The 72,089-nt window shown below is 37.4% G+C and overlaps 2 protein-coding genes and 1 long non-coding RNA gene across 7 annotated transcripts in view; 2 read left to right on the top strand and 1 right to left on the bottom strand.

The window, feature by feature from the left end:
• Positions 1 to 4,314, bottom strand: part of cdc42ep3 (CDC42 effector protein (Rho GTPase binding) 3) — a 7,974-nt gene extending 3,660 nt beyond the window's left edge. The window contains exon 1 of one of the 2 annotated variants that reach the window (XM_083539697.1): positions 3,673 to 4,314. The gene's annotated coding sequence lies outside the window, so the exon portion shown is untranslated. The remainder of the gene's footprint in view (positions 1 to 3,672) is intronic. The other variant, XM_083539696.1, reaches the window with a different exon arrangement.
• Positions 4,315 to 32,857: 28,543 nt separating this feature from the next.
• rmdn2 (regulator of microtubule dynamics 2) lies at positions 32,858 to 68,108 on the top strand. Of its 4 annotated transcripts, none has more exons than XM_083538443.1 (11): positions 32,858 to 32,987; positions 36,132 to 36,554; positions 45,627 to 45,801; positions 47,821 to 47,923; positions 49,347 to 49,407; positions 60,356 to 60,431; positions 60,807 to 60,884; positions 63,776 to 63,874; positions 67,603 to 67,656; positions 67,763 to 67,843; positions 67,935 to 68,108. In XM_083538443.1, exons 2-11 carry the CDS (start codon positions 36,133 to 36,135, stop codon positions 67,980 to 67,982), a joined length of 1,197 nt encoding a protein of 398 aa, XP_083394569.1. In that variant the 5' UTR covers positions 32,858 to 32,987; position 36,132; the 3' UTR covers positions 67,983 to 68,108. The 4 variants fall into 4 exon arrangements, with proteins under 4 accessions (XP_083394569.1, XP_083394568.1, XP_083394570.1 ...); XM_083538442.1 differs by lacking the exon at positions 32,858 to 32,987 and adding an exon at positions 33,152 to 33,258; XM_083538444.1 differs by lacking the exon at positions 32,858 to 32,987 and adding an exon at positions 33,722 to 33,818.
• A 349-nt stretch (positions 68,109 to 68,457) lies between these two features.
• On the top strand, positions 68,458 to 69,414 carry LOC310724440. The gene is made up of 2 exons (XR_014533059.1): positions 68,458 to 68,927; positions 68,963 to 69,414. It is a non-coding gene; the product is annotated as an uncharacterized lncRNA (long non-coding RNA).
• The last annotated feature ends 2,675 nt before the right edge of the window (positions 69,415 to 72,089 follow it).

The raw sequence follows: 72,089 nt of genomic DNA, 5'->3' as shown, positions 1-72,089 counted from the left end.
GCATGAAAAAAAGCTATAAATAGATGTCACTAAAAGCAATGACTTTTTTAATAATTTTATCACCGATCCAATTTTGTGTGCTTACAATCAGATAGAAAGGTGCATTAAACCGTTCTTTTTTAAATAAGACACTATAAGCTTCTGAACACAGAGAGTGACAGCCATAGAAGACAAAATAGCAGAAATTCCAATCTGTTTATAAAACAGCACAGATTCCATTTCCTCAGGACACATAACTTGACTATAGTAAAATGTTAACAGTTTAGAGTGCGTGTACCCAACAAAATGGCTAACACTGATCTGGGGTACAGTACTTGTGACAGTGTGTTGGGAAGATAAATGATACTTGGACAATGACTGCTATTTCTTCCTACATAGACTGAATAAGTAGCATTGTTCTTTTTACCCTCTGTGTGTGTTTGTGTGTGTTGTGTGTGTTGTGTGTGTGTGTGTGTGTGTGTGTGTGTGTGTGTGTGTGTGTGTGTGTGTGTGTGTGTGTGTGTTCTCCCAGAGGCTAAAGAGTCGACATGTCTTTAAAGACATTTTTAGGTGCTGATGCATTACAACACAAATAGCCTGAACATCATTTGACTATCATCCAGAGAGCTATATATATATATTCTCTAAGCTTTATGCATGGGTACGGAATGCATAAGTGTGGGGTGAATAAATGTGCTATCCTAGCCTAACATTTGTGTACTTAGTGTATAAGGTAATGTGAGTTAAACCTGTCTGTCTGTTCATTCATCTCTAGCTTTCTTCTCTTGTCCTAGCCTTTTTAATGCTCACTCTTTATAATAATCCATCCTCCTTCCATAATGTTCTTGCAATCTGAAGTTTGCCCTTGACTCTATGCACTCACACTGGCAATGAAGCAAATTGGATTCACACCAACAATCTAGCCTGTCGCGTGCCACAAGCACCCCCTCCCCACCTGAGATCAGCACCCACATTCTTTTCTAATAGGAACATTGTGTGTTTAAGTCTTTGTGTGTATGTGTGAGAAAAGAGAGAGTGAAGGCAGAGCTCTTTCTGCACTGCTGAGACAGGAGAACATTATTACAGCTATAAGCACTATCAGCTTATTGATTACTTTACAAGCTCTTACACCCTAAAAGACTCCTTGCTTATTCAACATGTCTTTAAGAAAATGTACACATCTTGCATTATTTTTCCAAGGGAACTGGTTAGTGCTTTTAGGTCAAATCCTAATGCTTTAGCAGCTGAGCAAAGAACTTTTTTTAAGCAGGATTGATGTTAGCAAATACTGTGATGAATGCACATCAGTAAATAAAGTAATTCTCTTTGAGGTGGGATTTGATGTCAAGACATGTCATGGAGTAAATCTACTACTTGGGTTGGGAAGCAGGACTCGATGCTCAGGTTTCACATGAAGAACTGCACAAATAAGGACACATACTGTCAGTGCTTCAGGAAACCATGCCTGTAATCCCTAAAATTATAAGACTGAAAAGTCAACAGTATGTAATATATTTAACATAACATAATATAAAGCATGTTTTAACTACCAAAATAGAATATTAATACAATCAAAAATCAAAATATGATTCTTATACACTGTGGTGCTGAATGCATCGCAATTATTTATTCTGATTTTTAAAACTATATGCTATGCTCTATTACAGTTTTATATTTATATTTTGAACTGATTATCGAAATAGGAAGATGCACTGATAAAATATTTAAAAACAAATAATAAAAGGTTGGCAGAGATTTTCAAGTCTATTCCAGACTTTCAAATGCTTTGTAAAGATTTTTATCTAAAACTTTACTTATCTAAAGATCATTACCTAAACTTTTCTATTTCGAAAGAGTCAGTCAAGATGACATCACTGAGTCAGGATATTTGTAAGTAAAAAACATGACCTGAGGTCAGATCTGAGGTGTGTTAACAACTGGCAAGGCTTATTTCAAGACTTGCAGCTGCTACTCTGCCACCCACATGGCTATGCCCATTGCTGTGCCCATGTCCTCTATTGTAGAATATGACTATGGAATTCACTTCCATCCATCCACTCCCTTTCTGTCACACAATCTTTTTAGAGGTGTTAGTGCTTTACTATTTCAATCATCCACAGTGGAGCATAAGGCCGTCATGCCAGCAGCTCATCAGTGTATCTCTGATCAGGCTGGCTAAGTGAGAGCCAAAGCCTGGACCCACTCCAGTCACTAAGAGGGTGCTGTTTAATTATGGAGATGGGCACTTAGAAGGAGGGGGGTTTAATGGGGGCTAGTGAGATGGTAAGTTAGGGTACTTATGTTGACTTATGTCAGCTTGCTCATTTGTTCTTGGTAATTAAATCACAGCCAGAGAATGTGGGTCAGTTTATTATTAGAGCAAATATGAACATGCTCTCATCTAAACAAGTGCAAAAACATTCAGCAGTTTAAACTCACTGTATGCAGAGGTGCATTTCGAGGACAGCCGCTAATTTAATGCTTACAACAGTGCTGTCTCGAAACATCGCTCTGACCTATTTTAGCCTTAGCCTTTTTTGGCTGAAAATGTGGTGGCTACTTGGAGCTCTGCAGTTGTCACTGCTGATGCTGTATTTAAGATCCTAGAACTGTGTCACTGAGATGATCTTATTCTAGACATATACAGCTGATGACTCTGAGAAAACGAATAAATAGCATGTCATTCAGAGTGACTAAACTGTCTCTCCAGACCGACCCTTAACCCTAAGCATTCCTATGTCCAGAATAGACAGAAGACCCCGTCTTTTGCACTCTGTAATAAAAGAGATTAAAGGCTGATAGTGCATAAGCTAATGGCAACCTTCACTCAACATTCCTCCAGTTTGGCTTGCCAGTTTGTAACATAAAGGGATCTGTAATTATACTTCAGGCAAGGCGCTTCCTTTCGAGGCCTGAGGGCTAGAGAGTTCTGAGTCTTCTGAGACAGGCAGGGTGGAGCAAGTATTCTTCTTGTTTCAGCCTCATCTGTTATTCCCGCTTTCTTTATTTTTTTCCCTCCCCTGCTGTCTATCTATCCTTCTGTTCTCAGCCCCCATGTTGTCTTTGGCTCACCGTTTGCCGAAGATTAAATGAGAGGGCTAAAAAACACGCAGGAGACGTCAAAACAGCTGGAAGAACTCTCTAAGTTCTTCTGGCTGCCACTGAATAGCAGCTCTACTATTGTGGTTAGTGTGTCGACTGAGTGGGAAAGTGTTTGCTGCAGTGGCAAAAAAGTATCCGGTTGCTTTTGCTATGATTCAACCCTTGTAGCACATGCTCAACTACTTCTGTTCATCTTGCACTTGTGTGCAGTCCTACCATTATTTTCTGAAAGAGCCTACTAAACACAGTCATGCATTAGATGATTTGATGGAATAAATAAAATCATTTACAGCACAGATTTTCCTCTGACACTCCCTCTTGACTTTCTTTAGTTTTACATGAGCAGGCATTCCTATTTTGACTCTAAAGTTACTAAATAATCATAACCTGTTAATTAGAAGCATTTTTTTTATGTAATTCAGCAGTGCCGCACAATTTACCAATACCTATTATAGCAAAACTATTACCTTATATAAAAAAATAAACCAATGCATGGATGTATAATTCACCAATTATATCTAACATCAATAATACTTTAAAAATATGCATATTGTATATGGCAAAATGTCTTCCAGCCTAATTTTTTTTTACCTCTCTATTAACCTCCTTAAGATGAACCTCTCTGTTGTTCCCGCAGAAGTAGTTGCTTGTCTTGTCAAAATGTACTTTCCAAAATTCTGTGTGGTGTAGGCAATGTGGTGTTCTCTTCCTCCTTGTCGTTCACAATGTCTTTCCGTCTCTTTGCCCTGGATGTCCGTTCCTCACAGGCAGGAGGTCTGCCGGACAGCTGTCTAGGAATTCCTCTGCGTAACTGTGTGCGGCTTCTCTCGTCTCTGTTCTGCTCGAGGAGAAATCTCCTCCTCCTTCTTCCTGCTCTCCCCTCCTGCAGCACCTGTCTCTTTCTCTCTCTGTCTGTCTCTCTCTGCTCCTCTGCAATCCCTTTCCCTCTATTTCTGTGGTTTCCCAGGTTGGTAGAATTGCTGCTACATCCATATGGAAAGACAATGAGTGTAAAGAGAGTGTGGAGCTGGCTGGAGATAAATTTTTTTTTTTTTACCAAATGCTGGTCCTTAATTACCCTGTTTCTATCTCTCCTTCCCTCACTGTGTTTCTCATGTAGTCTTTACTCTCCCTTTGTCTATTTCTATTTCCTTTTGCATTAAGATGAAAATAAAAATCACTGTATATCTAACAGAACGCATGTACTCCTATACAATTGAATTAATGTGTTTTGTGTACTTTCCTACTCTCTCTTGGTCACTCTCTCCAGCTAGGATTGCTCTAAAAATACATAAATATGCAGCAATGATCTTTGGGCATTTTCCTCCCATTCTTGTGTTCATGCTTTTTCCAGCTTTTTCCTTATGATTCATCTAGATTCACTGCATACACACTCTCAGATTGAGAGAGCAAGTGAGAGAAAGACCACATGACAAAGCGCACAACAGGGCCCATTTAAACCATGTGTAAGCGATGTAATGCAGCTTTGCTTGTCTCATTACAACAGAAAACATTTGTTTTCTTTGAATTGCCCTTTAGACAACATGCACGACAGCACACCACAAGGCTGCTCTTGTCGGAATTGCTTTAGCTTTTACAGGCTCTCCTCTACTGTGTTTTTTCTTAAAGGACAAGCATGTTTACAGGGCCTGTGTGCTGTAAATATTTCTTCCGGAGCACTGCTAGAAAAAATGCACACCAGATTTGCTGAAGCCTCATCAGTCTTTTTACATTTACCCTGTTGCAGGTTTCCTTAGCAACAATCACTGCTCTGCAGAGATTTTCACAAATACAGGAAGAGAGGAGAAAGACAAAAACACGTCTATCTATACGTATGTATCTGAGACTTGTGCATGTGCACCCAGAGTGTGTATAAGCGAGTCGTTTTAAAGCACAGGTAGCTTCTGGCGTGTTCTTGCAGGTTTGTTTAAAGTTCTGAGCTTGCAGCGTCAGCGATTGACAATCGTAAAAAAACATATAAATCTCTTCTTGCCATCAACTGACTCCTCACACAGACGCTCCATAATCCGTTTATCCCTGCTCTGCAACACATTTAGTCCTCTAATGGGTATAAGGGGCTAACTGGGTTTCTTCAGGGCTGGATGTTCTGACTGGTGGGCTAACATTGAGCCACCCACTAATTAAGTAAAATAGGCATTGTTTGTAACATCTAAACAGCTTTCTGAATAGAAGCACTTTGGCCTTGGGGGTTGATGTGCAAAGAGTGATCTCATTGGGGCAGGCATGTGGAAAGCACATGGTTTTGTATAGAATACAGTGTAGTGGTTTGAAAAAGTACAAGTAATATGTTTAAAGTTTTCCACTACAACTTGAACAAGTGAAAATGCTCCTCTTATATATGTACGTGTGTGTGTGTGTGTGTGTGTGTGTGTGTGTGTGTGTGTGTGTGTGTGTACATAAACTATAAATATATATATATAAACAGTCTGAAAACATGTCCTGTCTGTTTTACTGCTTCTACTTCCAGAGAAGTCAATCCAGGCTTTATTCATGCTGTGAAACTCTTCAGCAGGAAAAATGCTAACAGACATACAATAAAATACTGTTCAAACTTGTGACCCACAGCCAGGAATGTCTCTGTCATCCAAAGCGGACACTGTGTGTTTTCATCTTTTAAAATGTCAAGTTTTCCAAATGTGGCCAGAGGAATCACTAGTTATTCCCAGTTTCTATTAAGTTTGTTTTTGGTGGAGCAGAGAGAACAACTGGACTCTATGCAGTCTGCTTTCCCAGAATGCAATGTGCTATTAACTGTTGCTACTGAAGTGAGAGCTATAAATTCTGTGAGAGTTTGAAGAAGTCTGCAGCTCTTGTGGGCTGTTCCTGGTCTGCAGTAGCCAGTATCTATCAAACGTGGTCCAGGGAAGGGAACAGTGGGGAACTGGTGACAGGTTCATGGGCAACCAAGGCTCAATGATGCATGTGGGGAGCGAAGGCTCGCCTGTGTGGTCTGATCCAAAAAAAGAGCTTCTGTAGCTCAAATGGCTGAAGAAGTTAATGCTGTTTCCTGCTGGATGGGTCAAGACTGTTTTGGAAACAAAAGAGGGACCAACACAATATTAGGCAAGTGGTCATAAAGTTATGCCTGATCGGTGATCATAGTGTTTTGCCTGGTTGGTGTATTTGCCTGACCAAATTGAGAAATTTTCTTGTGCATTATCTATAATTCTAAAGAATCATTTTGGACAACAGATTTATGAGTATTTTGTCAATAAAAGACAACATTAAAGTTCTTGATCAAGACCAAGACCATATTAGGTAAGACAAACACAAAGACTGAGACAAGTCCAAGTACAAATGGGAATAAGACCAGAACAAGCCCAAGTCAATACAGAAATTCAAAAGCCAGAATTAAGTAAAAGACTGGACTAGAGTCTTACAGCACTCACTAATTCCAATACATCATTGGGTCTATGAAATGTCTGTGTAAATTGTTTTAGTGAAAATGTTTCTCTAATCATCAGACTGACAGAAAATTGTTGCAACAATGAGTGCAGTAAATAAGTTTCACTCACTGTCTCAGTAATTATGAATTTCTTATCTGGAAATTAAAATGTAGTGACATCATTCACACATGCTTTTGCAGTCCTAGAAGAACCTCCATGTGGGGGTATGTGAGAGAGTCACATTGTTATCGCTGGTGATAAACACACTCAATTAATGGGCAAATAAATTTCCAGCTGACAGCAGGCAGGAGCACAGTTGCACTTAGGAAATGCATCTAAATTAAGCCATGCACTTTGGGCCCCCTTAACATGAAAGAAAAAAGCTGTATTTGGCCATAATTTATATAAGAAAAAGACCAATACAAGAAAAAAGTGCATGATTGCTCTGCTTGTTCATGTATATGATGGCGTGATGAGATCTGACGTACTTAGGCAAGAGGAAAAAGACCAATTATGGAGGGCGTGAACGCCTCAAAAGAATTTTGGTAACCTTTTCCGCAGACCCTCTGTCTTGTAATCAGATTGTGGTTGGCCCAAAGAACCAGCATCAGAGTTGCCTTGGAGGACAGCTGCAGAACACAGCTATTTATTTGCTGAGCACAGGCAGCACACTTGGCCCTTATTACAGAGTGAAAATGGTACAGGGCAGAAGAGCCACAGAAAAGAAGTCACACTGAGGCCAACCCCAAAATCGACTCGAAAATCTATATTTATGTACAAAGGCAAAATGTCTGACATGTTGTTCAAGTCTAAAACAATATACATTTTCACTTATACACTGTGCATATAAATATTTATTGTAGCTTACACACACACACACACACACACACACACACACACACACACACACACACACACACACACACACACACACACTATCTATTTATATACAGTATATTTCCAGAAAAATCTTGCCAAACCATGCCTTCATTCACAGGGGCTTTATCATGTTTTTGCCTATTAGTTTCAATGAGGAGAAACTGTAATTCTAAAGCCTTCAAAAACATTGTATACAATTGTATACTTTCACAATTGTATGTCTGATGGTCAGGTGTCCACAAACCTTTGCCATTTTGTGAATATACAGCATATTGTTACTACACATATGGTGATATAGAAGTGATTTAGCTTTGAGTCAAACATGCGACCTCACCCTAAAACGCAGAAACAAAACACTAAGATATGTAAGAAATCAGTAGCAGATGTAAAATGTTCCATTATGGCAGTAAAAGTCAATGTCTATTTCTTTAAGCAGAGAAGCCAGCTGTATTTCAATGATTCATTGATAAAGGGGTTAAATGGAGATGAGTAGCATGACAGCATCCTGTTTATTCCTGATTCCTACCAGCTTGGCTCAAGTAAGCATTTTATAATTGTATTAGATTGGACTTCTCATCAGATTTCTAATTAAACTGTCTAATGAGCAAATACAGTAACGTCTTACAAGCCATAAGTAATAGAGAAGCATGGCACTAGTGAATTACATTAGTGAGAGGCTAAAATGTGACGGTGCTTAAGCGATTCCATTATACATTAGTCATGTCAATTTTGCCATGTCAATTTTCCATGTTCATTTTATTTCCATCTGACTGGTATTAACTCAAATAGCTGACTGTCATTATATTATATTATATTATATTATATTATATTATATTATATTATATTATATTATATTATATTATATTATATTATATTATATTATATTATATTATATTATATTATAATTATTTTAATAAGGAAGCTTTTAGCAATGTTAACTCATGATAACTGTTTACTTTTTTAAATAAACAAATTAGACACAGATCAATAGGTTTCAATTGATGTTGTGGATACCTAAATCTCAGCACAAAATATATTTATTCTCCTAATTTTATTATTCACAATGTTATTTGTTCTATGTACAGTTTATTGTGATCATTTATGTTTACTTATTTTGCTTATGCCTTCTAAGCTGTCTATATGTTGCTATGTTATTTTTCGGTTATGGATTTGATTGTTTGTAACCCAGCCATTATGGATGCACAAGCCAGTGCACTCTTAGTGCCGGTCCCAAGCCCGGGTAAATGGGGAGGGTTGCGTTAGGAAGGGCATCCAGCGTAAAACATGTGCCAAATCAAATATGCGGATCACAAATGAGAATTTCATACCGGATCGGTCGAGGCCCGGGTTAACAACGACCGCCACAGGTATCGTTAGCCGACAGGGTACCGGTGGAAATTGGGCTACTGTTGGCCGAAGGAGGAGAAAGAGAGGAGAAAGACGTCTACAGAGACGGCAGGGAAAGGAGCAGTGTAGGAGAGTGGAGGTTCGGGTTGGTACTTTAAATGTTGGTACTATGACGGGTAAAGGGAGAGAGGTAGCTGATATGATGGAGAGGAGAAATGTGGATTTGTTGTGTGTTCAGGAGACCAAGTGGAAAGGGAGTAAGGCCAGGAACATTGGAGGTGGATTTAAACTGTTTTATCATGGTGTGGATGGAAAGAGAAATGGTGTAGGGGTGATTCTGAAGGAAGAGTACAGTAAGAGTGTAGTGGAGGTGAAGAGAGTTTCTGATAGGGTGATGATCGTGAAGGTGGAAGTTGAAGGGATGATGATAAATGTCATCAGTGCCTATGCTCCACAAGTTGGCTGTGAGATGGAGGAGAAGGAAAGATTCTGGAGTGAATTAGATGAAGTGGTAGATGGTGTACCTAGGAAAGAATGATTGGTGATTAGGGCAGACTTTAATGGGCATGTAGGTGAAGGGAACAGAGGTGATGAGGAGGTGATGGGTAGGTATGGTTTTAAGAAGAGGAATGTGGAAGGGCAGATGGTGGTGGATTTTGCTAAAAGGATGGAAATAGCAGTGGTGAACACTTATTTTAAGAAGAAGGAGGATCATAGGGTGACGTATAAGAGTGGAGGAAGGTGCACACAGGTGGACTATGTGCTATGCAGGAGATGCAACCTAAAGGAGATTGGAGACTGTAAGGTGTTGGCAGGGGACAGTGTAGCTAGACAGCATCGGATGGTGGTCTGTAGGATGGTTTTGGAGGCGAAGAAAAAGAGGAGGAGAATGAGGACTGAAAGAAGAATAAGATGGTGGAAACTGAAGGAGGAAGAGTGTAGTGTGAGGTTCAGGGAAGGGGTCAGACTGGGGCTCGGTGGTGTTGAAGAGGTGTTGGATGATTGGGCAACTACTGCAGGAGTGATGAGGGAGGCAGCTAGAAAAGTACTTGGTGTAACATCTGGAAATAGAAAGCAAGACAAGGAGACGTGGTGGTGGAATGAGGAAGTGCAGGAGAGCATAAGGAGAAAGAGGTTGGCAAAACAGAACTGGGATAGACAGAGTGATGAGAAAAGTTGGCAGGAGTACAAGGAGATGCGGCAGCAGGTTAAGAGGGATGTGGCGAAAGCCAAGGAAAAGGCATATGAGGAGCTGTATGAGAGGTTGGACACTAAGGAAGGAGAAAAGGATTTGTACCGATTGGCCAGGCAGAGGGATCGAGCTGGGAAGGATGTACTGCAAGTTAGAGCAGTAAAGGATGGAGAGGGAAATGTGTTGACTAGTGAGGAGAGTGTGTTGAGAAGGTGGAGGGAGTATTTTAAGCAGCTGATGAATGAGGAAAATCAGAGAGAGAGAAGGTTGGATGATGTGGAGTTGGTGAAGCAGGAAGTGGATAGGATTAGTAAGGAGGAAGTAAGAGCAGCGATTAAGAGGATGAAGAGTGGAAAATCGGTTGGACCAGATGACATACCGGTAGAAGCGTGGAGATGTTTAGGAGAGATGGCAGTGGAGTTTTTGACCAGATTGTTTAACAGGATTTTGGAAGGTGAGAAGATGCCTGAGGAATGGAGAAGAAGTGTGCTGGTACCGATCTTTAAACATAAAGGAGATGTGCAGTCTTGCAGTAACTACAGGGGAATTAAGTTGATCAGTCACACCATGAAGTTATGGGAAAGAGCTGAGAAAGCCAGGCTGAGAGAAGAGGTGACCATCTGTGAGCAACAGTATGGTTTCATGCCGAGGAAGAGCACCACAGATGCCTTATTTGCTTTAAGAATGTTGATGGAGAAGTATAGAGAAGGACAGAAGGAATTGCATTGTGTATTTGTGTATTTAGAGAAGGCGTACGACAGGGTGCCAAGAGAGGAGTTGTGGTATTGTATGAGGAAGTCAGGTGTGTCAGAGAAGTATGTGAGGGTGGTGCAGGACATGTATGAGGACAGTGTGATGGCAGTGAAGTGTGCAGTAGGAACGACAGACTGGTTCAGGGTGAAGGTTGGACTGCATCAAGGATCGGCCCTGAGCCCTTTCCTGTTTGCAGTGGTGATGAACAGGTTGATGGACGAGGTTAGACAGGAGTCTCCCTGGACTATGATGTTTGCGGATGATATTGTGATTTGTTGTGAGAGTAGGGAGCAGGTTGAGAAGAGCCTGGAGAGGTGGAGATATGCACTGGAGAGAAGGGGAATGAAACTCAGTAGGAGTAAGACAGAGTACATGTGTGTGAATGAGAGGGAGGGCAGTGGAGTGGTGCGGTTGCAGGGAGAAGAGCTGGAGAAGGTGGAGGAATTCAGGTACCTGGGGTCAACAGTGCAAAGTAATGGTGAGTGTGTTAGAGAAGTGAAGAAAAGAGTGCAGGCAGGGTGGAGTGAGTGGAGAAGAGTGACAGGAGTGATTTGTGATAGTAGGGTATCTGCAAAAATGAAAGGGAAAGTTTATAGGTCTGTGGTGAGACCTGCGATGTTGTATGGATTAGAGACAGTGGCATGGAGTAAAAGACAGGAGGTGGAGCTGGAGGTAGCAGAGCTGAAGATGTTGAGGTTTTCGTTGGGAGTGACGAGGATGAATAAGATTAGAAATGAGTTTATTAGAGGGACAGCGCATGTAGGATGTTTTGGTGACAAGTCGAGGGAGGCGAGATTGAGATGGTTTGGACATGTGCAGAGGAGGGACATGAATTATATTGGTAGAAGAATGCTGAGGATGGAGCCACCAGGTAGGAGGAAAAGATGAAGGCCAAGGAGGAGGTTTATGGATGTGGTGAGGGAAGACATGCAGGTAGTCGGTGTAAAAGAGGCAGATGTAGAGGACAGGGTGGTATGGAGACAGATGATCCGCTGTGGCGACCCCTAATGGGAGCAGCCGAAAGAAGAAGAAGAAGAAGAAGAAGATTTGATTGTTTGCACAATTTGATATAACGTAAGTGCTACATACAATTGCACTGGCTTTTGTTCTGGTCTGAGCAAATATCCATGTCCATATGAATAACTGTTTGATTGCTGTGTATTGTTCTTTATTGCAAATTGCCCTTGATCTTAGAAAAAGTGCTATATAAGTTAACATGAAGTGGCAACATGGCTGCATCATTTAAAAAAATATTTTGAAAGCAAATAGATATTTTTACATCTTACAAGTAATTAATTATCAGCAACATGTACCATGTGTGAAATTTCCAACTTGTTGCAAGTAACACAACATAATAATTTATTGCCACTTATCTTGTGACCTTGATATTATCTTCTGTTAGGTCACATGGCCATGCCCTATTGACACCCCCGCCCCCCCCTCCCTTTTGTTTTTTTTCTAACACAAATATTTTGTATCATATACCTGTTCCTAATATCAAGAACTCATCCAACATTTCAATGGACTGGGGTGTCCATTGTTACCTAACATAATAGATCTTACGTTAGGGTTAGCACCACATACAGTACAAGCAAAATAACCTAGTATTTAGTCGGCTGTAAAATAAAGTGTTACGATTTTCTCTATTGTAATTCCAATGGAATGAATAAGTATCACATTAGATTTTATCAGGGTATTCTTAATTACTTATTTGTAGAAAGACCCCTCAAGGGGACATTGTCTGTCACTCCCTTTTGGGAATCCGGAAGATCCTCCTCTTCTTATCAGTATGGCCAGTAAATAGCATTCCACAGACCAAGAGATAAGTTTAAGAAACAGCAGCTGACTTGTGGAGATTTGATGTCAGCTAAGTTGTGGTTTGTTTGTTTTATACACTGAAATACACATACTGTACATCAGTGACATAAAAAAATATATAGTTTGGTTACAAAATAGTCACATACTTTAATTCATACATACAATTAAATAAAAAAAAAATATATCTTATTCATTGTCATATGCATTAAAATTAGCACACATCAATAGTTGAAGACAACAACAAAAGAAAAAAAAGGAAAGAAAAACACAATTAGGACAATGGTATGTAGGGGGCTAAGGCTTCCAAAATGGCTTAAGAAACAACACCAGGCTTGCATGCAAAATTAGAAAGAAAGAAAAAAGGACCCCACACCAATCAGAATCACACCCATAAAAGTTCACTGCAAATAACACAGCGATGATAGCGCAGCAATAGGACAAACCCTGTAAAGTAAGGCCTTATGTTGCAGCCAGAAATCAGCCCGCTTCAGGAAGCACTTATTTCCTAGTACTCTGACGATATGATACTCACGACAGCGGATAAAGATCTCATGCGATAACCTTTCTTAGAGGCGATAATAGCAACAGCTGGCACCCCGACCTGGATTACATGAGAATTGTGATGCCGCACCGCAGGAGCACTGCAAGAGCACGGCGTTTATGATGACATCTCACATGATCTCAGAGATAAACCAGCTCCCTCAGTGGTGCATCATTAACATGCTGGTCGTGCTGGTTCTTACGCCGTTCAGCCACAGCCTTCAAGCATTCTCATGCCCCCTCAAATGCCACCTGCATCCTTACTTGATGTTCTGTAATCCACTCAAGAACCCTGCCCTCACCAGGCTCCAGGATCATACCTAACAGAAAATCAATATGGAGTCTTGGTTTTATGGTGCAGCAAGAAATCGACCTGCTTCAGAAAGCTCTTAATTCCCAGTGCTCTGACGATATGATACTTACGACAGCGGATACAGAACGATTACTTTTCTAGAGGCAATAATAGCAACAGCTGGCACCCCGACCTGGATTACATGAGAACTATGATGCTGCACTGCAGGAGCGCATCACATGGGGCATAAACTACAAGCTTATATACTATTGAAGGGATGTTTATTCAATGGCCACATATTTAATGGTTCTGATGTTTTAAACATGTCACCAACATCATTACATTAAGTACAGTCTAAAAGGGTTTATTTTTTTCTGACACACTAATGCAGTAGACATTTGCACAGTATTATATATCTTCTAATATCAAAATAGTCAAGATACATACCAACAACACTTATCCAAATTAACTTAACTAGTGATCTAAAGGTGGTATCAGTGCCATTGTACAGATATAATATCTATTTTATCTGTACAGATTTTCTCATGTTCTCTGCTTGTTTGGTTGAATTTTCTCTAGATTCTCTGGTTTTCTTCTTCTGGGATTGAATTGCCCTTGAGTATAAAGGAGTGTGTTAATGTTTGTGTTCAAGGTGCACTGTGATAGACTGAGGTTCCATCCAACTTTTATTTATATCCCAGGATAGGCTCTGAATCCACAGTGACCCTGCCAAGTATAAAGCAGTTTGTAAAGATGAAGAAATTAATGAATAGCCTAATCTGTTATCTTGTTCTCTACATTAGCCCTTTAGGAATGAGTTCACCACAACTGTGGTAAAATGCTTCAGCAAGCTTTTAACAACCATATTTAGACTTGATTTCTCTGCTTTCTCTCATACTTTTCCGGTCTCTGCTTTAAAAGCAAGTTGCCAAACACTTCTGCTATTTATGATTAATACAGTGCTGGTTGGTCTGAACTTTGACTAAACAATTCATTAACAGCGCTAGAACCTTCCAGATTCCAAATATACCCTGATGATTTTTAATCTTGGGAATGCTGACAGTCAGGAAAGGAATGTCCTAATAAATATGACTGACAATTACATCAACTCATTTTAAATTTGGGAAATGGTTTTTATTTATTTTTGCTAGTAAATTAGTCAGACTGATAGAGAAGAGGAAATTGAGCACAGACCTTGATATGCTTCTTTTATGTACAGTACATATATTTTCTGTCAATGGCATCAGCCAAGGGATTATTCGTGATATAATTTAAATAAACATACAGAAAAATCTTAGGATATGCTTTAGGTAATTAGGAGGGTAGTTTTTTAACATATGTTTACAATCTGCAATTTTGGCATTTGAAGCCAGCATTTATTTAAAAGAAATGTTTAAAGTAAATAAAAGTACAATATGTAAACACATGGGCTTGTGTGAAATAGGAGCAATTAAAATTTTTATATAGAGTGTATATTTTTGGACATAGGATGGGTACATACCACAGATATTTTGATTTGTGTTTTATTGGGTGTGTAGGCGGGAATTGGTTTGTAACATGTGCAGTTGTTCGGACTATGCGAAAAATTCTCACATAAGACAAAAGAACCAAAAGAAATCAGCATCACGTAATGTTAAGTGCATTTGATAATTTGATATAATAAGCCCAAAAGAACAAAATAATCCAAGACTAATCACACACATGCTTTAAATGTGTGCTTTATCATGGTCAGGCTCATGGTTTTGGAAGGCTCTGGGAGGGCTGGGCACTGACTTCAGCCCTGACCACAATAAGACAGGTTTTGCAAATGAATTCTACTTATCACAACATTATGCATATTTATAGAATTTAGATATCTTGAAGTAGATAAATGTGTATGTTCTTCTATTTCTTCTGTTGTGACTGTTTTTAGGAAAATACCATGTCAAGCAGATTTTAAGTAGAAAAGAAATTGCTTGATTATTATAACCTAAACTTATATATAAGAATGTACTCAGGTAAAACAATGATCATATTTCCTTGCAAAAATAAATAAATAAAAAATAATAAAATAAAAAAGCTCACTAATTATATTTGGCCTTATCATGAATCACATGCACAAACTCATCGTACAAGTATTTTCCTTGCATCTCTCTTAAACATTTCCATTAAACCGAAGCTCAGGTACGATTAGATAAGTCTCTACTGTCCTGAGAGTCTGCTGTTGAATGAGAGGAGGTTTTCTTGCCACAGCAACCGTTTGAATAATTTTTAGCAGGCTGCTCTATCACAAGGATTCATTTCCATGTTTGTGGTCCTCTTGAGTGCTGCGGTTTGAGTTCTTTCCATAAGAGCAAAACAACCGTGGTCAATGCATTCTTTCTAATGTTTATGAATTTACAAGCACTGCATTCCAAGTGCCTGACATGCTCCTTACTGCTGGTATTGTTTCTCACAGTGGCTTGCACCAGCATCCTCTTCAACCTCCCTCCATCTCACAGACATCAACTAACCTCTCTAGTAGCAACCAAAGTAGTGTGATCAGTACAAACATTCTAAATCAGTTGTTAGCCCGAATAACTAACTTTCAGAAACAGAAATAAGAGAAGAAAGGAATTTTCTTCTTTCGGCTGCTCCCAATAGGGGTCACCACAGTGGATCATCCGTCTCCACACTTCTCTGTCCTCTACATCTGCCTCTTTCAAACCGACTACCTGCATGTTTTTCTTTACCACATCCATTAACCTCCTTGGTCTTCCTCTTTTCCTCCTTCCTGGTGACTCCATCCTCAGCATTCTCCTACCGATATACCCCATGTCCCTCCTCTGCACATGTCCAAACCATCTCAATCGGGCCTCTCTCACTCTGTATCAAAAACGTCATGCGCTTTCCCTTTTACTAAACTCGCTTCACCATCTCTACATCATCTAACCCTCTCTCACTCTCATCATGGCCATTAAAGTCAGCCCCAATCACTAATCGTTCATTTCTAGGTACACCTTTTTTCCACTTCATCTAACTCTCTCCAGAATTTTTCCTTCTCTTCCATCTCACTTGTGGAGCATAGGCCCTGATGACATTTATCATCACCCATTTAACTTCCAGCTTCACATTCATCACCCTATCAGAAACTCTCTTCACCTCCACTACACTCTTACTATACTCCTCCTACAGGATCACCCCACCATTTCTCTTTCCATCCACACCATGAAAGAACAGTTTAAACCCCACTTCAATTTTCCTGCCCTTACTCCCTTTCCACTTGGTCTCCTGAACACACAACATAGTTACCTTTCTCGTCTCCATCATATTAGCTACCTCTCTCCCTTTCCCAGTCATAGTACCAACATTTGAAGTTAATTTAAAGGCCTCAACCGATCAACCGTATGAATTTCTGATTCGTGATCCGCATATCTGATTTGGCAAATGTTTTACGCTGGATGCCCTTCCAAACAAACCCTCCCCATTTATCCAGGCTTGTGATTAGCACTGAACAGCCCACACTGTTGGATTAACATTGTAGGAACTTTGTGTATGTTTTATAAAAAAATGAAAGATAAAACAATGCATAGAAAACCTGGCAGGTCACATGTTCTTGGAGCCGATTGTTCCTGAGAACCATCTTTTTACAGTATTACAGTATTTTTTTTGGTCTACTACTGTACTTGCTTATTAGATAAACATTGTCTGTGAAACTTTGTCAGGAATAAGGCAAGAAGGGGCATGCTTGAGGAAAGTATTTAGTTATAGGATAGTATGATATGGCTTAAACAAATTATTATTACTATTCATTAAATTGATTATTTTCTAATAACAGCAAATCCTTAAGTGTTCTATTTCTGTAATACCAAAACAGTTTGACAATTTAGCAATAATAAAAACACATCTAATGTTAAGGAACATTGACAAAACAAGCTCATGTCTTGCATCATAAAACATTTATTTCCTCACCAGGAATTTTCACTCTCTCTCTTTAAGTTAGTGAAGGGGGAGTCTTACTATGTAGATATTTTCTATAAATGTTCCCTACAGAAATATTTGATGTGTCACAGATAACCTTTTTTTTTTTTTTTTTTTTTTTATCAAATACCTACATGTTTTTATAATCATTTAGAAATAAGTGCCTTTTAGAAGTGCCAATCAGATTCAAGAATTCAGCAGCACAGTGATAATGTTAAACTAACCATGCTGTTTTCATATCTGTATGTTTGCATATTTTATTGTGAGTATATCTGAAATGTATTATTTTATACAGCAACATTCTGTCACATGATAACACCTTGGCTGGATATATCGATATAGCCCATGTGTTTAATTCATCTCAAGTATCATTTGCTGAAACATTTGTGAGGCAAATATATGTCCTGCAATTATAAATTGTCTTTACAGGTCATTAGTAATGAGTGATAGCACTCTCTATTTAATACCCCGGTATTATTGTGCTTTATCAGTGTGAAATTGAAAACACAACAAGTATTATAGAAATCCGTTCTCATTTGTAAAGGAAAACAACCCACCTGGTGGGTTTGTATGTTCCTCAAATGTGTCAGATGAAAGGGGATCTCCCATACTTCCATGTGGTTTGAGTTTCTTTCTGAGAGAGCGGCAAGTTGACAGGCCCTTGCTTCTCAGCCTGTCACTGAGCTGTGAGTAAATCATCAGACAGTGTGCATCCACTAGTCCCGACTGTCCAGCTGTGTCCACTTATCTGTCATGCTGGAGCCAGAGTGGCCAGTCTGTCTGTGGACTTTAAAGGAGAAGAGAAAGATAAAGCAAAAAATATTGTTGGGATTGGAATTCCAGAGCTTGGATTCCATACAGAGTAGCTTGTCTGTATGTGTATGAATATGTCTATATGTTATATGTTCATTATTATTACTATTATTTTATTTGTTTTCGAACTATATAGTATAAAAGTTGTATGTATGTATTGTATGTATGTTTGTATTGTATGTATGACTGCTTTAACTGATTAGATCATGTCATGTTAAAAACTGTGTCCTACCACTTGTGTAGTGTCCGTCAAAAGCAGCCAGAAGCATAGGAGGCCAATCTAGTTCTACCTACTACCATCCTGGCCCTAGCACACACAAGAATGCCGATGTGTTATTGAAGTGTCCTCGCATTACCTAAAAACACTACATAAAAGATATTTTATGCCAAATCCAACCACTTTAACACTTTAACTCTTGCAAATGTACATGTACAATTTACATTTCCTTAGAATCCAGCAACTACCAATTACTATATAAATACCAACTACTATAAAGATACCTTGATAGTATTTTAAGCTTGGAATCTTCCCCTTTTTTTCTTTCTTGGTTTATTTCTCTTCAACTTTCTATATTTGGCCAGATGCAGAAGGGGGGGGGGGGTGCAGAAGGGGGCAGAAGGAGAGTGAGAGAGACTGAAATAGCAGAGGGTGTGTAGGCAGAAGGCTGACCACTGGCATGCATAAGGAAACAGGCTACTCTGGCCTCTGCATGAAACAGTACACAAGCAAGTGTGCACTTCTGAATCACAAAGCACTATTTAAGTCTTGTACACAGCACTGATGAATGGTCAGTCCTAAATTGTCAGAAAGTGCTGATTAACCCTTACATAACAACAACTGACCTTGGCTGTAACTGCTGATATTAATTCATATTAATGCCATTCACTTTCATAAGATAAGTGTTTTTTAAAGTATTTGCTGATTATTTTATGGTTACTGTGAGTTGATATTTAGTATTTGTTTGTGTTGTGTAACGGTCAGCCGTAGTCCATAGTTTTTTTGTTTGTTTGTTGTTTTTTTTTTGTAAGAAAAAGTCTTACAGGTAGAGGGCTTTGCAGATTCTTTGCATGAAATTGTCTTAACTTCCTTACATTATACATTATAAGTTCTTTCTTATTTGATGTTGTAGAAGGGAAATAATCTCTGTGTATGTGTGTGCCTTTGATACTAACATCATTTGTTCTTGTCATCCTTCAAGATCAGCAACACACCCTAGAGCAAGGTCAGGAGTGTGTTGTGTCTGCAATGCTAAGGCCCTTGATTTTAGCCTGAAAAATTCATTTTTTATATTCTCCCTAGTCCAAATCCTGTAAACGGAAGCTCCTTTCGGATGAAGAATGAGTTTTCTTTCTGGAGTCTTCAACTCCTGAAAGGAAAATTATTTAAAGCCCTTAGCTTCCATCTCTCTTTTGTTAGCCAATAAATCTAAATACGTTTTTCTAATTTGGATAACTGCCATGCAAAAGCCTGTATGAAAAGTTCCAAATGCTTCAGACTGTGAGCTGGTGTTATAGATAGCCTGAGACATAACGTAGCATGACACAGTCTAAAGGATCAAGAACTGCAATTACTCTGTGTACAACAATTAGTTAAACCCAAAAATTATGTTTTAATTAGTCATTTTGCTGTGTAATATTGTTTATATCTTGACTAGACATGATTTCACACTGTATGTGTTGCATCCATCCACATATTTGAGTCATATATTTTTTTTTTTCTGAAGCTAGTGTTTAGTGTAATCACAGTCTAAACATAGTTTACTTTTGAGGAACAAAGACATAACCTTGTCATGACTAATGCTTTTAAAAATCAATATGCATGCAATGACATGACCACAGGGCACACAGAATCTCCAAAATCAGTGTTTTGGTGTCTACCAGCATTAACACATGGGGTCATTAAATATAGACACAAAATATAGACTGGTGTAGAAATAAATATACGGTTATTTATATATAAAATTATAAAACTAAAATCACTTATTTTGAGATTGCATTGTATGGTTTCATTAAAGCTTTCGGAAATATTAGGAACAGCTGATGGGCTGTTCAGTGATTGCTGTGCCATCCAGCCATTGCACCATTAAAACTTTACTCTTTTTATAATTAAATCTAAGAAGAAAATTGGCTAGTTTTTAATACAAAAATATAAAATGCATAAAATGTGGTTAAATAGCTTCAATGTTAATGGCCTGTGGACATTAAAGACATGTATTGTAATTGATCATTATAATAAATTGTCACCTTGAAAACGTTCAAAGCGACCTGATCATTTAATAGTAAATAAAGGAAATCATTGCAGAAAACGAATGCTGTTGATGAAGCAGCATCATTTTGAACATGTGACGTATGGAATATTCCAAATCTGGCCTAGAATTGAATTGTTTATCACTGTTCTATACAATGATGCAAAAATAACTATATTTTAAAGATTATATTTCAAGTTAGACATAGTGGACTCTGTTGGTTTCTAAGATCTGAAAGGTTTGTAATTAATGAGATACATAAAAAGTGCATAGGTTGTTGTAAAGAACACTTTACCATGTTAAAATGCTTTTTCCACTTTATGTACATATCATTTTAATAAAACTGAGCGAGAAATCGTGGAATCACGCAGTTACAAGAGGTTCCTATGACAGTTATGCTGGCGCCATCTGCTGGTCAATATTTAAACGTATTAAAGTAATTTATTTATTTGCCTGAAATTTTAATGTGACTAAGATTCGAATGCTGTTATGTGTTTATTAAAGCACATGAATATATAAGTTATAAATATTAACCAATATATGTAAAGTATTTCCGTCATAAAGGGATTGGTATAATATGTTGAGACTACACTGCCAGTGCACTCAGAGTGCCGGTCCCAAGCCCAGTTAAATGAGGAGGGTTGCATTAGGATGGGCATCCAGCATAAAACATGTGCCAAATCAAATATGCGGATCACAAACCTAAATGCCATATCGGATCGGTCAAAGCCCAGGTTACCAACGACCGCCTCTTGCATTGTTAGCCAACAGGATACCGGTGGAAATTGGGCTACTGTGGCCAAAGGAGGAGAAAGAGATGGGGAAGACGTCTACAGAGACAGCAGGGAAAGGAGAAGAAGTGAAAAGAAAGTAAGGTCAGAACCATTGGAGGTGGCTTTAAACTGTTCTTTCATGGTATGGATGGAAAGAGAAATGGCGTAGGGGTGATCCTGAAGGAAGAGTACTGTAGGAGTGTAGTGGAGGTGAAAAGAGTTTCTGATAAGCTGATGAACGTGAAGCTGGAAGTTGAAGGGGTGATGATGAATGTCATTAGTGCCTATACTCCACCAGTGGGTTGCGAGATGAAGGAGAAAAAATTCTGGAGTGAGTTAGATGAAGTGGTGAAGATTGTACCTAGGAATGAACGATTGGTGATTGGGGCGGGTTTTAATGGCTATGTTGGTGAAGGGAACAGAGGTGATGTGGATGTGGTGGGTAAGTAGAAGAAGAGGAATGTGGAAGTTCAGATGGAGATAGATTTTGCAAAAAGAATGGAAATGGCAGTGATAAATACATATTTTCTGTATTTTGTAATGAGGAGCATAAAGTATAAGACTGGAGGAGAGTGCACAAAGGTGGACTACATTTTATGCAGGTGATGCAACGTGAAAGAGATTGGAGACTGTAAGGTGCTGGCAGGGGACAGTGTAGCTAGACAGCATCAGATGGTGGTCTGTAGGGTCTCTTTGGTGGTGAAGAAAAAGAGGAGGAGAATAAGGACAAAAAAATGTATAAGATGGTGGAAACTGAAGAAGGAAGACTGTGTGAGTTTCAGGGAAGAGGTCAGACAGGGGCTCGGTGGTGGTGAAGAAGTTCTGCATGATTGGACAACTACTGCAGAAGTGATAAGGTAGACAGCTGGAAGGTACTGGAAAAAGAAAGGAAGACAAAGAGACGTGGTGGTGGAATGAGGAAGTGCAGAAAAGCATAAGAAGAAAGAGTTTGGCAAAACAGAATTTTGATCGGCAGAGATTCGAGAAACGTAGGCAGGAGTACAAGGAGATGCGACAGCGGGTAAAGAAGGATGTGGATAAAGCAAAGTAAAAGGCATATGAGGCGCTGTATGAGAAGTTGGACACTATGAAAGAAGAAAAGGATTTGTAGCGATTGGCCAGGCAGAGGGACCGAGCTGGGAAGGATGTGCTACAAGTTAGAGCAATAAAGGATGCAGATGGGAATGTGTTGACTAGTGGGGAGAGTGTGTTGAGAAAATGAAGGGATTATTTTAAGCAGCTGATAAGAAAATGAGAGAGAATATTGGATGGTGTGGAGTTGGTGAAGCAGAACGTGGATAGGATTAGTAAGGAGGAAGTGAGAGCAGCGATTAAGAGGATGAAGATTGGAAAGTCTGTTGGACCACAACAGTGACTAAAATGTAATCGATTATTGCTGCTGTTATTTGCTGCTTATAGATTTAGTGTTTGTTCACACTGATTTAATTGAATCAATCACTATGTTGCGAGCGAGCTGATTGCACAACCTGATGCTTGTGAATCATGCCAGAAGAAATCCAGTGCCACTTTCCCAAAGTTACAAACAATTTACACAATAGCACTTCAGTAAATTATAAAATTTTCACATGATATGTATTATATAGATTTTTGTTCACCGTGCTGATGTTTCACCTTCATCCATGACACCAGTGTGTTTTCTTTTCTTTTTCTTTTTTCGTGTGCTTGTGCATTCCTGCGGCACTTCTATGCCACACAATCTCAGCTTTGCATAACTTCCAGGTACAGTTTTCTTTGTTGCGCTTAATATAAAATGGCTTCATGCCTTGAATGACTTGGGATGTACACTTTTTCTTGCTGCTGGCTGACCCTGTAATGTTCACTATTTTCAGAAGTGACTGTGTTAACTTGCCGTTATCTAATGCCACTAACCCACTTACCTTGAGCAGCCCAACTAATCAATAATGGTATTCATTCACAAAGAATTTCATTATGGATTATTTTTTTATTTTATCGATTAGTTGTTGCAGCCCTACTTTTCAAACCATTTTGCGTGAGTCCCACAAATTATTTCCCCGCATTCACCCATTAAATCTTGTCCCGCGCCACACTGGTTTGCGTCCCGGGTCCCGGTGGGACCAGGTGTCCAGTTCCCATTTATGACTCCTATGTTATGTGACAATACAGGTAGTTGGTGTGAAAGAGGCAGATGTAGAGGACAAGGGGGAATGGAGACGGATGATCCGCTGTGGCGACCCCTAATGGGAGAAGCAGAAAGAAGAAGATGATGTTATGTGACAATACATTTTAGAGGTGAGAACCGTAATATAACATTATTTTCAACTTTTAACATAAAAAATCTAAGCTTAAATGGATGTGAAGACAATACATGTGGATGAATGTGCACTTGACTGTTTTTCCTTCTACATATAAATTTGTCACTGTCATAGATCAAAAAAACATTTTCCTTCATTCTTCCTATATATAAATCCTACTTTAAATATATAAAAAAATAATAATACTCTGAGGTAAATAAACAAAATAAATTTTGAGTTTACTAGATCTAGAGCTGAGTATTATTAGCATATCGAAATTGTGCTCTGTTTTTTTTTTTTTTTGCTAGCTTTACATATTTTTCTTTTTCTTTACTATTTTTTGGTGGTGCAGACTAATAAAATTTTCCTCTGACATTCTTACTTCTATTTTGAAGGCATTTGAAACTTTACCAGATATTTGTTTAGAGAAGTTTTTTCATTCTTGAGTGGGGAAGTTGTATATCAGTTTTGTGTAATACTACATAGCTTACTAAAGAGCTTTCTGGTTTAAGAAACTATTGTACATATGTTAAAAAAAAAGCACAAGTATAACATTTAACTTTCAGGACACAGAGGTGAGTCTATACTTCCATTTCCAATAATTCTATTTATTTCATTACTAAACTATTCATTGGGATTCATATGAATAATACTGTAAGCTTAAAAGTTTATTTGATATAGCATGTCATGTTCTAAAAAAACTATCAAAGTCACCATTATCAGCCACTGTATATTGTATATTGGTATATGTTTTTGTATTTTTTATCTGCATCAGATGCTTATTAACTCATATGGTTGCAAGCTATTGTATTGTTTTTTATTTGCTTGTATCAAGCAGGTAAAACCTGGGAAAGCCTCACAGACATTTTACATTCATTCACGAGATAAAGAGATATTTCCCTATGTGAATTCATGCACGTGGTAGACATGTAAATCCTTGGTTACATGTCAGAGGCAGATGAGTAATATTGCATATATAAAACAAGCACCTGGATTGGTCTGAGCCTGATATTTATCTTATGGGTAAGGTATGCAAGGCCACTGCAGGGTGTCACGTACAGTGGAAGTCATGGCTGCACATGCAAGCTCTTATAGCATCAGGGTCATGGAGGGCACAGGGTCATGGTGAGGACAGTTACGTATCTCTCCAAAACCACAATTTCTATGTGGAAGTTTGTGGCTATTGCAACTGTATTATGTACTGTTAATGTGCATTTAATATAAAATTTGCTATACAAATTATGTTCATTTTGGTTACTCAAGACAGGAAGAGAACCAGCTAGAGTTAAGTTGCACTTAAAACAATAAATAAATAAATAAATAAATAAAATAAATAAATAATAAACAATTCTCTCTGTGTGTATAGTGCAAAGCTATTTGACTAACTGAGCAGAAGATTAAATAAATAATTGTTGCCCATATATTTGTTCTGAGCATTGTTTAAGCCTATATATGTCTCTCTAAAATACTTACTTAGATAAGTTTAAAGTGAGCTATTCACATTGGAGACACATGAATAAATAAATATATATAAAAATACACACACACTTACATACAGAGTATTCCTGTGTACTCTACCCGCCTCCAAATTATCTTGAACAGTCCTGAACAATATTAGAAGTTGTAATGAATTAGGGGGCAGTGTTGCTCCTAAATTGTAATTATTTGAACACTAAATAGCACAGGAGACTTTAAAGTTCACAGTAGAACATCAGCACAGACAATCTAATCAGGCAGAGACAGCTTATCACATTCAACAGTTCAAATGTTTTATCGTGAATGCCGTTCATGTTTTTGTCGCATTTCATAGTTCCCCAGGGAATGCAAAAAATTCAAATGCGTGCATTGTACCACATATCTGCAATTTCCTAGTGTGTGAAGCCAAGAAGAATGTTTTGTAATTACTTCTTATTTATACAGATATGCATTTTTTGAGGATGATATATCAGTTATTAACAAATATATTATTTAAAAGTCAGTACATAAAAAATGTCAATTAAAATACTTGCTCTAAGAGTCAATTGTGTTTGTGTAAACTTTATATTTTTTTGTTGGTTCAGGGCATTTTAATGCTAGTTGCAAACTGCTATTTTGTCTTGATCTTTGATGATATGTTGTCAATCTTGAGCTGGTTTAAACATTTGCTCTTAAAGACCGGCCTAAACATCATCATCAACTCAGGGCAATGCATCATGGATTTATGATGAATGGTAAGTCTAGTTTTCTCATACAAGAAGAGCTACAACTAAACCAAACTAAGGGGCTATTCTAACAACTATAAAGCTACAGATTCTATAATAAATTATGAGTATATCTCAGAAATCTGCAGTGCCATGCCACAATGACTACCACCCAGGAGCACTTACCCTGATCATAGTAAATGTTTTGAAAAAGTAGTCCTCCGATATATCAAAGACTGCATCCCTGCTGGACCCGCATTAATTATTTATTGACTTCAGTTTGACATTCAGACTTAATTACCTGGAACCTAATTCAAGCTTAATTTACTTTGGGCCCTGCAGAGCTTTTTGGCCATAACATATTCTCCGCTCTTGGTGCTTTCTGTAACAAAATGCTATAATTTTCTTCACAACCAGGCTGCAGTTAGTCCAGATTGGTGAATATACTGGAGCTCCTCAGGTTTTTATGCTCACTTCCATACTGTAATCTATTTACCTATGATTACACATTTAGCCATGAGTCTACCTCAATTATTAATTTTGCAAATGACACCACTGTTATGCCAATGATTACAGATGTGATGAATCATCCCACAGGAAGGATTTCAAGAAACATAACTGTGCTCAAGCAAAAACTGCCAAAGCAAATGTGAAACTTTCTTTGATTGTTTCGATCCTTTTTTTTTTAAGATGTTGTAAAATGCTGTTGTCAGTATATTATTATTATATTGTGGAAAATCTTTTTTTATTGTGGGTGGGAGGCAACCTAGCAGGGAGAGTCTGCCTGCAACAACTTATAATGGACTCTTCCAACAATACCAACAGGCCATTAAACAAAACACAGCATACAAATGTGAATATGTAATTGGCACAAAACAGAAGAAAAAATATGGGTGATTCTTATCTATAATTTTGTAGATAGCTCACCAACATACTTATTAAAAAAATCCAAGAAGGTCCAATGGATAATAAAAGTATATCTTTTGCCAACATGTTTTTCTGTAGTGCTATGCTGTAAATGTAAATTGTAAATTTTACTAGTTCTTTGTTTTATTCAGTGAAGCTAATAATATCTAAACTAAAGACAGCTAAGTAGTCCACTGTTGTATTGTGCTGAATTAAGTAAAAAAAAATGTGTAAAATACCTTCACTTTTCTTTAAATGTCCTGCAACTGAACATATTGAGGTGTTATACTGGGTTCTACATTTAATGACATTTGGCAGACTCTTTAATCCAGAGCAACTTTGATCTCAAATGACATTTATGTCATTCATACAACTGAGCAGCTATGTTAATAGTGGCAGATTGGTATGGCTGGGATCTGAACTCATGGCCTTCCGATCCAGTGTTTTAACCACTAAGCTACCACCTCCCCCATGTTCTATATCTACACCAAGAACACTTACATTTTATGTAAGAATCATAATCACTTTATCAAGGCCCTCTATTCACATTCAAGGTCTGTGGTCTTTTCCTGATGTTGTGATAAGCATGGATAATTTTAACCACCTCTTTACATATAAATTCAGGTGTTACAGGTCTTGAGTGTCTACCTGAGATGAGTCACAGTATATTGTGTGTGTTGTTTTTTGCTGAAGCGTGAGGTTTGGAGCAGCTGCCAGGCTTGGAAATGGCCTTTGCCTTTAGGATGGTGTGTAATCTGCAAGCTTTGACCTGAACAAAGCAAGGTCATGGCTGACTGCATGACTGAAATCGCCTCATCTCTTCTATTGGATGTTAGTTTGGCCCCCCAAAAATGCAGAGGGCCCCCCCCCTGCTTTAGCTGTGTGGGGTTGTTTGAATGTCTACGTGCAACATATTTCCAAACAGAGAGCTTCCAGCATGTGGGCTTGGAACAATACTGAGTTCTTCAAGAGAGAAGGATGTCGAAGAAACTGCACGTAGTCATCATAGCGGCGCCGTGGGAGCTCCCTCCCCCACTATGTAGGCTATGTTGTCCTTATTTCACCTTTTCATGAGATAAAGTTCAAGCATTCAGTAGTTCTTTCTATAAATAACTGCTAGTGCATTACTGTACTGTAAATGTAAAATACCTACATGGAAGAGTACTAAGAGTACATGCTAAAGTGCAAATGTGACACTGAAGTTGCATTCATACTTAAGATGCACTCTGTCAAAAGGCTTGGATATACATGTTTATTATTTTAACATCATTTAACAGAATCATTAAACATTATGGGAGCAGTAATTTGTCTTACATCCCATTGTGTTTTTGTGTCATATATAAATTAACGATGATTGCATTTAATCAGTTACTGATTGTGTAGTGGTATTCTGAAGCTAGTAGATACTGTGGTACTGTAGCTCTACTGTGATTTAGGGGAAATAACAGCAGTGAATAGATTATTGAAATGATAAGAGCACATTGTGCATGCTGTAACAGATTGGTTGTAACGATGCGAAAAGTTGCTTTTTTTGCTGTATTGTATTGTTTATTCTTTCTTTCCATGTCCTTTGAAATGAAGTTATAAATAAGTACCTCACACGTATCTTCACTGTACTATTAGATGTTTTTTGTTTGTTTTGTGTTTTGCGTGTGTTCAGGAGACCAAGTGGAAAGGGAGTCAGGCCACGAACATTGGAGGGGGGGGTTAAACTGTTCTTTCATGGTGTGGATGGAAAGAGAAATGGTGTAGGGGTGATCCTGAAGGAAGAGTAAAGTAAAAGTATAGTGAAGGTGAAGAGAGTTTCTGATAGGGTGATAAATGTGAAGCTGGAAGTTGAAGGGGTGATGATAAATGTCTTCAGTGCCTATGCTCCACAGGTGGGTTGTGAGATGGATGAGAAAGAAAAAAAATTCTGGAGTGAGTTAGATGAAGTGGTGAAAAGCATATCTAGAAAAGAAAGATTAGTGATTAAGGCAGACTTTAATGGGCATGTTGGGAAAGGGAAAAGAGATAATGAGGAGGTGATGGGTAGGTATGGTCTTAAGGAGAGGAATGTGTAAGGGCAGATGATGGTAGATTTTGCTAAAAGGATGGACATAGCAGTGGTAAATATTTATTATAAGAAGAATAGGGAACATAGAGTAATGTATAACAGTGAAGAAAGGTGCACACAGGTGGACTATTTTTTTCTATGCAGGAGATGCAACCTGAAGAAAACTGGAAACTGTAAGGTGTTGGCAGGGAATGGTGTAGCTGGACAGTATCGGATTTTGGTCTGTAGGGTGGCTTTGAAGGTGAAGAATAAGAGGAGCAGAGCGAGGACTGAAAGAGAAATAAGATGGTGGAAACTAAAGTGGGAAGATTGTAGTGTAAGGTTTAGGGAAGAGGTCAGACAGGGGCTCGGTGGTGGTGAAGAGGTGCTGAATGATTGGACAACTACTGAAGAAGTGATAAGGGAGACAGCTAGGAAGCTACTTGGTGTGACATCTGGAAAAAGAAAGCTGGACAAAGATGGACAAATGTGGAATGAGTAAATGCAGAAAAGCATAAGAAGAAAGAGGTTGGCAAAACAGAATTGGGATCAACAGAGTGATGAGAAGAGTAGGCAGGAGTACAAGGAGATGCGGCAGCAGGCAAAGAGGGATGTGGTGAAAACCAAGGAAAAGGTATATGCGGAGCTGTATGAGAAGTTGGACACTAAGGAAGGAGAAAAGGATTTGTACTGATTAGCCAGGGAGAGGGACCAAGCTGAGAAGGATGTGCTGCAAGTTAGAATGCAGATGGAGATGTGTTGACTAGTGAGGAGAATGTGCTGAGAAGGTGGAGGGAGTATTTTGAGCAGCTGATAATTGAGGAAAATGAGAGAGAGAAGGTTGGATGATGTGGAGATGGTAAAGCAGGAAGTGGATAGGATTAGTAAGGAGGAATTGAGAGCAGCTATTAAGAGTATGAAGATTGGAAAGTCTGTTGGACTAGATGACAAACCAGTAGAAGCATGGAGATGTTTAGGAGAGATGGCGTTGGAGTTTTTAACAAACAAAATTTTGTTGAGAGGTGTTGAGAGATTTTTGTTGAAAGGTAAGAGGATGCCTGAGGAATGGAGAAGGAGTGTGCTGGTACCAATTTTTAAGAATAAAGGAAATGTGCAGACCTGCAGTAACTACAGGGGAATAAAGTTGATCAGTCACACCATGAAGTAAAGGGAATGAGTAGTGGAAGCCAGGCTGAGAGCATCTGTGAGCAACAGTATAATTTCATATGGAGGACGAGCAGTACAGATGCAATATTTGCTTTGAGAATGTTAATGAAGTATAGAGAAGGTTGGAAGGAGTTGGCTTGTGTGTTTGCTGATGTAGAGAAAAGCGTAGGACAGAGTGCCGAGAGAGGAGTTGTGGTATTGTTTGAGGAAGTCAGGTGTGGCAGAGAGGTATGTGAAGCAGTGAAGGGTGCAGTAGGAACGACAGACTGGTTCAAGGTGGAGGTTGGACTGCATCAAGGATTGGCTCTAAGCCCTTTCCTGTTTGCAGTGGTGATGGATAGGTTGATGGATGGGGTCAAAGAAGAGTCTCCATAGACTATGATGTCTGCGGATGATATTGTGATTTGTGGTGAGAGTATTTAGCAGGTTTTGAAGAGCCTGGAGAGGTGGAAGTTCATGCTGGTGAGAAATGGAATGAAAGTCAATAGGAGTAAGACAGAGTTTACGTGTATGAACGAGATGAAGGGCAGTGGAGTGGTGCAGTTGCAGGGATAAAAGGTGGTGAAGGTGGATGAGTTTAAGTACCTGGGGTCAACTGTGCATATTTAAGGATGTGGTGAGCGAAGACATGCAGGTAGTTGGAAAGAGGCAGATGTAGTGGCGTGACCCAACCAGCTAATAGAAGAAGAAGAAGAAGAAGAGGAAGAAGAAGAAGAAGAAGAAGATTTGCAGCGGATAGGTGATGAGAGAAATTATTATGCAAATTAATTAACAAGGCTGTGGCAGCAGGGGCGTGGCCAAGCGCCGGTTTGTGAATGGAGGGTGAGGCCAGGAGCAGAAAAGCATGAGTGACACACCTGAGGGAGATTTTGACTTATGAATGTTCTCTCTCTTGCAGTGAGCAGAAGGAGCACATAAAGAGGAGTGAGAGAAAGGCGTGACGAAGTGTGTGCCTGCGAGTTGTGTGTGTGCACGTGAGCGTGTGAATAGAGCACTGAACACATTAATAAACACATTTGTTCGGAACTGGTCCTGTTATGAGTAGTATTCTTTCCCCTGAACCTTCTGCTGTCCCACAAAGGCATTCAATTATAACAAGGTATTCACAGTCAGATCAGACCAAGTCTTTTGTTCACCTTGTTTACATGTGTTGAGCCAATACCCCAATGTCAATACCCCAATTCCACCCTCCTTCTAGCTACAGTGAGGAAAATAAGTATTTGAACACCCTGCTATTTTGCAAGTTCTCCCACTTAGAAATCATGAAGGGGTCTGAAATTGTCATCGTAGGTGCATGTCCACTGTGAGAGACATAATCTAAAAAAAAAAAATCCAGAAATCACAATGTATGATTTTTAAACTATTTATTTGTATGATACAGCTGCAAATAAGTATTTGAACACCTATCTATCAGCTAGAATTCTGACCCTCAAAGACCTGTTAGTCTGCCTTTAAAATGTCCACCTCCACTACATTTATTATCCTAAATTATATGCACCTGTTTGAGGTCGTTAGCTGCATAAAGACACCTGTCCACCCCATACAATCAGTAAGAATCCAACTACTAACATGGCCAAGACCAAAGAGCTGTCCAAAGACACTAGAGACAAAATTGTACACCTCCGGAAAGGAAATTGCCAAGCAGCTTGGTGAAAAAGGTCCACTGTTGGAGCAATCATTAGAAAATGGAAGAAGCTAAACATGACTGTCAATCTCCCTCGGACTGGAGCTCCATGCAAGATCTCACCTCGTCGGGTCTCAATGATCCTAAGGAAGGTGAGAAATCAGCCCAGAACTACACGGGAGGAGCTGGTCGATGACCTGAAAAGAGCTGGGACCACCGTTTCCAAGGTTACTGTTGGTAATACACTAAGACGTCATAGTTTAAAATCATGCACGGCACGGAAGGTTCCCCTGCTTAAACCAGCACATGTCCAGGCACGTCTTAAGTTTGCCAATGACCATTTGGATGATCCAGAGGAGTCATGGGAGAAAGTCATGTGGTCAGATGAGACCAAAATAGAACTTTTGGGTCATAATTCCACTAAACCTGTTTGGAGGAAGAAGAATGATGAGTACCATCCCAAGAACACCATCCCTACTGTGAAGCATGGGGGTGGTAGCATCATGCTTTGGGGGTGTTTTTCTGCACATGGGACAGGGCGACTGCACTGTATTAAGGAGAGGATGACCGGGGTCATGTATTGCGAGATTTTGGGGAACAACCTAATTCCCTCAGTTAGAGCATGGAAGATGGGTCGAGGCTGGGTCTTCCAACATGACAATGACCCGAAGCACACAGCCAGGATAACCAAGGAGTGGCTCTGTAAGAAGCATATCAAGGTTCTGGCATGGCCTAGCCAGTCTCCAAACCTAAACCCAATAGAGAATCTTTGGAGGGAGCTCAAACTCCGTGTTTCTCAGCGACAGGCCAGAAACCTGACTGATCTAGAGAAGATCTGTGTGGAGGAGTGGGCCAAAATCCCTCCTGCAGTGTGTGCAAACCTGGTGAAAAACTACAGGAAACGTTTGACCTCTGTAATTGCAAACAAAGGCTACTGTACCAAATATTAACATTGACTTTCTCAGGTGTTCAAATACTTATTTGCAGCTGTATCATACTAATAAATAGTAAAAAAAAAATCATACATTGTGATTTCTGGATTTTTTTTTTAGATTATGTCTCTCACAGTGGACATGCACCTACGATGACAATTTTAGACCCCTCCATGATTTCTAAGTGGGAGAACTTGTAAAATAGCAGTGTGTTCAAATACTTATTTTCCTCAGTGTATCTGCACACCACTAAATTAGGTATTAGAGTTATGAAGGTTCAAAATGGTTATTACTTTTGGCCAACACCCTATTTCAGAGCAACTGACAAATAATCATTTTTATGCAACTAAGCAGTTGTGGGTTAAGGGCCATTCTCAAGGGATCAGCAGTGACAACTTGGTGGTACTTGGATTTGAATTCACGACCTTCCGATCAGAAGGCTACCATCTTAAATAGTGAGCTACCACTATGTCACTTATAATGTGCATGGTTAGCAATAAGTACTGGAACCACAAGGTCGCTTCTTTGTTTTTTGCTATACACTGAAGACATTTGGGTTTTAAATACTTTCAGAGGGGACTATATGTTCTTTAACAGGGTCCTCCCCAGTTAATAATAAACTCATAGAGACTAACATCAGAATCTGACCGTCAGTTAAAACAGCCTTGTTGGAAAGGCAGCATGGTTCAAGGTTTATCAGATTATACATGTATCAACCACCGTCTAGGACACTTAGGTGCTCAGGGATAGCACATATCACAACACAACCACAGTTCTCTGCTTAATCCAAGTAAGTTTTCATTTAGCTTTTCTACTCTTTTAATTATCTTTGTATTTATATCTATAAAATGCCTATTTGACTATTTCTTTTTAACCTGACTCACACCAGTTAATGAATGACTGTGATGAACTTTGCCTTTTTGCATGGCTTGTTATCTTCAGTAATTATGGCTGAATAAAACATTTAGATTTTTCTCTATCATTTCAACACTTGTTTTGTTTAAGTAATCGGGCTCAAAAATATTCATGGACACAGGGACACAAATTCTACATTTTTTACTGTAAGTTTGTATTATTTGTCATATAAATCCATGCATTGCATAACCATAGGGTTGTAGAGTTTTTATGGTTATGTAACTAGTTTGCTATAAGTGAACACATTGATTATAAACCACAGTAACTCTTAAACAGTTATGCTTATAAATGTTATCTTGAATCAAGTGATGTTTGGCTTTATTTTAATTAAGTGTTCAGTCATTGAAAAGCAGAAACAGCCTTTTTGCAGTCAAAATATTATTGTACAAAGAACTTGTCTGCAATAGGTTTTAGGTTTACTGCTATATACAGTAAAGCACTCTTTCTATCATAATTGTATCTTAGATAAAATGCACCTTCATGGGTCAGTCGAAAACGTCAATCATTGTAATTTTGTGAGTGAGAATGGGAAAAATTGTATATAAATAAAAAAATCACATTCAACCAATGATAAAACAATAACTGTATTATGTATTGCGAGGTAAGGAAGGTCTCGCGGAACCTTTTGTTGAGAAACCACTCGGGCCGCCCGGACTGTTGTTGATGCTGCACTACAGACTGTCAAACACCGGAGAGTTGCCTAGCAGTAAGGTTGCATTTGTGTTTGTAAACAGTTTTAACGTTATGCAATGTATCTTTACATTGAATGTGTATTTCAGGACTGGCGATAGTCAAATGCCATTTCAGTCACATTATAGCTAATATCTGTTCTAGTTCCAATGACGTCTTATTAGATTGCTAGCTACCTAGGTGGACCTCGGAGGTTTAAACGAGAATGAGAGCTGTGAATGGAGAGGTCTCTGTTAGCTCATTTTAGTTTAGTGGTACGGTGTAAAACAGGAGGCTGGTTAGAGAACGTTTCCTCTTTATTTATTTATTTAGTTTTAATAACACATCGTTTAGACACCCAGGTATCTGCATTGCTTTATACGCTTTACTTTCCTTGAAGCCGACGCGTGTGTATACAGTATTTAGTTTCTTTTTGCAGGGTTTAATTGAAATTGAGAACTGTGGGAAAACACGGAATGTATTCTAACAGGCAGAAGTTTCAAAAACAATTATACTGCGCAGAAAGAATGTTACATATTTGGCCCCAAAATTTTAATATTTAGCAGTAGGCACCTTGTATTTCTTATCCAGCTAATCAAATGAAAAGTCTTAATAATGATGGCAGTTTAACCAGTAGCTTTTTTTACACAGTTTTGCAATTACAAGCAATAACTTTGACACGACCCACGCTCTGAAGTTTTAGCTGATGAATTAAAAATGGGTATAAAAATATCCTAAAAGTCTGTAAACAAAGACACGTGATTGCTAGCACAACGTTGTGCAGTACATCAGTAGATGTACTTAGTTTGTGGACGTGCGCTTTTCGGTTGGTCCGCAACACGTCCAGTGTGTGTGTGTGTGTGTGTGTGTGTGTGTGTGTGAGTGAGTGAAGTGCTTTCCAAGTTTCTTGCCATGAGAATGATTCGGGTGCATTCTTCTTTGGTCAAATTGTGTTCTTAAAGTCTATCTGAAAATATGTATAGACCATTTCAACGCCTGTTTATTCATGTAACTGTTAGATGACGCGCACATTCAAAACCTGGTTGTGGAAATGAAAATTAGGACCATGATGTTCATGCTCTCTCAGCCCTGAGACTAACTTACTGTCGGAAAGTTAGTGTTTAGATTTCCGAACAACAAAACACAATCTGACGCTTGGATTAAAGCAGTAAAGACTGGATACTGACTAGCAACTCAAGGATATTCTTTTTTTTGGAATGTATATGAACTCAACCGTGACCGCACACAGGGTTTAGGTGGAGCATTCAAACACTCACACTGTTTCAGCCCAATAAGGATCACAGCAACATGGCTACACACTTCACCTTATCTAACCACAAATTTTTTTAAACGTATAAAATAATAATGTATTCAATAAGTTATGATGGAATAAACAATTGATTTTGTTACGTGGGTTCTTTGCTTTGTTCTGCCGATGATCGGTTTCTCACCACTGCAGTTCGGACACCGACAGGGAGCTCTGAAGATCACAACACTTATCTCACACACACAACTATCTTCCAATTACTGTTCTTGCGGTATTATCTCCAGTTCTCCAATGTTTCCAAAGATCTCTAAAAAAATTTCCGCTATGGAAGTCATTGTAGTCATCCAGACTAAATATAATACTGCAGGCATGACGCTTCTCTCGCATTCGGTCTCAACCAGAAAATACACATCTGTATACGATACTGCACGTAAAGTTTTATGTATATTAGCTTTTCTGTTTTAGCTAAATTGTAAAATCACGTCTTAGTGATTGTGTTCTAAAAGGTTCGTGGTTTCAAAATGGCGAGAACGAAAATGCTTTAGGACCACACATGCGCAGTATCATCACAACGTGCTTATTGTTTACATCGTCGAAATAGTCTATATCAAATATAGGACTAATATGAAATATCTAGGTAAAAAGCATTAATTTCTCATATATATGGAGACTGTTTGGACACCTGCAATTTGAGTTGTGAACCTAAAGATAAAGGAGGTGGAAAGCTGGTTTATAAAACTTCACAAAAGTTTTCGGACCAGCAATTAAGAGTTAAGGGCTTTGAACTTATGTCCTTCCAATTTAAGTTCCAGCATCTTAACCACTGAGCTATTCCCATTGTTAAAGTTACATTGCTCTATTCATCTCATATCCCAACCAACCATTTCATTTCTGAAATGTCTAAATGCTGAATAACACTTCTCATATGATTAATAATAATCTCACAAGAAAATATATTGTTTTGTTGCCACACTACATTGTGTCTACAGTGTCTTCATTCGTGTACATAGCCCGTTACTTGTATTTGTAGTTTGAATGTTAAATGTTCTCTGCTACAGAGTGTATGTCTGTTCATATATTCAGGATGGCTCAGGATGGCAAGGTCCTGGCCCTGGGAGTTCTGGTCGGTGCTGCCGGGATCAGCTTGGCAGCTTTTTGGTACAAGAGCCGGAGAGCCATGGTGAGGGTTGCAGGGACAAGTACCTATTATGTGTCAAGTAGCAGAATCACAGACCATCTTGGAGGCAGTGGGGCACTGCAAGCAGGTCAGACAGAGGTCCTGGATCGCCTTGGAGCCCTGATTCAATGTGTTTCAGAGCTAAAAGAGGAGGTGAAGGCCCTGAAGAGCGCTTTTCCACACCTGCAGGACCACATAAGAGACGAGTTAGCGGGGCGGAGTCGCAAGCCAAGTCCCCTGAATAGATCTACGCCCACGAGGAGGAAGAGAGCCAGCGGAGTGGCCAGAGCGCAGGGTCAGAGCTCAGAAGAAGCAGAAAGTGAAGGGGGGTGAGTGTTTAACCTTGTGTCTGAGAGGAAAACATGTATTATGCATTATTTTTATAGTGATTATAAGATCTAGCGATTCATTTTACTTGAGTTCAGTAATGGAGGCTTATCTGAGATTTTGCATAAGATGGCGATATTCACGAGGGTTGGTTCTTAGACTCTTAATCAAGGCAGGAGAGGTTTTCTGGATGTGAACAAGTGCTGAATTGCCTAAGTCCCTGACTTGTTAATAGTCCTGTCTGTTATTAATATCACTGTTTACATGTACCATTTTGCCTAATTCTCAACTCATCTGTACTTTCATGTTAACCGCTCACACACCGCCAATTTCAGATTTGAAGCAGTGCCTGGGGTGTGAGAAAGGTGTTTGTATGTGCATGTGTGCACACAGATTGGCAGAATCTACTGCAGGCCCAGTCAGCCTCATTCAACCTCACCTCTAATTCCTTGAACACATGCCAGAAATAAATAGCATAAACAACAGATGTCTTTCCATAAAGCACAAGGCATCAAATAAAAAATGCATAAGGAGGGAGAATTATTTAATTATGCACTTCTGTGTAATAGTCCCTCCTACACTGCTTTGGATTGAACTGGGTTTATGAACCTGAAAAACCCACTGCTTCGTTGTTAACACTGGGCTCCAATTGCAGTACATTAAATATTAATTGTAGAAAATTGTACATAAAACATTATATACATCTTATATCTCCATTATGTTGAACTATATAGTTTGTATGATTTGAAGTAGAACATACACCTTTATATCTTTAGGTCCATTGCTTCATTCTGCACATGGAAAGGTTCGATTATGAGAATTGATTGGAATTCAATAGACTTCAGCTCTACCAGTGTAGCTCTTCATTACATTTAACTTAAAAAATAAATAAATAATAATAATTGGGGGGGTATATTCTAAAGGAGCAGAAATAAAATGAGTTATTCTATATATTGAACATTATTTACAGTATCCCCATTCCCCCATATGTCTTGTATGCTGTTTCCTGAAAAATTATTGCAAATAATGAAATAAACCAGTGAACTGATTTACTAGAAGCAGACCAATATAGTAATGAGCCAGCAGTGTATAAACTGATCATTTTCTTAATATCCTATTAAACACGTCACCATTTATTCAGCTTTCAGGTACTGCAGCAGAAAACGGCACATTTTTGTAAGCACTTTGGATCAAAGATTGTCATACCTAAACCAGTTGTGCCTCAATGCAAAATAAAATAGAACCATCCAAAAAATGTGAATGCCTTTAAATAAAAAAAAAAACCATCAGCTGATAACAATTAAAACCATTACCAGGTGGTTTCATTGGCATAATGTATTTGTGAATGTTATCATCAAGCAAAAAAAAAAAAAAAAAAAAAACATTCAAATCTGGATGGCTAGTGATATCCTTGATGTCCAGTAGATACCAACATGAAATCTACAAGTTGCCAAAGGTCAAATCAAAGAAAGTATGTGACAAAAATATGGTAGTAAGTTAAGAATATTGGCCCAGAGGAACGATTACAGATTCCATTAAAATCTATAAAATTCCAATTATACTATTAAACCCATAAAAAATATTTCATAACACGGTTATTTTAGAAAATCGCTGATTTGACAGATGCTTTGTTTTAAACAAAGTAGCATATAATTTGGATGAGCTCAAGCTTTGCTGTACTGGGTTTTAAACTCATAGCTCACAGCCCTAAGGCTTTAAATTGTTTAACCCTGCATAAGGTGTACTTCTGAAGTCAATATGCCATCTTCAAATCTATTGTGTAATTCAGTCAATCTTTTCAACATACTGTCTTTAACTTTTATGCCATTGTATTTGATCTTTAAGATTAATAATCAAAACGATTTATTTTGTTTTGATTGTTTCTGTGACATTTTACATTCAAAATTACCTAAGATTACATTTTTAAACCGTACAGTGTAACTTTGTTAGGCCAAAGATAAACAATTTTTTTTTTTTTACTGCAAATGACTGCAGAAGATGAGAAATAGGCAGGTTGTGAAAGAGGTTTCGAAATTAAAATGTGTATGAAGTAGAGAGGAGTACAGGTGTGTGGCTGGATGATTGCTTGAACATGGAATGTTTGAAAAGAATTAGTAAGTAAAAGAAGTAAATGGACAAGGTGTGTTAATGTGTGCATACATGTATGCGTGTGTGTGTAAAGGAAGAAACAGAGGAGGCAGGATATTTTGGCGGCATACTCAGCAGTGAGAGCACTGTAGGAGCTTGTCGAGGCTTTACCTGATTTGACTTCGTCTTTACACATCTTCTGTTTTCTCCATTGCTCATTTTTTTCTTCTACACTCATGTTTAATTGCTTGACTTAAACACTACAACTTGATATTAGGTAGAGGAATTGGCCATTTAGATATGTTAATTTAGTGTTAATAATATACTAATGTTATCTGTCTGAATGTTCTCTTTGTGCTTAGCTCAGGTGGAACTTGATATATATAGTTATACAGATGTACAATTAACTGTTTGTAAAAGGAATTTTAGATACATTTCACAGTTTTAATTCTTTTACATGCTCCTCAGAAAGTATGAACAGCAAAAGCAGTTTTTTGTTTTTATTATACACTGACAGTTTGGTATCTAAAGAATGAAGAGGAGCCAATAATTCAGCTTTTATTTCCTCATATTTACATTTACATGGATAACAACAGTAGTTTATGTCAGAAATGTTGCCTAAGAAAAATGAAACAATAGTCAGCAACCTTTACTGGGTAGAGGTGAAGTTATAAGATTTTGAGAGCGGCAAGATAAAGATCACACCAAAAGATCAAACCATTTATCAGCAGTAAGAATTAGAAAACCTAATTGGAATTCACAAAGATACAGAAATGAGACACAAGAACTTGGAGAAGGAAAGGACCTGCTCATGATCCAAATATGACTTTATTGGTCAAGCTTGGTGGAGGTACTGTCATGGCTCTGGTTTGAATGACTGCTTCTGGAACAGGCTTACTAATCTTAATCAATGGTGTTACTCATGATGATAGCAGAAGAATGAATTCAGAAGTCTGCGGACAGAAATCGGAAGTTATTAGTAAATTAGTCAGCGTTATATCTTTATCCCCAGCAGATGGCAACAAATCAAGTCTTGCCAAGCTAGATCTGACTAATAGCACCCCTTGCATTGTATGAAAATATATCCTAACTTTATTATTAAATTATTAAGTAGCAACAGAACAGGAGTCAGACATGTGTCTAGCAGCCTCTCTAATTAAAGATCTCTTTTGCTCACTTTGGGATTGTGGAGGATTAAAAAAATTCCTCTCTTTCCCCTTTCCTGGCAGAGGCCCAGCACAGCCCAGCTGCATCCACCCTGTTAATTCCTGCATCAATTTCCACAGCTTTTTTTGTCTTTCAGGCCTTTCCAGGAATCCCTACAATATCTTATCCCGGTTAATACATCCTTAAATTGCGCCACTTACAAGGAGGGGCTGTTGGACCCAATCTGGGAGTACCATACTGTAGGAATCTAAACATTATTCAGTGAAGATATGTTTACTGGATAATTTATTGGGAACACCTGTACAACTGCAACTTTATGCAATTAAACCTCCAACCAGCCAGTGATGTGGGAGAAGAGCGCTGCATAAAATCAAGGGCTTCAGTTAACTCAGGAATCATAATTGCAGGAGGAAAAGTGATCTCTTAGTCTGGCATGGTTATTAGTGAGTCATGGGCTGGCCTAAGTATTTCAGAAACGTAATAGGAATTTTAGGATACAGAGCACTCACACTATTTTACCAATCACCAGTTTTGGTTAGCCTATGCCCATTAAAGCCCCAGATTTTTTTGATGTTAAATCTAATGTTAAATCGGTTTTGTATTCTGAGATGCTTTTCTGCTCACAGTAGTTGGAAAGTGTGTTTATTTTAATCATTGTCCACTTCCTGTTATCTTGAACTATGCCGAGTAATTTTTTAATCTCAGAAACTGTTGCAACCTGCAGAACATTCATAGATGAATTGTTTGTATTTTGTAGCAGTTGTACTCCAGACACTGTTGTCTAAGGGCATCTAATAAATGCCGTAAATGTAAATGTTGTGAGTAAGATTTTCAAATCAGCAGTTTCTAAAATATTAAAATCAACAACTATGCCATGTTCCCCATGAGTGTAATAAAATACACACTGAGTGTATACTTGCATGTGTCAATATAGAAAAGGAATAATTTGCTGTAGATGTGCATAGCAGAGACATAGCAGGTTCAATATGCGTGTAAGTTAGTTCTCATGTCAATATAAATAATGCAAGTCTCTGGTAATCTGCAAATATCATTGCATGTTTATTTATAGATACTATCTTTTTTTTTTTTTTTTATCTATCCTTTTATCTCTTTCAGGCAAAAGTCATAATTATTCCATGCTTTCTGCTAAGGTTTAGTGGATTAGATTTCAAAACTAAGCATCTACAAGTGTAAGACCTTCTCACTAACTGTCTTACTTTCAAGCTCTGCTATTTGTTTCTATATTTAGCACATCTGTGATTGTTTACCCTTACTTGTGTTTTGTTTTAAGGATTACCTTTAAAACCACCATAATTGTTTGTTGTTTCAAGCATTTGGAAAGATTTTTGGATTTAAGTCTGCTGCATATCTCAGCGATTTATGGAATCCTACTGTACTGATTTTTAAAGTCTGCAGAATTTTTCTTCGTCAGTTGTTTCTTTGTTGCATCCACCATGTTCTCAAGTCCGCTGTTCATTGCACAGAGGAAGTTCAAAGAAGTACAAAGAATTGTAATCATGCTGCAGTGCAGTTGGACCCTCATACTGACCCTCATTCCGAGTGGTCAGAAAGCGTTAATATATTTTCTATAACAGCAGCTGAGACTATAGGGTCTTCTATGATAAACAATTCACATTAAAAAAACATGAGTAATGATTTAAATATGGAAATTAGGAGATCTTTGTACTGAGTTTCCAGTATCAGCACATTTAGTCCAGTCATATGTTAAATATTTTAAGTTCAGAACTGAGCTTTTGCCAATTGCTTATGCCATAAGAGGAATAAACTGATGATTGCCAATTGTTTTATGTATTTAATTTGCCTTAGTGAACAGAAAGTGTTTTATCGTTGTTGTGCACAGCAGTACAGTTATGGCTTAACTCAATACAATCAGAGACTTGAGGTTTTTATTGCTCTTCAGTGTCCATTGTTTACTGCTGAACTTTCTTCCCCTTGTGGTCCTGTGAGCGTGCAGACCTGTGAATGACTGCAGGGGGCTGACAAGCTGTCAGAGCCTTATATTTACCACTTCATGTACGAACTTGTAATCCCTTTGAGTTTGCCAAGCACACACGTCATAGCTGTGTTTTGTTGCTTAGGGACATTTTAACTATCCAATTTGAACAGTTTATCCTTAAGAGGTGTTGATTTAGGAATATTGTTTATATAGGCCTAAAATTATAATTCTGGGCACTTTATTTAATGAAAATATTGTATGTTCATGCTGTGTGATTATATATATATATATATATATATAAAATTTTATTTATTTTTTTTTATTTTTTTTATTTTATAAAACTGATAACACTGAAGTTTAAACTGTATACAAAGTTTGGACTGTGATTAATTATTAGTTTAATTATTCCTTTGTTCTCATTTTACTTTGTTTTTAATAGGACTAATCCTTTGGTTGGAAATGTTTTTTGTTCACCCAGCAACTGACAGGATGATACATGGGATCAGGAGACGACTGTTTGCCAAGTTTAGACACTCTCGTCTATCCTTGTCATCAGTGTTTATGTTGATGATGTACTCTGCTTCCTTTACAAATCTGTGTGTTGTGCTTCAATTCAATAATCCTTTTTTTCTCAACTTGGCCACCCACCACATGTCTATACTGCGTTGTCTGTTTCTTTTATTGTACCTGTCACTACAAGGTTAATCTCATTTGCATCATTCCTGCTGAACATTGCTTCGTCCATGAGTTACTGATCCCTGTCTGTCTCCAAACAGATTGGAACACTCAGCTTCACATGGGGGAAAGGGATCAAAGTGGGGTAAAAATGAAGCCTGTTAATTGTTTGACTTGCCATCTGGTTTATTCCCATCCCGATGTCTTACTCATGCACCACAGCTGCCAACAGGTGGCATCTGTACAATACCAGGGTAGATGATATCATCATCATAGACACTAAGTTAAATGGCATAGGAAGAATTGATGAGAGATGGTGGGGGTGGTTTTTTTTTTTTGTTTGTTTTTTTCTTCTTCTTTTTCTTCTTCTTCTTCTTCTTCTTCTTCTTCTTCTTCTTCTTCTTCTTCTTCTTCTTCTTTCAGTAAAATGTTTGACCTTGTTGAGTAGTGTTCTAGAGGCCCAGAGACTGTTTATATGTATCCAGGCACACTGAGCCTTTGTCTGTTTAGTCCAAGGGGGTTGATGTGAATGAGATCACCTGAATTCATGCAGCTTCAAGAATTGTTGGGATAGCAACAGCACTGCAGGTTATTGTAAAGTTGTTTGGCTTTAAAATTTCTCCCTTTGAAAAACTGCTTTCTTCGGGATTGTCAGTGCCATGCACACTTAAAGCATCGAGTATGCCTTGGTTTCATTTGTTAGTAGTTTGGAATTTGCTTTAGGTGCTGTGCAGTGTACAGAAGCCTTAAGTACAAACAAGTTTTACCAAACAGTAAACATAATAACTAAAAAGGTATCAAATTAGTATTAATTTATTAATTTTAGAGCAATCAGAAAATACAAGCTGAATCAAATCAGTATTTGTTTGTTTGCGTTTGTTCTCGTACAAAAGCATTTGTGTCCATTGTTTTTTCTATTAACATATTCATTCAGAAAATAAATGTTATGTTTTCCTACTTTCTTATGTATCCTAAGACTTATGCACAGTATTAGACTTCAGTGTAAAATGTCAATTCATGTTAGTTATGGGTTTGTTTTATAAGTTGTTTCTTCTAAGACAAAAGGGTATCACTGTGATGGCATTCATCTCTTTCTGCTTAATTGTTAATTTATCTTTAGCCTAGAAATGAAAAGAAAGCAGTTTGTGTTTGATTAGTATGTTATCAGTACAGAAGGCTATTTGTCATTAATGCACTGTCGACCTTTACAAACAACAGAGGATGATGAACAGAAAGTTTTTTTTGCCTGGATTGTAGCGTATCATAGGATTCAAAGCAGGAATGGGCTGATTTGTATTTGAGAGAACAAGCAACAATATGGAGCAGAAAAAAAAAATTAATTAGTCAGTTGGTGGACGTGTGAATGAATAATTAAAGTCGAAGCACCACAGGGCCTCTACATGGTCACTTCCCAAACTCTGTTTTGAATACTGGAAACCTTGGATAGCATATAAATACATGCTAATAGACGGAAAAAGTCACTGACCTCAGAGTTAGAGCTGCTGCAACTCATTCATAATCTGGCCACAGTACACCCCTATTCAGCATTCATTTGCTCCCTACTGTGGTACAATGTTTACTTTTCACCATCTTGATTCCTTGTTTTTTTTCAATAAGTGGTAAGTTATAGAAGTTTTTGGCCCAGGTATCAGTACAGCAGTGCCAAAAACTAGTTAAGGCAGTCATTAAATAAAAGCAGGTGGAATTCTGTCTTTGTTTTACAGAATAGTGGATTTCAGCCTTGATTTTAGGTGGAAAAAAGGTGAATGCTGGTGTTCTTTATCAAACATCAACATGAAAACTGGAGGAATGTGTGTGTTCTTAATTTTTACATTTTAAGAAAGAAAAGATACGGTGAACATTTAGAAAGTAACATCAAGATTAGAAAAATGTTAAAATGTTAGTCATTTAACATTTAACAAAATATTCGCCATGTAATAACAAGATAGAACTGGCAAAACCAATCTTCTAAATAGAATAGCTTGTTTTTATTAAACTTTAAAGTGGTGGCTCAGTTTACGGGCCAAAAACATGAATATTCATAGTCATAAAACTACAAGCTGGATCATAGTGAAGCTTCTTTCTTCTCTTCTTCTCTCCTTGGTGGTGCCCTAAGGGTGAGAAATCAAAGTTTAAATAAGTATGTTGTATATGTACCTGAAGGTACCTCTGTTTGTATGGCCTCTCTGACATCTCTGCAGAACCGCAGATGACGCACATTACCCCCGCCAACATTTAATGGATTTCTTTCATGTTTTTACCTTTCCTCTCCAGTCTTTCATTGGTACCTGTGTCTGTTATTAATGCAACTTAAGGTGAAGGTGTTGTAAACTTTAAGAACTCAAGGTTTTTTTTTAAGCCGTTAAAGTTAATGCGGGCTTTGCGTGCCTCACAGTGACAGAAAGAAATAAATACTTTTTTTTCTGAAAAACATTTTTAGATATCATTGGGAACATGTATGTGTGTTGTTTTAAAGCAGCTGCCAGCTATAAACTATTAAGTAAGATACTTTTCTGTATTAATGAGGGTTGTGGCTGTTTTGCATGTAGACACTGTCAGTTTCTGGCTGAAGCTATAACCTTTTTTAAGGTAAAAACACTTCATCCATGGTTTTAATTGAGTTCCTTCCATTTCTCGAGCTTGTGGAGAGAAATCATGCACACCAGTGTTTTAGCTAGCAGGCAGTAAAGAAGTCAAACAGCCTTACACTCACTGGGTTTTACCATGTTGGCTCATGCAGCATATTTTCTGCTGAACAAAATGAATTTAGGTATCATGTTTGTATTTTTATAATTGCAAGCCTATAAAAGTTGATTATAGCTGAAAGTAAGAAATGTGCCAGACTGCCAGGCATTGCCACAAAGCAATATAATCATTAAATGCACACTACATTAAAATTAAAATGATTGACAATGAGCTAAATCTTCAATGTTCAAATTGCTGTCTGTTGACATTTATTGAATTGCTGTCTGCTGACATTCAGTACAAACTGTTATCTTCACATTTTATTTATGCGCAGAAATACTAATGTTGTTTAAGGAATGTAGTGCTTAGTATTGGCATTTAGCATTGAAGCTGCAGTGAAATCAAACGTGGGAAAGGTCATCTAACCGTCACTTTATAGAATCTGTTGACCTTCTGGTTCATATCTGTGTTAAGAGCTATTTTGTTCTTGTGACATTTTTAGGTATATCACAGCACTGACAGACACTGATGAAGAGGGTGAGAGTGAAGACGAAAACACAGTTGTAGAGCGGCTGGATGAGCTCACGCTTCTGTTACAGAGGGCAGATAGGCTGCATGCATGCAACGGAACCGAGAAGAAAGAAGGCTTGTTCATACTCCTTGAGCAGAAAGAGGAGGTAGATCTCACCAACACTCATACATGTTCTAATTAGCTCCACAGACAAAATAATTACTCGCGTGTATTTTTTCCCAATTCTTGGTTTTCCCATCACCTTCATAACACTACCAGTCTGGTCAGGTGTGGTAACAAGTGTGTCTTAAGTGTTGGCATTCTTGTTTATTATAATTTTTTCTTCTGCTTTTAATAAATTTATATCCATTGATTTTGGAGACCAATTCAAATGTGTACTGTATTAAGTAGTCAGTCGGTCCTTTTTTATTTATGAGTATATAAAAACTTAACTCACACTGTTTTAAAATCTACTGTATTTCTACTTTTACGCAAGTACATGCTTTGTGTACTTCGTCCCCCACTGCCTATAACTTGTACAACTTAAACTCGTCCAAATCTGTCAGATTGCGAGGGCATCTCCTGTGCACAGCCCTCTTCAGATCACGCCGCAGATTTTCAGTCAGATTCAGGTCATGGCTCTGGGCCATTCCAAAACTTTAATCTTCTACCGGTGAAGCCATTTCTTTTTAATTTGGATGTATGCTTTGGGTCGTTATCATGCTGAAAGATAACGTTCCTCTTCATCTTCAGCTTTCTAGCAGAAGCCTGAAGGTTTTGTGCCAACTTTGACTGGTATTTGGAACAGTTCATATTTCCCTCCACCTTGACTAAGGTCCCAGTTTCAGCTGAATAAAAACAGCCCCAAGCATGATGCTTCCTCCACCATGCTTCACTGTGGGTATGGTGTTCTTTTGGTGATGTGTATGTTTTTTGTGCCAAACATACCTTTTGGAATTATGGCCAAAGAGTTCAACCTTGGTTTCATCAGAGCATAACACATTTTCCCATATGTTTTTGGAAAACTTCAAATGTGTTTTTGCAAGATTTTGCAGATTGTTGTGACATGTACGACACAGCCAGTATTTGCCAGAAATTCCTACAGCTGCTTTAATACCCTCCCTAGTTTGCTCCTCGTCTTTTCATCAAATTTGTAGTGACATCCACTTCTTGGTAATGCCGCTGTTGTGGCATGTTTTTTTCACTTGATGATGACTGTCTTCACTATGTTCCATGGTATATCTAATGATTTGGAAATTCTTTTGTACCCTTCTCCTGACTGATAGATTTTAACAGTGAGATTCCTCTGATGCTTTGGAAGCTCTCCACAGACCATGGCATTTGCTGTACGATGTGACAAAGAAAATGTCAGGAAAAGCCTACTAGAACTACTAGACTGCTATTTAACATGAGTTTAAATGTGATTGCTTAATTCTAAACACATCCACATCCCAAGTTATAAAATGTTTGCCCCCACCATCCCACCCTAAAAGATTTAAGTTTGTTTTTCCTATATAGTTGTACACTTTATAGGGCAGATTAAATATAGAAAAAGTTCTGAAATAATTTATCTTGGTCAAATTTTTTTAACATCAGAGAATACCTAACATTTCAAAAGGGGAGCGTAGACTTATTATATCCACTAGATATTGAGGTACATTATGTCTTAATGTATCATTAAATATTATTCCTTAATGTTAATTAAATAATCAGAGCGGTGTTTTTCTTAAAACTGAATGAACCCCTTGAGGTAATATGCAGCATGAACTTTTTTTTATTGAAAAGTTTGAAAAAGGCAATTAACATGTCTTTAAATTTGGCTGAAATTAAAATGTTAAACAAAAAAAAACAAAGTAAGAAAATAAAACACAAAGCTAGAATAATAAACCATGTTTAGCATTCTTAGAGAAATTAATTACTCTGTCTACCAAAACAAACTAAATGCACTGCTCCAGAGATTATGGTATTATATTGATGTTAAAGGTAGCATGCTGCATATGCGTTATTCAGTGTCTTAGTTATTTAGTGTGCATTTTTTTTGCTTCTGCATATTATAGAACATTTAATACAACAAGTAGTCTTTAAAGACCTAAAGTAAAAGTATAGGGTTAAAGATGAGTTTATACTGTACATGGTCTATAGTTGTATTTCATAATAATTTAACTGAGGTTGTTTTTTAAATCAGTATGATCAGAAGTGTCAGTACCTGTGGCGGTTAACCAGAGCCTATGCTGATGCTCATGACCTGGCTGGAGACCTTCAAGAGAAGAAGATATATGCTGAAACAGGTAAGTCATTTTCATTTGCACTGAGTAGAGGTCTTAAGAGCCTTAGTAAATTAAATATATTGAAACAGCTGAACTTAAAAATTAATCATCTTTACTGTGGATCAGCATAGATATTTTTCGGCAACACAACATCTGTTAACGTGTGTTTCATGTTGTAAACATGCCCGCAAATATTTTTGCCAATTTTTTTTGTTTGTTTTAAGATGTGTTTAAATAAAAGTAGAATTTTAAACATGCGGTAAAGAGATATGGTGCTTCAGGAACCTTGTCAAATATGTTGATAATTTTTGAACGTTTATGGTATTTAGCAGATGCCCATGTATAGAAGTACTTAAATAAGTAAAAGGATGTGACATTTTACATATACATTTTACATCATGTATCCAGCTGAGCAGTTGAGGCAAAATGGCCTAGCAGTGGCAGGTTGATAGTGCTGGGATTTAAAGCCACGTCATTTATGCCACCAGTCTGTTACAGTCTGCTACTACTCATGATTTCTTTATAATCTTGGTCCAAGTCCGAATGTTTGTTTTCAATTTAAACAGTGAACTTCAGTGATAATTGCCTGATGAATTGTTCACACAAATCAATTTATCACAATATATCATGCAGTATAATATGCAGCATTTTTTATGACAAGCATTAAGCAATTTGTTTTCTCCTTCAGGTTTTTAATATTAACATTATTGCAAATAAACCTAATATATTAATAGCAATGATTTTTCATACACACAAATTTTATATGAAATCGATGCATGTTAAATGCCAGTTAAAACCCAGAAAAATAACAATAAAAATCTAATTCAACTATCAGGAGGAGTAAATTAAATCCCGTGAATCAAAAAAATAATGAGATTTTCTGAATGCATCCCAGCTCAGTTGGAGTGTGAGGGTTCTTAGTAAAACCAGTACCCAATGAGAATCTGAAGAAGTCTCTTCAGAATCTGAAGAAGTATGTTAAGACTGTAGTGACCAATATACTGTCTCTCAACATCCTGTGTAAGCCACCTGGCACTTAACATGAAGACTAAAACAATTATAAACAGTTCCAACATTTCCTGGTGTTGTCTGTATTTAGAGATCGTCAGACATATTCACTACTTACTCTGAAAAATGCAAAAATTTCAAATGAAACATGTTTACTGACCACTTGCGTTCCTCAATAAATAAATCGCATAAACAGCCTGCATCTGTACACTAAGTGAAATTTAGTAAAATACAGTACTGTTATTAAATAAAAATTTCATACTTTTTTTTATTAACAGATACAGTAAGAAGGGAAAGAAAACTGTCATTTTTTTACAGTAACAAGGCAGCACAAGACCAGCATACATATTTATCGGCTTTAATAGCCATTTAAGCCTTTCTGTATAGTTAGAACTATACTATAAATAACTCATTACAAATTATCATTTTATTGCAGGGAAGCAAATTGGTGAACAAGCCATTTCAGTGAATCCCATGTGTGCTGAAAGTCATCAGTGGTAAGTGGTTATAGCTGCAACTATCAGAAAATTAATATATACCCATCCTGTAATTCTTCATTCAACTGTTTTAATAGTAATAATATGAGTTGATGTGGCATTTTTGGTGTATTGATGGATCCAGTAGACATATTTAATATAAATTCTAACAGGCACAAACTGGGAGAAGCAGTTTACATTGAAGCTTCGTTCATGTGAATTCAAAGTTTAGTCTTTAGTTGCAGACATACCAACAAGCCTCTTTTCAAAACATTTTATCTAGCCTTCTAAGTTAAATGTCAGCACAAAGATAGAACTGTTTCCTAGGTCCTGGCAAACATTCCTGTACACAGTATATGTTCAGTGAGGAGGTTTTCATTAACACAGGAAATGTTTAACTTGCGCCAGTAAGTCTGGAAAATGCAATGCCACACTGTATTAATAATATTAAAAGGTTAGAAGAACTGTGGGGGGGGGGGGGGGGGGAACTAAATTATTTGTTTATGGTTAATCAACCTTCTAAATGAATGCACTGCCCTATAAACAATTGCAACTCTAGTAGCATACAATTACAGTTGTTTACAGAGTTAGACAGCTATTAATTTTTAATGACCTTACTTTGATAATTGGGTGACTTTTGCATGCCATTTAACTATTATGATGAATATGGCATTTTTGATAAACGGGCCTAAGGCACGAGATGAATTTGGCAAATCAGAGTAAAATAAGAAATATAGCAACGAAAAGAAAAAGCACTAGGATTAAACACCAATAGCTTCATTATTAGTGGATATTTGGCAGATCATATAATTTTATCGAACTACTGTATCCCTGTGTATTAATAAAGGAGGCAGAATTCTACATCTGACAACCCGTATAAAATATTCAACTTTACTGTCAATGACAGCTTTAAATTTACAATGCTAAGGCCGTAATTTGCAACAAATAATAGTTTAAAATCGTGTTACACAATGAGAGTTGTGAACCAGCCCTTACACATATAAGTGTAAAATGCTTTCTATGTTACCAGATAAATTCTAATGGACCACATAAGCAAGCCAAATCGGTCCTAACATAATAGTATATTTGTGTTTTTCCCCAAATGCATTTTTTTTTTCCATCTGTTATTGCATTCTGATCCAAAGTATGTAAAAAAAAAAAAATAATAAAATGAAAAATTTGCCTAAGTAGCTTGCCAAAGTAGTCATTAGCTGCTCTTATGTGTTATGATTAGTCTATTGCTAGAGGAAATCTCATCTTTGATAAACCCCACTGAGAGTATCACACTCAGCCTTTCGTCCAGGGAATGCTAGTTTGAAACCCGATGATGATGTAGCCATCTGTGACCTGAAATCCGAGTACAAAATTGTGAAAAGCTGTGATTCAGCAAGAAAGACGACATGGTGCTGTAGATGCTATATCTATAGAAAGAGATTTTCAAAACCATTTCTAGAAGTCTAAAATTTATCTTTATCGATTTTAAAAGCAAATAGAACATACGACTACACATTATTTAAACAATTACAATACAGCATAATTTTTTTAAATAATAAAAACTAATAAAGAGAAGCTAAGCCAAAGCAATTATAATACATTATGGTTGAGTTCTGGTGGTGTGAATGAAAATTTAGCATGGCTCTGAAAGTAGTTTTGGCTGTAACAGTAAAAAACTATTGATAGTTTTATGCTATAGTTCTAATGTCTAATCATTCCTATTCCGGCAGCTCGTTTACAGACACTGAATATAATTCTGTGCTTATAATAAACAGATTACTCTAATAAGCGTTCAGTTTAAATTTTATTAAACATAAATTGAAAGCATCTCATATATTAGTGCTTTGCAACAGACAGAGAAATGTGCATGTCTGGTTTGTCAGTCTCAAGAGAAGCTGATTTTTAATTTGTTTATTAACAGAGATAAAAAATAAGGCAGAGGCTGTATCTGTATTGTAAGAGATTAAAGGAACTAACTAGTCTCGGGGATGTTTCATAAGATTAAGTGACTATAAGTGTCTATAAACTGTTAAATAATGTGTTGTTCATAAAATAAAGGTTGTGCTTGGTGGCAGGTTGCTGTGGTTTAAGCAGAATGACACACTTTTCCATGAGTATAGGCCTGATTTCACCAACCATTTCTATAAAATAATTTGTATAAGAGCATGGTCTATTATGCTCTATTGCTTACTTATAGAAATGTTTTTACCAGCCAAATTTTTAGACTTAAGGATGGTGTATAAAGTTGTAAATCCATGAATTTAAATGGTTCCATGAATACTAACTTGCTTCCATCTATCGCATATAACAGATTTATTTCTGTGTTATATTCTGTATTCTTTTATTATACACTTTGAGAAGAGGCAGGTATCTGTATCTGCAGAGCCATAAATGCTTCATTCTTCATCAAATCCTTCTCATGTCTTGACTTGAGCATTCAGCACTCTCCAAATTTATGAATCGAGTCTGTGAACACTTGGGTTACCTAAAGCCATTTAGTTTCTCTGGTTTCACCGCTGAACAATTGACAGCAATATTTTCCAATAAACACACAGCTCAAGGGGCTTAAGCAGAATAGGACACCATGATGACAGACATCTTTAGGGTAGCTTTGGGAATGAAACATGCCTAAAGGTTGTGGTAAATAGGTGTTTAATAGACCAATTAAGTTTTATATTGAGATGCTGTGCGTTCATACTTGTAAACATGGCTGGTTCCTAGTTTTTATTGAACAGATAGCATATCAGCTGTGTGTATGTTCAGATTAGGTACACGTTGTGTTCCGTATCAATCTATAGCAGTCTGCTTAGATAAACATTGAAAAATAAGCGATGATTAGGTGAAATTGACGAATGCAGCTTATTATTTCTGTATAATACATAGTTTGTATAATATCACAGCACAATGGTTTTTTAAATGAGGATAATTTTGGTTAAAATCATTCAGGCCTGTATTCATCCATATATTAGTGAATTCCCACCTTTCTGATTAATTTTAAATAACTAAACTTGAATCAATAATACTTTTTGATCAAGTTAATAAATGCAGTAATATATTTATTAATCTTGTGCCTAACATCCTTAGCCTTTTACCAGTAATCACAGAAATATTAATAATTTATGTACTTTTGGTTTAGGTTAATACACATTTTGCATATTATTACCATCAGTTTTCCCTGCAGCGTTGTTTAACCTTTGCTAATGTGAATGACCATAAAAATAGTGTTATTATATTATCTATATTAGATAGATATTATCTATCTATTATATTAGCTGGTTACTTTAAACCCTATATCCCAACGCCATTGAGCAATGTGAGAATTTGGAACAGTTCGTTTTTAATCTTTTGAAAAGAATGGTGTTCATCCTCAACTACAGTGCCAGAGGTTTCTAGCATTTATGACAGGACATATTGCAGTTCTTTTTATTTTTGTCAGGTTTTTATTATATTGTTACCAGTTTTGCTCAACAATTCTCTTTATTCTTTGTCATTCGTTTTGTTCCTAAATTTATTTTATGTAACACTGTGGTTTTGTTAGGCAAATTATTGTACCAAAAAGCTTCAGTGCTCACTTTTTTCCTCTTAAAAGCACCCTCTCTGTTTCACCCAGAAGAAAAGAGCTGGACCCTTTCTTGTGTAGAAAGAAAAGCACTTTCCTCTTTCAAAGAACCCTTTTGAGCTCTGCACAATTGGAGACATTCTTGATTTGGCCTCTTCAACTTTCCCAAGTATTTCCACATACTGTAGCAAGAAACTGTTGTGTGTGGCCTAAAACTACCAGCCAATTTTTCTGGATAGGTATTTTTATATCAAACTAGATTTGGATATAGATATCACAGCTCTTAGGTGCATAAATAGCATTTTCAAGCCAAAATACTAGATACCAGCTTGACTTACCCTTGATATAAAGAAGAAGAAGCAACTTTAATATTTAACAATATATAATTAATTGCTTTAATAACAGTAGTTTCAAATATCTCATAAATATAAATGTGTATAATTAATACGGTGTATGTTTTTTTTACAGCTGGAGAAATGTTGTGGTAATTGAAATATGTTAGGGTTGATTTGGGGACATTCAAATTGTATTTCTATGCGCTTGTATATAAAAGGGACCAGGCAACATTTTTCCTATTTTTAAAAGGTCCAATTTCAGTGAGTACGTGCCACCTCTAGCATCATATTACTGTTCTTGTTTGACAAAGCATCATATACAGTGGTGTGAAAAAGTGTGATTTTTATTTTTTTTAATTTTGCATGTTTGTCACTTTAATGTTTCAGATAATCAAACTAATTTAAATAGTAGTAAAAGATAACTCAAGTGAACACAACATGCAGTTTTTAAATGAAGGGTTTTTTATTATTGAGGGAAAACAAAATCCAAAACTACATGCACCTGTGGGAAGAAGTTTATGCCCCCCTGTTAAAACTGTGGGTTATCCTGAGTTCAATTTCTCTAGCCACACCCAGGCCTGATTACTGCCACACCTGTTCACGATCAAGAAATCTCTTCAATAGGACCTGCCTGACAAAGTGAAGTAAACCACAAGATCCTTAAAAACTAAACATCATGCCGAGATCCAAAGAAATTCAGAAACAAATGAGAAAGAAAGTAATTTTTATCAGTCTGGAAAAGGTTATAAAGCTATTTCTAAAGCTTTGGGACTCCAGCGATCCACAGCAAGAGCCATTATTCACAAATGTAAAATAAAGGCTTCTCAGTTTTGCCAGAAAACATCTTGATGATCCCCAATACTTTTGGGAAAATACTTTGTGGACTGACTTTTTTGGAAAGTGTGTGTCCCATTATGTTTGGCGTAAAAGTAACACCGCATTTCAGAAAAAGATCATCATACCAACAGAAAAGTATAGTGGTAGTAGTGTGTTGGTCCAAATTTGCTGCTTCAGGACCTGGAAGACCTGCTCTTATAAATAGAACCATGAATTCTGCTGTTTACCAAAAAATCCTGAAGGAGAATGTCCGGCCAAGTATTCATGACCTCAAGCTAAAGCGAACTAGAGTTCTGCAGCAGGACAATGACACCTCTAAATGGCTAAAGAAAAACAAAATGAAGACTTTGGAGTGGCCTAGTCAAAGTCCTGACCTGAATCCTATTGAGATGCTGTGGCATGACCTTCAAAAGGTGGTTAATGCTCGAAAATCCTCCATTGTGGCTAAATTACAACAATTTTGCATAGATGAGTGAACCAAAATTCCTCCACAGTGCAGTAACAGACTCATTTTAAATGTATCCCAAATGCTTGATTGCAGTTGTTGCTGCTAAGGGTGGCCCAACCGGTTATTAGGTTTAGGGGGCAAACACTTTTTTACACAGGGCCATGTAGTTTTGGATTTTGTTATCCCTCAAAAATAAAAACCCTAATTTAAAAACTGCATGTTGTGTTCATTTGTGTTATTTTTTACTAATATTTAAATTAGTTTGATGATCTGAAACATTAAAGTGAAAAACATGCAAAAAAAAAAAAAAAGAAAAATCAGGAAGGGGAAAACACTTTGCACCATTTTGTGTACTTTGGGTATAAACATTTCAGGAGATCAGCAGGTTCTGGTAGACTGCCTGGCAACAACAACCATGCCACATTTAATGTTAGATATGAACATCAACTCTTGGCCTCTATCTGCATTATGTTGTGTTTTTTTCATTGTAGCAACATGATTGGGTGGTTATTATTGCATGTATTACTGTTAATATGGTATTGTCTTTAGTCTAATGTGGCATGACCCAGGTGGTGGATCTCTACTGGCTGGTCCACCATTGTTTCTGCAGTCCATTCATTGCATTTATGTCCTCTACTTCCATTATTTTATTATTATATTGTTCTTGTTCAGAAGCAAGTCTGTAGTCTTATATGGTCTTATATGGTTGCAGTCGGGAATTAAGATGGCACACACCCTGGTTTTACTAGTTATCATAAAGATTTCTCCTTTATCCCTGTAACTGTATTCAGCTCATTTAAAACGTATGGTGTTGGGCTCTTCTGTTCACTTTTTTTGCCCAGGATTAACAAGCTGTAAAAAGCATTTTTGTCTGCTTTATTAAACTTTGTCATGGTGTTGGTGTATTTCCATCTTTAAAAGAGTCTGTGGCGCATATAGATGGGTGAACTTCATACTCTATGAAATGGTTGCAGGGGTTTGGGCTGGTTGCAACAATCAATCTAAAGGCGAAATGGTGTTGAAATATTTTACACGATCAAATGGCCTTGTGTGACATATTTGTCACCTCACAAATGTACACGTTGGCCTTGATGGAAATAGTGGATCCTTTTTTGGTGCTGCTACAGGTTGAAATAATTTATTAGAAATCTTTCCTGTGGCAACTCAGTGGCAACTCGGATTTACTATTTTCTCCACAGTCCACTCTTATTTGGAAAGATGGGAGTTAATTCATTTCAGAAAATCTTCTTCTTCTTCTTTCGGCTGCTCCCATTAGGGGTCGCCACAGCGGATCATCTGTCTCCATACCGCCCTGTCCTCTACATCTGCCTCTTTCACACCAACTACCTGCATGTCTTCCCTCACCACATCCACGAACCTCCTCCTTGGCCTTCCTCTTTTCCTCCTACCTGGTGGCTCCATCCTCAGCATTCTTCTACCAATATAATTCATGTCCCTCCTCTGCACATGTCCCAACCATCTCAATCTCGCCTCCATTACCTTGTCACCAAAACATCCTACATGCGCTGTCCCTCTAATAAACTTATTTCTAATTTTGTCCATCCTCGTCACTCCCAACGAAAACCTTAACATCTTCAGCTCTGCTACCTCCAGCTCCACCTCCTGTCTTCTACTCAATGCCACTGTCTCTAATCCATACAACATCGCAGGTCTCACCACAGTCCTATAAACTTTCCCTTTCATTCTTGCAGATACCCTACTATCACAAATCACTCCTGTCACTCTTCTCCACCCACTCCACCCTGCCTGCACTCTTTTCTTTACTTCTCTAACACACTCTCCATTACTTTGCACTGTTGACCCCAGGTACCTGAACTCCTCCACCTTTTCCACCTCTTCTCCCTGCAACCACACCACTCCACTGCCCTCCCTCTCATTCACGCACATGTACTCTGTCTTGCTCCTACTGACTTTCATTCCCCTTTTCTCAAGCGTATATCTCCACCTCTCCAGGCTCTTCTCAACCTGCTCACTACTCTCACCACATATCACAATATCATCTGCAAAAAAATCATAGTCCAGGGAGACTCCTGTCTGACCTCGTCCGTCAACCTGTCCATCACCACTGCAAACAGGAAAGGGCTCAGGGCCGATCCTTGATGTAGTCCCTCACCCTGAACCAGTCTGTCGTTCCTACTGCACACTTCACTGCTGTCACACTGTCCTCATACATGTCCTGCACCACCCTCACATACTTCTGACACACCTGACTTCCTCATACAGTACCACAGCTCCTCTCTCGGCACCCTGTCGTGCGCTTTCCCTTAATCCACAAATACACAATGCAATTCCTTCTGTCCTTCTCTATACTTCTCCATCAACATCCTCAAAGCAAATAAGGCATCTGTGGTGCTCTTCCTCATCATGAAACCATACTGTTGCTCACAGATGGTCACCTCTTCTCTCAGCCTGGCTTCCACTACTCTTTCCCATAACTGGACTGTGACTGATCAACTTAATTCCCCTGTAGTTACTGCAGGTCTGCACATCTCCTTTATGCTTAAAGATTGGTACCAGCACACTCCTTCTCCATTCCTCAGGCATCCTCCCACCTTCCAGAATCTTGTTAAACAATCTGGTTAAAAACTCCACTGCCATATCTCCTAAACATCTCCATGCTTCTACAGGTATGTTATCTGGTCCAACCGACTTTCTACTCTTCATCCTCTTAATCGCTGCTCTCACTTCCTCCTTACTAATCCTATCTACATCCTGCTTTACCAACTCCACATCATCCAAACTTCTCTCTCTCTGATTTTCCTCATTCATCAGTTGCTCAAAATACTCCCTCCACCTTCTCAACACATTTTTATCTCCATCCTTTATTGTTCTAACTTGCAGCACATCCTTCCCAGCTCGGTCCCTCTGCCTGGCCAAATGGTACAAATCCTTTTCTCCCTCTTTAGTGTCCAACTTCTCATACAGCTCCTCATATGCCATTTCCTTGGCTTTCGCCACATCCCTCTTTACCTGCTGCCGCATCTCCTTGTACTCCTGCCTACTTTTCACATCACTCTGTTGATCCCAAGTCTGATTTTGCCAACCTCTTTCCCCTTATGCTCTCCTGCACTTCCTCATTCCACCACCATGTCTCATGATCAAAGATGATATTAGTGATAAAAGAAAAATGCACACAATGCATATTCAGAGGGAAAACCCCAGATTCCTAGGAAAGACGTGCCAAACCTTCAATGCGTTTAGACAGTCAGAAGTTGTTTTGTAATTGTCTCAGACACCTTGGGGTCAGTAAACATCTCTACAGGCATTACCAGAATTTGGAAATTGTGTGGTATGTTTCAGTATGCGCACTTCACAGACTAATTGGAGAAAGTTGCAAAAATTGCCCTTACAAAGAGCAATGATCTTTCTTTTTCCCCCACCAGTACATTCTTTGATAGAAGGTTGTGTTAGTAATTGTTTCTGGTAGATGTTTTTTACTATTATCTTCTCCTCTGCGTTTTTCCAGAATTATTACTGATGAATCATGTACCTTTAAACAATTTATCCTTGCATTTAACTGAGAAGAATAAAAAAAATAGTTTTTTTTTTTTTTATAATGTCCTTGTTCTTAGTTTTTAACTTATAAAAGACACACTAGTGCATTATTTTTTTTTTACTTGAATTGCTTAATTGGATGGCTAAAATTTTAAATATAATGTGGCAATTGGATGTTAACCAAAATAATTTATCTTTAGACAGTGCAGTGGAAATTTCCATTGAAGCTAATGGCTAAATCATGTACAGTGAGTTTTATTAGTAGGTTACTTACTAACTTACTGTAGCTTCTCGGTAGAAAACAAAAAGACGTACTTGAGATCACTTGGGAGTGTGTGAGCAGGTGACATTTGCACTGAAAAACAGTGGACAGTGCATGCTTTGCTTGTTCTGCCTAGACACACATTAATGGGAGATCTTGCAGAACCTCAAGTCAATCCATTTTGCCAGAGAAAGAACGAAAATTGATTAGAGCTATTGCACACGCATAAAGCACAGACAATAAAAGGCCCTGAAAAAGAAAGAACCAACAGAAGTTGATGACAAACTTTGTCAGTACTGGGATGAAAACTCAAACTCATTCAATGACATCGCCAACATCCTCCACAGGGCAGAGTCATTAGTCTCATAGCGCGCCAATTCAACTAGACTTTGAGTGACCTGCTGTTTTTGTGGGATTTGACAGCTGAAACCGTGGTGCACAAAGAGCTTACATAGTACACACAATGTCTCACTAGTTGAAATGTATTGATCAGGACCATCGGAATCTGATCAGGATCATTAACAAATAAAATGGAGCATAACAGTGCCCCAACCAAGAACAGCTAGGGTTAGGGTTACAGAAGTATACAGAATATAAAACTTTCCAGGGAGACCGCCAAGAGACTTACGGCAACATTAATGGAGCTGCAGGATTATCTGACAAGTACTAATTACATTCTACATGTGACAAAAACCGCTGAAATTCTTCACATGTCTGGGCTGTTGGGCAGGGTAGCTAGACTGAGGCCCTTTCTCACAAAACAAAAAAAAACACCCAAACTCAAATCACGCCAAACCATGTGGCAAAATTGTTTTTATGTGCAACACCAATATTCCCTTACCAAAAAGTGGTGCAATGAAATCAGAGTTCATAGAACAGGTTATTGTAAGGTTTTTTTTTTTTGTTATTTATTTTTTTTTCCCTAAAAAAAACAGGTTGTATTTCATTGAATTTTTTAATACATAATCTTGATTACCTGCCATTTGAATAGGGGTGTGTAGACTTTTAATACACACACACACACACACACACACACACACACACACACACACACACACACACACACACACACAAATGAGCCAAATCTAAGTGCTAGACTGAAAAAAGGAAACATTTAAAGCTTGTGTCTGTTACCACACTGTCTGCCAAAACCTACACTACTAAATGTTTTATTTGGAAGTAAATCAATCAGTCCAGTCAGTCATTCTTAAAGTTTTCTTCACTCATGTAATACTGACAAGGTTAACAGTAACACCAGAGTAATCTGAGCCAATGACTCATGCAGCACTTGCAAAGAATTATCATTCTGCCTTGGAGGCAGTTTTTGATTGCAAGATTGAACTTTTTTACAACTTTTTTTTAAAAGATGAAGAATAAAAACTGATAAATTAGCCCATTTATTTATTACTATTTTTGTATTGGGAGCAGCAAGATTCTTTAGATACGACACGTTTGATCCAAGTAAAGGACAAAAGGAACAGCACCACCCCTTTCTGCCAACTAAAAAAGCCTTACTTCCTCTTGAACAGTAATCTAACCTCCTCCATCACCAAATACCCAAGTCAACATTATCTCTCACATGTACACACGTGCACATACACATACATTCATCATTGGGTCCCCTATGCTTGGCACCACCATTGCTGTGATTGACATTGTTTTCATCACCTGATCCTGTGTTTAAAAGGTGTTTGTGTTCAGCATGTACTGTTTGAGTGGGACTACCAGCAGGATTAACACTGCTATTGTAGAGAAGCTTTGATCACCTTATACCTCCCTCTCGAAATGTTCTTTAAGCGTGCCAGTGAGCGTGTGCATGCATACATACACAAAATACTGCCTAGGCAGTCAGGCTTTTATGCCTTGCACTAGATGGACTCACTGATTACAAAAATATACTGTGAAGAAACATGATTAGAATAGCTGATTATGCATGTTGGTCAGATAAGGAATGGAAAGTAATTTTGTGTGCATAGGGTGTATATTATTAATTTGCCTTTCTGTTTTTATGTCCTTAGGTATGCTATTTTATGTGGACTTCTGTCAGAATATGAATCGATCCAGAATAAGATAAAGAACGGCTACCTTTTCAAGGTAACTTCAACTTTAATAAATGCAATATTTGAATAGCCTTTGAACTACATCGTTGTACAAGGTTTTTTAGGATTCTGTGAACCTTATTTGTATAATAAAGACAGTGCGCTTTATTGTCTTCACACACTTCTAACATGTATGATAACCGCATAGTGGGCCGGAAAGCCCCCTGGGGCTAGATTGAGGTTATGAAGTGTGCTGAAGTAAGGTACAGGGTCTGTGATAGATGACAGAACAGATTGGTTCAAAGCATACATAAATGTTTGTATGCATGTTTATGAGGATAATTTGTTGTGGTACTCAAAACAGGAATTAACAGGTCATGTAATGTAATAGAACTCTTTATTGCTTCCTTTGTCTGTCCCAAACAAATAGGATCATTTGGACATAGCCATTGAGCTGAAGCCGCAGGATCCTCTGTCTTATTACCTCCTGGGCCGCTGGTGCTATGCTGTGAGTATGAGTGAACCTGCTTTATCCACAACTCTGTCATTCTAATGCTGTCAACATTTATAATAGTTTTGCCTTTCCATTCATTAACACAGCGATTTATTTTTCTGACTGGGCCCTGTTTATTCGACTAAATCAGGTCCAAAAGTAATTCAATAAAGGAAAACACAAAGAGGGAAGGAGGAAGAAAAGTAGTATGTTTTGTTCATTCAGAGCCAGAACAAGATTTTCTACTTCTTCCTATTTTAAAGTCTGTTTTTAACAAACATAAGGATTAACAGTGATAAACAAATATACTTTTTGTCAGGTTGTATCAAACCACTCATGGATTGTTTTAGGGCAACAGCAATTACCTGCAATAAAATTAACAGCAATAAAATCAAATACCTGGTTGCCTAAGGTCTGCATGCCCCTTTGCCAAGACTTTATTGAACCACCTTTTACCTTACAACATCTTGACTTGGCACTTTTCATTTTAAAATGCTCTACTGTATCAGACTGCATCCTATGCACAGCTTTCTTCAAATCATTCCAGAGGTTTGTGATGGGATTTTGATTTGGGCTCTAAATGAGTTATTCAAATTGTTTGTTCACTTATTGTTTACAATTGTTTCTTGATCACTTTGGGTCATTATTGTGCTGGAGGGTACACTTTTTCTTCATCTTAAGCTATGTAGCAGAGGTCTGCAGGAGTATCACACGGAGCTAGTCATGATGCCCTAGTCCCAGCTGAAGCTTCATAGCATGATGCCACCACCATGTTTCCCTCTGGATTTTAGTGAAATATTGGTGAGCTTGGATGTACTTTTTCATGAGAAATGTCTTAGCCCAAAACTGTGAAGAATATATGATTGTCACACACTCGGTGTGACCAGCTAATGATATTCCTGTGAATGTTGTAGTTGTGAGGTGTAACTAGTCCAATGGTTGACATTTACTTTCCGATAGGAAAGTCTTGAGTTCAAATCCCAGCACCACCAAGCTGCCAATTTGGGCTCTTGTACAAGGCCCTTAATCCTTAACTGCTTATCTCTATCAATTAGATATAGTTACTCTGGATGCCGTAAATGTAATGTACTGTAGTAGAACAGTCCCTGATAATGCTTTCATTTAAAAAGATTTTTGTTCCTATTTATGCTAATGCCATTGTGGTGCCCCATGTTCTTCCCTTATGATAATGTCTCATCAGATTATTAAACTCTTTTGCACCCCTGTCATAATCAGTACGTTTCAACAGTGGGACCATGTACATGCTTGTAATCTGTTTCTGCACTGTGACAATCGGAATGCAACCAAGATGACAGGAAAATTACGGCAGAGTTACTTCATTAATGACCGGTGTACAATTATTTTGTACATGAGTTGTAAACATGTGAATGGTTCATTCTAAGCACAGTCACATGCCCTATTTAAAAAGACTGTGTACACTTATGTTTACAGGTGATTGTAAATTTGTGCAATTGTATTTATTTTAAAGGTTTCTATTTTGTTTTTTTTTTTCAAATCAAATCAAATTTTATTCATCACATACACATAGAACTCTGTGACATGCAGTGAAATGCTTTATACGACGGTCCGGCATGAGGGAATAGGATGGAAAAAAAAGAAAGAAGGCAGCTAAATAATATGAGGTATAAAAGAACTATATAAAATAATAAAATAAAATAAAATATAGAATATAAAGATATATAAGATATACAAAGATCTATAAATGTAAATATAAAAAAAATGGCAGTAACCAGTAAACAGTAAAACAATGTGAACAGTAAACAATGTGTAACAGAGTGAGTGAACAGTAAGCAGTAAACAATGTAAACAGTAGACAATATTTGTGGTGGGTTGTCCATAAAGTGTTCGTGTGCGGTATGGTGTGGTGTAGAGGTCCGTAAAGTGTCCGTGTGCAGTATGGTGTGGTATAAAAATTAAATTAAATATAAAGTGCACTGTGCTTCAATTTCTATTATTGTACATTCTTTATGTTAACATATGCAGATGTCTTTCTTTGATAGTTGTCCCTTTTGCGTTTTGCAGACACAATGCCTGCGTATTGTACATTAATCTATTTTCACTCGAATTCTCCTTGTTGCTATATAATGTTTAAGGTGTAAAAAGATCTGACAGGATTTACCTTAGTTTCCATTTATTATTTCACAAAACCCTGCAATTAATTTTTTGAACCAACATGCATATACAGAGAATTAGCTAGAGAAGACTTGTCTTTACAGAAGTATAACACCAATTTGCACCGTATTCTTGTTGAACAAAGATCTACTGTTAAGCCTGATGTACATCTGTACACCTTGTATTGCATGTTCTTAGAAAGAACAAAGACACAACAGTTCCAGTGCTGGATTTTTCTTGGAAATAAGCTTCAAAAATGTGTGTGCGTGCCAATTTGTGTGTGCACGTTTGCCTTTGTGTGCACACTTGCATATGTGTGTATATGCACGTGCAATTATTTTGTTTATGCAACTTGTTGATAAGAAAGTGAAATATATATTTTACTACTAATGTCACCAGATTAGATGAACATGTGCTTCTTTTACATTAAGTGTTTTTCATGCTTTAATTTCTATTATTGTACATTCTTCATGTTAACATATGCAGATGTCTTTCCTTGATAGTTGTCCCTTTTGCGTTTTGCAGACACAATGCCTGCATATTGTACATTACTCTATAGTGTATGTCTGTTTATATTTTTTATAATTTACAGTTCTTTTGTCGTAAAACTGTCCATGATTTTTAGTCTCTCCTTTTTAATTTAGCTTACAGACAGGAAGCGATTGCTGTCCTGTCCTATGTACAGTTTAGAATGCAAAGTAATATTATTTTTGACATCTTATTAAGGTTTTAAATTCCTACCAAACCATACACGTGTGCGTGTGTGCATGCAGGTGGCCCAGTGTACATGGATTGAGAGGAAAATTGCTGCTACACTTTTTGGAGAGCCTCCAAGCGCAACGGTTGATGATGCCCTGCAGAACTTCCTCAAGGTAGGCCACACTTACTGAGTGGAAACTAGATAAGTGGTGATCTTAAAATCTTAAAAAAAAAAAAAAAAAAAAAGTGAATGCAAAGTCAGTCAGTGCCATTTAGATTTAACTGAATTTATTTCAATCTCTTATACCTTATATATATATATATATATATATATATATATATATATATATATATATATATATATATATATATATATATATATATATATATATATAGGTATAAGGGATTGAAATAAATACAATTCCTTTAAATACAGTAAATACAATCACTATTTCCATATATTTTTATATATATATATATATATATATATATATATATATATATATATATATATATATATATATATATATATAGTGTAAAATCAAGAGTAAATCAAGTATAAAATAACATTAATATAATATAATATAATAATATATAAACAATCACTATGAACATTAAAAACCTTTTTAATAATAATACATTTTATTTAAAGGTGCCTTTCAAAACACTCAAGCACGCCATACAGTAGAGTAAAATCATAAAATCAAACAACAAACAGCTATTTAACTGTTATTAATCAGAAAAAGCTTTTTGAGGAATGATTTAAAAGTGGTCAGACAATCACTTTCTCGTATTAATTGTGGAAGAGAATTCCAGAGATGAGGAGCTGCCATGCTAAATGCCCTAATCCCTATAGTGACTAAACAGGCAGAAGGTTCAGTGAGGGAAAAAGATGAGGAAGATCTGAGAGTGCACTTTGGGGTGTAGGTATGAAGCACGTCGGCGAGATATGAGGGAGCAAGATTATTAAGAGCTTTAAGTGAGAAGCAAAATCTTGTACTCTATTCGAAATTTGATAGGAATAGGTGATAAAGAACAGGGGAGATATGCTCAATGGAGGAGGTTCTAGTAATTATACGGGCAGCTGAGTTCTGGACCAATTGAAGTTTATTATGGAGTTTGTGAGGTAACCCAAACTGAAGAGTTTTACAATTATTAATGCGCTAGGTAACTAGAGCATGTACAAGAATTGCATAGCATTGACATCCAGAAGTCCAACAAAAAAGCCTGGTTTTCCATAATGTAGCTTATAAAATTCCCAAATCATAGCCTTCGTTGGCCTTGTGCAGAGGTACAGATTCCCGTTTGTTACCCCTGCATTTCTCACAAACTCAGTTAACCAAACCTCAGGTTTTTAGCAGGATTTAATGTGTTCCTATATTTCATTTGTTTATATAGAGAATTCAAATCACTTCTGGCCAAGACACTTATTGCATGCCTCCTTCTCATCTTTTGTTTCTCACCCATCAATTTTGATTTAGATGGTGTGAGTTGTAACTTGTTGCACCTTGCCTAGAGGCCAAGAGCTGTCTCACTATTTAAGAAACACATCCTGTGGAGTTGAACAACATCCCCTGGCTGTAGTTAGCTACAAAAACAGCGCTTCAGCAAAGAGAAACAAGTTCAGGGTGAAAATATTCTAACGTAAAAAAAAGAATTTGCCAACCAGCTTCCATTCATCTGAAATGTCAGTTAATCCCATGGTTTAGCTCACAGCTACTCAGTGTGTTTAAGCCTGAGCTGAATGAGAAGATTATTTGTAAGGCTCAGTCTGAATGAGAAGATGTATTTTAATACTCAGCTGATGGAGGAGATCCTTTTCATGAACTTCCATGAAGATCTTCGCCTTTCTTTCTTGACCGGTGTTCAGCCAACAGAGGGGGCATTATATGTTCGTCGAATAAGTTTTAATCACATAATTGATGGTATAAATGACAGCGATTAGAAGGGAAACATTTCTCTTTCGTGCTATGGTTATATTGTGGATGTTTATTTTAATAGGTAAGTGGTGATTTGTCACGTGCAAAAATTATTGTTTTGGTACTAAAGGCAAGTGTGTTTTTCATGACCATAGCGCTATTTATCTCAGGCACCAAAACCAAGAGTTTCCAAAACACTAATTCCATACATACAGTGGGTACGGAAAGTATTCAGACCCCCTTAAATTTTTCACTCTTTGTTATATTGCAGCTATTTGCTAAAATCATTTAGGTTCATTCTTCTTCCTCATGAATGTACACATAGCACCCCATACTGACAGAAAAACACAGAATTGTTGACATTGTTGCAGATTTATTAAAAAAGAAAAACTGAAATATCACATGGTCCTAAGTATTCAGACTCTTTGCTCAGTATTTAGTAGAAGCACCCTTTTGATCTAATACAGCAATGAGTCTTTTTGGGAAAGATGCAACAAGTCTTTCACACCTGGATTTGGGGATCCTCTGCCATTCCTCCTTGCAGGTCCTCTCCACTTCTGTCAGGTTGGATGGTAAACGTTGGTGGACAGCCATTTTTAGGTCTCTCCAGAGATGCTCAATTGGGTTTAAGTCAGGGCTCTGGCTGGGCCATTCAAGAACAGTCACGGAGTTGTTGTGAAGCCACTCCTTCGTTATTTTAGCTGTGTGCTTAGAGTCATTGTCTTGTTGGAAGGTAAACCTTCGGCCCAGTCTGAGGTCCAGAGCACTCTGGAGAAGGTTTTTGTCCAGGATATCCCTGTACTTGGCCGCATTCATCTTTCCCTCGATTGCAACCAGTCGTCCTGTCCCTGCAGCTGAAAAACACCCCCACAGCATGATGCTGCCACCACCATGCTTCACTGTTGGGACTGTATTGGACAGGTGATGAGCAGTGCCTGGTTTTCTCCACACATACCGCTTAGAATTAAGGCCAAAAAGTTATATTTTGGTCTCATCAGACCAGAGAATCTTATTTCTCACCATCTTGGAGTCCTTCAGGTGTTTTTTAGCAAACTCCATGCGGGGTCTTTCATGTGTCTTACACTGAGGAGAGGCTTCCGTCGGGCCACTCTGCCATAAAGCCCCGACTGGTGGAGGGCTGCAGTGATGGTTGACTTTCTACAACTTTCTCCCATCTCCTGACTGCATCTCTGGAGCTCAGCCACAGTGATCTTTGGGTTCTTCTTTACCTCTCTCACCAAGGCTCTTCTCCCCCGATAGCTCAGTTTGGCCGGACGGCCAGCTCTAGGAAGGGTTCTGGTCGTCCCAAACGTCTTCCATTTGAGGATTATGGAGGCCACTGTGCTCTTAGGAACCTAAAGTGCAGCAGAAATCTTTTTGTAACCTTGGCCAGATCTGTGCCTTGCCACAATTCTGTCTCTGAGCTCTTCAGGCAGTTCCTTTGAACTCATGATTCTCATTTGCTCTGACATGCATTGTGATCTGGAAGGTCTTATATAGACAGGTGTGTGGCTTTCCTAATCAAGTCCAATCAGTATAATCAAACACAGCTGGACTCAAATGAAGGTGTAGAACCATCTCAAGGATGATCAGAAGAAATGGAAAGCACCTGAGTTAAATATATGAGTGTCACAGCAAAGGGTCTGAATACTTAGGACCATGTGATATTTCAGTTTTTCTTTTTTAATAAATCTGCAACAATGTCAACAATTCTGTGTTTTTCTGTCAATATGGGGAGCTGTGTGTACATTCATGAGGAAGAAGAATGAACTTAAATTATTTTAGCAAATGGCTGCAATATAACAAAGAGTGAAAAATTTAAGGGGGTCTGAATACTTTCCGTACCCACTGTATATATTACAAAAATGCCAGAAGTAACTTTACTGATTCAGATCTGAGTTACTATTTTTGGCTGTGTTTTAATAGTCAGCTCTTCAATAACATTTAGAACTCCTATAAAAAAAATGCTTTCTTTTTTGCAGGTAGAGGAGATGTGTCCGAAGTACTCTAAGTATAACTATGTGTTTTTAGCAAAGGTAAAGGTTCTTAGAGAAATATCTTCATGTATAGGTAATTGTTTGTGAATTATTAAGTCTAGCTAAATTTTTTTATCTAAATGTTTTTCTTCTTTATTGATTTCAGTGCTATAAAGACCTGGGCCAGAGGATCAAAGCGAAGAAAATGTGTGATGCTGCATTGGACATGAAACCAATAACTAAAGAGGTGCGTTATAGATTGTGTACAGTCCAATTTTCTCAATTCTGGTTGTGTGTATATTGTTAAAATGTATTTTTCTTTGTGTTGTCTTTGACAGGATGAAGAAGCACAGAAGGAGCTGGACTCTCTTCTCTTGTTACTTTAGTCAGAAACATACTCTTTTTTTAGGGCACAGTTGTAGTGATTGACTCAAGTTGTGACCATATGAGTGTTATTTCACCTTTTTTCTAAATTTTCTGTTGAATGTTCATGACTGGCAACTGGACTTTGATCAGCTATAATCTGCAGCACAATATATGCCACAATTATGAGGCAATATATCATACTCTAATTTCTTAAACATCAAAGTTCACTTGTGATCAAGTTACATATTTTGGACAGTTTCTAATCTTTATGCTGACTGTATACTCTGAACATTAGCTGTACTTAATTATGATATCTTGCATCATAGTTTTTGACAAATGTCCCATTCTTATAAACAACCCCTCTAGTTTAATCTTAGCACCTATATTTTTTTCCTCACTAGCCCACTTTGAGAGTAAAAGCTTCAGTGTGCTGCCATTCCCAATATATATATATATATATATATATATATATATATATATATATATATATATATATATATATATATATATATATATATATATATATAGTTAAAGTATTAAAAAGTAAAGTATTATTTAGTTATATTAATGTAGCACCAAAATATGTAGCCTGTGAGATGTTTCCTTGGTGTTTACCATCAGATGGGAGGTGGTAGCTCAGTGTTTAAGGCATTGAACTTTGGATGGGAAGGTCACAAGTTCAAATCCTACCACTACCAAGCTGCCAATGCTGGGCCCTTGAGCAAGGCCCTCAACCCTCCCCTGCTCAGTTCTAAGTCACTCTGAAAAAGGGCATCTGCCAAATACTATAAATGTAAATGTCAATTATTCAGTTAGAATGTAGCTTCTTTATTTGTTCTTAATAGTATTGAATTCGAACCGTTGTGCTGAAATTTTGTGTTGCTTGATTTTGTCAACGTTTCTACATGATACCTGCGTGTTTCAAAATAAGAAATTATCGCCATTCTTTCATACAGTAATCTGCAGTAAAGATGAAAAGATAAAAAAAGTAGATGAAAAGTAAAGATCAGCTAGATCACATTGAGAGGTATGTTGCAGAGGTTTGAATAACACTACGGCTTTTCCGAATCACCATCAAGCGTTTTAAGCGCAAATACTGCTACATACAAAATGTACCTTTTTGTTTTGTGAAAGTTTTCTTTTTCTGGTTGTTGAAATTACTCGTCCACAGAATACATCAGATATACAAGGCACCTCTCCTGGGTGGCCAGGCTAATGATTTTTCCACTTTTACATTGGTCATACTAGACCCTTATACCCATTCCAAACACGGTACAGAGCATTTAGCCAATTTTAGTTACCTGTTCATGTTTGTACCACATACTCCACCATCTTCCTTCTTTCCTCTTCAATTGGCTTCATGACCAGTTGTCAGTGCAATACATTACATTCATACATTACATTCATATTTACCACCACTACTTTTATTTTTTCATTTAAAAAAACTAACAGTTCCTGCTTTTTAATCTTTGTTACAATATCAAATGATTAGATCTAAAGATTTTCATTTCTTAATGTTATTTTTGTTTTTCCTTTTATGCTTATATTAGCCTCATTGTTTAACCTAACTGATTACTGAGTCAACAGAATTTCCAGTAACAGGATGGTGCTTGTTCATAGTACAACCATGTTTCCAAAAAGTAAGGATGCTGTGTAAGATGTAAAGAAAAACAGAATTGGTATATAATGTAAACCCTATATTTAATTGAAAGTACAAATCCACATGTTCTTATATTTAATCTGATGCCAGCAAGACATTAAAAGGGTTGGGGCAGGGGCATGTTTACCACTCACTTGCATCACCTGTTTGGACGCTGGGGAATCCAAGTGCTTTAGTTTTGAATGCATAATGTTTCCCATTTCTGCTTGGTATAGTATTTTAGCCGTTCAACAGTTAAGCACCTTCTTGGATGTATCTTTTGTTTTATAAGACTGCAGACAGGGCTGTTAATACCCAGACTTTTATACGACAGAGCCTGCTGTTTCTCTGAATCCTTTAATGATATTGTATAGATGATAAAATCCCCAATTCTTTGCAATTCCACAATGAGAAACTATTAACAAGTGCAGTATTTCACAGAGTAGTGAACCCCATCCCTTTTTTACCATCTCAAAGCTTTTCTGTGAAGCTCTTTTTATACCCGGTTGTGTTACTGATCTGTGACAGTTAACATAATTAGTTGTGTGATGTTTCACCAGGTTGTTATTTTTTTGTTGCCCCTGTCCATTTTTTGTAACATGTTGATTGTATCAAAAAAAAAAAATTATTTCATCACATTTTTATTTAAATTTCAGTTAAGAAATTATTCACTACATGTTTAATGATAAAATATTTACCTTTTGTTATGTTTTACACAGCATTTGGAAACAGGGTTGCATTTATAAATAGTAATTAAAAATTTACCCTGCGCCTGAAATTTTTTTTGAAAGGAGTATTGATGCTATTATTTCTTGGTGATGGAGTTTTTTGGTCATTGTATGCATAACTTTTTGAATTTGTATGCTTTACAATTCTGTTGTAAAACATGAACTTAGCATATATACATGTAAACATTCATCGTGACTGAACCATGATTGCTTCAGCACATGTTGAAATTTTATTAAAATCATAAAAATATATAATCTGTCAAAGTTTTGGGTATTAATGAAATGATACTTGGTCCGGAGTTGAACTTGGTATTTAAATTTGATGCACATCATATATGATCCCAGGCCTTATTATAAGCAGTGGGGGTTTTTTGTTTCTTTGTTTGTTTCGTTTTGTTATTTTGCAACTAGTCATTTTTTTTTTTTAAATGTATTTATTTTACAGAATAAATTTACTTATGCATGTTATAGAAAAATTCAGAATTAATAAAAATACTTGGTAAAATAAAAAATGCTGTGTGAAAAAGTGTTGGGCCACCCTTAGCAGCAACAACTGCAATCAAGTGTTTGCGATAAATTGCAATGAGTCTGTTACCGCACTGTGGAGGAATTTTGGTCACTCATCTATGCAGAATTGTTGTAATTCAGCCACATTAGAGGGTTTTTGAGCATGAACCACCTTTTTAAGGTCATGCCACAGCATCTCAATAGGATTCAGGTCAGGACTTTGACTAGGCCACTCCAAAGTCTTCATTTTGGTTTTCTTTAGCCATTCAGAGGTGGACTTGCTGGTGTGTTTTGGATCATTGTCCTGCTGCAGAACTCAAGATCGCTTCAGCTTGAGGTCACGAACAGATGGACGGACATTCTTCATCAGGATCTTTGGGTAAACAGCAGAATTCATGGTTCCATTTATCACAGCAAGTTTACCCCAGACCATCAAACTACCACCACCATATTTTACTGTTGGTATGATTATCTTTTTCTAAAATGTGGTGTCACTTTTAAGCAAGATGTAATAGGACACACACTTCAAAAAAGTTAAACTTTTGTCTTGTCAGTCCAAGGAGTATTTTCTTAAAAGTCTTGGGGATCATCAACAAGTTTTCTGGCAAAACTGAGACGAGCCTTTATGTTCTTTTTGCTCAGCAGTGTTTTTTAGTTAGGAGATTTCTTGATTGCGAACAGGTGTGGCAGTAATCAGGCCTGGGTTCGGCTAGAGAAATTGAACTCGGGTGTGGCAAACACTTTTTCACACATGTAGTTTTATATTTTGTTTTCCCTCAATAATAAAAATCTTTATTTTAAAACTGCATGTTGTGTTCACTTGTGTTATCTTTTACTAATATTTAAATTAGTTTGATGATCTGAAACATTAAAGTGACAAACATGAAAAAAAAAGAAATTAGGAAGGGGCAAACACTTTTTCTCACAACTGTGTGTGTGTGTGTGTGTGTGTGTGTGTGTATATGTGTGTGTATGTGTGTGTATATATATATATATATATATATATATATATATATATATATATATATATATATATATATATATATATATATATAAGCTCAAATACCACTGACTGACTCACTCACTCATCACGAAATCTCAAAAACCACTGAACGGATTGCAATGAAATTTGGAACATACCTTCCTCTTGGGTCTTAGGTGCTCACTAAGAAAGGGTTTTGAAAAATTTGCCCTGGATTGCGGCTAACATGCGAAAAAACGCGATTTCTCACGCATTGTAAACTCTTCGAAAT

Source organism: Silurus aristotelis (genome assembly GCF_946808225.1).
Source record: "Silurus aristotelis genome assembly, chromosome: 4".
In the NCBI taxonomy this organism is placed as follows: Eukaryota; Metazoa; Chordata; class Actinopteri; order Siluriformes; family Siluridae; genus Silurus; species Silurus aristotelis.
Note: the sequence above shows the minus strand (reverse complement) of the source record. Positions and strands in the feature narration are given on the sequence as shown.

Bases quoted from the DNA above. Each gene is read 5' to 3' on its own strand.
- rmdn2 (XM_083538445.1), top strand. From the start codon at position 36,091: ATGTTCTCTGCTACAGAGTGTATGTCTGTTCATATATTCAGGATGGCT. The intron at 47,924-49,346 runs GTAAGTCATTTT...ATTTTATTGCAG, and splicing joins GAAGATATATGCTGAAACAG to GGAAGCAAATTGGTGAACAA. The intron at 60,432-60,806 runs GTAACTTCAACT...CCAAACAAATAG, and splicing joins AGAACGGCTACCTTTTCAAG to GATCATTTGGACATAGCCAT.